This window comes from Phocoena sinus, chromosome X (genome assembly GCF_008692025.1).
Source record: "Phocoena sinus isolate mPhoSin1 chromosome X, mPhoSin1.pri, whole genome shotgun sequence".
Lineage (NCBI taxonomy): Eukaryota > Metazoa > Chordata > Mammalia > Artiodactyla > Phocoenidae > Phocoena > Phocoena sinus.
Genome location: NC_045784.1, coordinates 119,495,553 through 119,567,641, shown reverse-complemented (window position 1 = coordinate 119,567,641; position 72,089 = coordinate 119,495,553). Strand labels below are relative to the sequence as shown.

General features: G+C 40.5%; 2 protein-coding genes across 2 annotated transcripts; one reads left to right on the top strand and one right to left on the bottom strand.

Moving 5' to 3' along the window:
• Positions 1–28,559: 28,559 nt before the first annotated feature.
• LOC116747210 (melanoma-associated antigen 8-like) lies at positions 28,560–32,559 on the bottom strand. The gene is made up of 4 exons (XM_032618996.1): positions 32,335–32,559; positions 31,866–31,980; positions 31,146–31,250; positions 28,560–29,413 (listed from the first exon to the last, which is right to left on the bottom strand). The coding sequence occupies exons 1-4, from the start codon at positions 32,557–32,559 to the stop codon at positions 28,560–28,562; spliced, it is 1,299 nt and encodes a 432-aa protein (XP_032474887.1).
• Positions 32,560–32,578: 19 nt separating this feature from the next.
• LOC116747209 (collagen alpha-1(I) chain-like) lies at positions 32,579–34,294 on the top strand. Its single transcript, XM_032618995.1, has 3 exons — positions 32,579–32,582; positions 33,094–33,480; positions 33,573–34,294. Exons 1-3 carry the CDS (start codon positions 32,579–32,581, stop codon positions 34,292–34,294), a joined length of 1,113 nt encoding a protein of 370 aa, XP_032474886.1.
• Positions 34,295–72,089: the final 37,795 nt, after the last annotated feature.

The window sequence follows — 72,089 nt, the reverse complement described above, 5'->3', positions numbered from 1 at the left end:
CATAAATATCTCTACTATAACTCTTTTATAAAGCAGTGAGGAGTACTGTCCTAAAGGTGCAAAAAGAGGTCAGAACACAAAGGAGGTGGGATTTGTGAAGACTTTTGCCAAAAAGAGACACACTTGGACTACTATTTGAAGCCAACATCACTGGAGCAAAGACATCAGTCATACACAAACTAACCCAGAGTGCATCTGGAGGTTTCAGAAATGGAAATGAAACACACTAACTATGACATTTTCTATACCTGTTAGCAAGATCAAGTCTAACTCTGGGGTCCCTAGACTCTTGAAAAGCCTCACGCATCAGAAGCACTTCTGTGTCCTTGAACATTCTATGCAGTCAGAACTATGGAGTGACAGGGCAGGGGAATAACTTAGTGGAAATAATTATCTGCCTAGCTATCAAAGAATCGAGTACTCACAGTGTCGTTTTTAAAGGGTCAAATGTCAGAAAAAGTACAACTCCCTGATGTGCAATTGATTACATAAAAGCAAGAGGACAGTTTGTCAGAAACTTCTATTCCAGCCCTTGTACATTAGCAGGGCAATATGTAAAACTACCACGAAGTATTTACTGGTCCCAGCACTTAGAGAAGAGGCCAGGGCTTCCTCAATTCATAAATCAGGATCTCTAAATAGATGAGTGATTCTTAGAGCATTGAATGAGGACTCATAAGGCCATGTAAGCTTAGGTGGAACATTCTATTTTCTGAACTCCAGTTTTCCCATATGAAAAATAATTTATTAATACCAACATCTATGAGTTATCCTAAGCACCAAATGAGAAAATAGGTGTTTTGCAATATCACCTATGTATTTAGAAGAGTAATATTACATCCATTCCCCAAAACTTGCCAGTTCCCTCTCTTCAATTCAGAGGACAGATTTTACTATTGACTCTTGCCTCCCTAAGAAACATCAGCAAATTTACCCTGGTTCCATCACCAACAATGGAATCTCCTCCAAGAAATGTTGGAGTCCCTTGTAATAATCAGTCTATCATCACTCAGTAACTTCTAGAAACGCTGCCCATGTGTTGTTGAAAATTGATCCCAGAACCCTGAATAAAATATTAACATTTTTACTTAAAAATAAAAGTAAGACCTAGCCAGTGCAATAAGGCAAGAAAAAGAAATAAAATACATACACGTTGGAAAGGAATTAATAAAACTATCTCCATTCACAGATGACATGATTGTCTCTACAGAAAATCCAAGGAAACTTAACAAAAATCTAGAAGTAAGTGAGTTTAGCAAAGTTGTGGGATACAAGGGGGTGCAAGGACAATATACAAAAGTGTTTTGCCTTTCTATATACAAGCAATGAAATTGGAAATTAAAATTTGAAATTAAAAAAGATGTCATTTGCAGTACCACCAAAAAGTGAAGTATTTATATATAAGTCCAACAAAATCATGTAGGATTTGTATGCAGTGATCTACAAAGCACTGATGAAAGAAATTTTAAAACAAAGTATATAAGTAGAAATATAGTTCATATTCATGGGTTGGAAGACTCAATATTGTTAAGATGTTGATTCTTCCTCACCTCATCTATAGATTCAATTCAAACCCAAACTCCCAGTAAAAATTTTGTAGCTCCTGACAATTTGACTATAAAATTCATGTGGAAATGCAAAGGATTTAGAGTAGCCAATCAAAATAACTTTGAAAAAGAAGAATAAAGTTATAAAATATTACCTGATATTAAGATTTATTACAAAACTACATTAAGCAATATAGCAGGGCATTGGCATAATGATAGACAAATAGTCCACTGGAAGAAAATACAGAGTCCAGAAAAGAAAGGAAAAAATACCTGGATCTATACCTCATACCATATATAAAATTTAATTCAAAATGACACATTGACCTAAATGTAAACCTTGAAACTATGAAACTTCTAAAACTAAGCATGGAAGAAAATTTGGGGGATCCTAGGCCAGACAACAATTCATTAGATATGATACCAAAACACCAAATCCATTAAAAAAGAAATAAACTGGGACTTCCCTGGTGGTCCAGTGGATAAAACTCTGTGCTCCCAATGCAGGGGGCCCGGGTTTGATCCCTGGTAGGGGAACTAGATCCTGCATGCCTGCCACAACTAAGAGTCCACATGCCGCAACTAAGAAGTCCTCATGTCACAACTGAAGATCTTGCATGCCCCAGCGAGGATCCCATGTGCCGCAGCTAAGACCCAGAGCAGCCTAAATAAATAGATAAATAAATATTTTAATAAATAAATAAATAAATTGATGGTTTAATTAATATAGACATGTCTTTAGAGTCATCAGCATTAAGAAAAGAAAAGTAAATAAATAAATAAACAAACTGTTAGATTGGGCTTCAACAACAACAACAAAATACTTCTCTCCAAAACATTGTTAGGAGAATGAAAGGATAAGAGAAAATATTAGAAAATCATGTATTCAATCAAGGACTTGTATCCAGTGTATACAGAGAACTCTCAAAACTCAATAATAAGAAAACAAACAATCCAATAAAAATAAATTTAAAAAATTTCAACAGACACATCAGCAGATAAGATATGTGAATGGCCAATAAGCACATGAAAAGATGCTCAACCTAGTAATCTGGAATATGTAGATTAAAACCACAATGATATGCCAATACATACTTGCTAAGTGGCTGAAATTAAAAAGGTTGACCAAACTAAGTATACCCTAATCTTTTCAATCTTCCATTCCCACTATCACTTTAGTTCAGATTCTTATGAACTATTGCCTTTACTGTTGAAATAGTTCCTTGAAAAGTCTCCACATTTTTATTCCTGCCACCCTCCAAATGTTCTCCATGCTGTAAACAGTGTGCTATGTTCTGAATGTCTGCATCCTCTCCAAAATTCATATGTTGAAATCTTAATGCCTAATGTGATGGTATTAGTAGGTGAAGCCTTTGGGAGGTGATAAGGCCATGAGAGCAGAGCCCTCATGAATGAAATTAATGATCTTATAAAAGAGACCCAAGAGAGCCCCCTTACCCTTTTTCAAGATGTGAGGATACGAGAAGTTTGTGACTCAGAAGAGGGCACTCTGCTGAAACCCTGATCTCAGATTTCTGACTTCCAGAACTATGAGAAATAAATTTCTCCAAACGTTGTTAAGTGAATGAAAGGTTAAGAGAAAATATTAGAAAATATGCAAATAAATAAATAAATAGGATGTTTATAAGCCATCCAGTCTGTGGTATTTTATCATAGCAGACAGAACAGACTAAGACAGAAAATTGGGACTGGAAGTGGGGTTGCAGCTGTAACAAATACCTAAAAATGAGGAGGCAGCTTTGGAACTGAGTAGCGGGCAGAGGCTGGAAGAGTCTGGAGGTGCATGCTAGAAAAAGTCTGCCTTGCCGTGAATGGACTGTTAAGGGTTATTCTTGTGAGGACTCAGAAGAGAAGAGGAGAGCTGTAGAGAATGCCTCACTTTTACCTTGTGCCTCTCTCCTGCTTCACCAATATGCTCTACCTACACTGGCTTCTCTCGTCTTGCTTTTAAATAAATTGTATCTTATGCTTCTTCCTCTTGTGTATCTTATGCATCCTACCAGACAAAACCACGTAATTTTTCCTGAACATGTTATTTTATTTCAGACTTTTGTGCCCTTTACAGATCTACTATTTTCTTTGTCTGGAATGTCCTCACTTTTCCTGGCCAACTTGTAACCATTTGTCAAGATTCTGCTACAGCATCATATCTTCTATGACTCAGTGCTCCAAGCATCAGCTCTTCTGTGCCCATAACATTTTACATTTCATCAGTCAATAACAGCTCTCTCAGTGCATTATAAGAACTAATTTATATGCCTGCCTCTCCTACTGTGAGCCCTTTAATGGTATGAATTGTGACTATACATTTAGTGCCTATACAATTTTTTATGAATATATGTTTTTTGTGTGAATTGTGACTATACATGTAGTTATGATTAGCACCTAATTCATGGTAGGTGCTCAATAAATGTTTAAGAATTTAATTTACATCTACTCTAAAACATTGTTTTATGCCTAGGCCATCCTTAGGGTGTGGAAATGATTTTCAATTTAGAGAGATACTTGCCTGAAGTACAAGCTTAAATCTTGTTTTTTGTTTGTTTGTTTATTTGTCTACTAATAGGATAGGATCATTAAGTGTCATTTGGGACTTCCATACTCCCTGTGTCTTGGTACCAAGCAAGACAAGATGATTCTTTTTTATATATATATATAAATTTATTTGTTTATTTTTGGCTGTGTTGTGTCTTTGTTGCTGCGAGCTGCTGCGCCGGGCTTTCCCTAGTTGCGTTGAGCAGGGGCTACTCTTTGCTGTGGTGCACAGGCCCCTCACTGTGGTGGCCTCTCCTGCTGCAGAGCACGGGCTCCAGGCGCACAGGCTTCAGTAGTTGCAGCACATGGGCTCTAAAGCGCAGGCTCAGTAGCTGTGGCACACGGGCTTAGTTGTTCCGCGGCACGTGGGATCTTCCCAGACCAGGGCTCGAACCCATGTCCCCTGCACTGGCAGGCAGACTCCTAACCACTGTACCACCAGGGAAGTCCCAGGATGATTCTTTTCAAAAATTGCAATTTAGTGAAAACAAATGAGCTCTCAGATCTGCAGAAGAGATTCCTGACTTTGAGCTCTTTTCCACAGGAGGTGGAAGACAAATCCAGCAATCGTTTCAAGGTGAAGTTTTTGAATTTTTCTTTTTCCTTCTTTTGCTTTTGGTCTAAATTGTTTTTATTTTTGGTACTCCTTAGCATCATCACAGGCAGTTTCACACAGGTAAAAATGAAAGATTTAGACCATCCTTTGCCCTAATGTGTGGGTGTTCATGGAGTCCTGGCTTTCAGTTTCTCTTGCTATCTGTTTCGAATGCCTCAGCCATTTACAAAATTTCTGAACATTTGTTTGGAGGAAGTTACATAAGAAGGGAGGCTGGGTGCTGGAAATCCAAGAAAATTTTTCAGACGCAGCATGATGTTTTGAAATATTTATATCTTCACCTGTGGCCCTGAACTGATGACTGTTTCCTCCAGGAGACTTCTGAGGTTTTTTTTGTCACAGTCATATATTACCTTCAAACCACTCACTACCTTAATAGTCCTCTGAGGAGCTTCACCTTACTCTCTCTAACATATTTGTAGAGTTGTTTACAGCTGTGTGATTTGTGTTTTTAACATAAATCTGGCCCCAGGACTTTCCTACGGTGATGGATGGTTCTCCCAGAAGTTTCTATTATTAACTTAATTGTTCCAGATGCTCCTCCCAGCCCCATTGGGAGCTTCCTTTTTATTGGAAATGGTCACAAGAAGTGTGGTCCAACCTTAAATCAATTAGGCAATAATTATGTGACCTATGGCTAAGCTTACCATTTCTTGCATGCCCCTCAGGGACATTTTTTAAATTCTTCTTTGAAATACACATGGAAGTTGAACTTTAGATATGTCAGGAGCTTTGGGGGCAGGAAAATCATCTTGTTTGTTCCCAGAAGTCCTGATATGGGTAGAAAACCGGGACTACGAGCAGAGTTAAGAGTGAAGTCAACTTTGGCTCAGTGTCTGAATAGACAATCTAAGCGTCAAACTGGACTGAGACCTGATATGCTTTCTCAAGAATAATGACACTTTCAATTTTTCATCTAGGACAGATTTAGAGATGGCGCTCTAGTCACAAGTGGATTCTAAGGGACTGGATTGGAAGCTACATTTGCATAGCAATTTATGTAAGATTGTGAAAACATCATTTGTCCACATCAATGAATTGAGGAAAAGGGCTAGATACTTGGTGGAAAGCCAAAGGCCCTCAAGCCACTTCTGCAGTTGCTGCTGCTCAGGGAATAGTGCAGTCTCCATAATGGAAAGTGTTTGACTTTTTGGTGCAATTATTGGAACGGGGAATTCTTTTTTTCTGTTGTTTTTTTTTTGGCCGCACCACAGCTTGTAGGATCTTAGTTTACTTCCCCGACCAGGGATTGAACCTGGGCCCTTGGCAGTGAAAGTGCACAGTCCTAACCACTGGACTGCCAGGGAATTCCAGAAAGGGGATTCTTGCTTCGAGTAGATTTTATTCTTCTATGTTTCCATGAATTGACTTTTATATAAACCAACTTGATTTCTTGTCACTTCATGATATAAATCCTAGATATAATTCTTAAACAATTCTTCTGTTTTAAGGAGGGAGAGATGTGAAACTGTACTTTCTGCCAATCGTGACTATACACAAAAACCCAAATGAAGTAGATAAGGCAGGTAGTTCTGGTCCTATTTTATATAAGGAAAAATGGAAAGTCAGTGGCCTGAAGTTATACATTTTAACATTTAACACAGATAATACTTTATAGAAGGAGAAAGCAAAGTTTAGGTGGCGTTAAGGTATCACATTTAATATACTGGTAGACCCTAGTAAGGTACAGATCCATCCTTACATTCTTCTTTCCACAAGACAACTTTGTTACCATAAACAGCTGAGTTTATAGATGTAAGTGGTAGATTTCCAGCATTTTAGCTGTCTAAAGAATGCCTAAAGTTAAAAGCAATTTCCAATTCTACTTTTGTTAAATTTTTATCTGTTACTAGTTTATTCATCAGTTTCATACATATACATACACATAAGACCATAAACCAAGAATGTCTGCATGCACACACTTACCCTCGATCCTGTATCAAAAGTTCACAGTTACCATAGGTTGGAAAAGAAACTAGAATGACCAGCAAAGCAGCAGGCCAGCAGAGTTTTAGGTGAGTGTACCAGATCTGCTTCTTTTTAAAGAAGTGTGGGGCTTGGGACTAAGGTTCTACCTTCTCAGAGAAGACAGCTAACCATACAGACCATGCCATCCCTCTGCCAACTCCCCAAAATCAAGCATTCAGCCTATAAAACACTATGAGAAATTTTTAAAATTTTATTGTGGAACATGTCAAATATATATAAAAGTAGAGGGGTTAGTATAATGAAAACCATGTACTCATCACCCAACTTCAACTATTATTAATTCATTACCAATCTTGTTTCACCTATACTCTCCTGTATTCGTTTTCTATTGCTCCAAAGCAAATTATCAACACTCTTAGAGACTTCAGACAACATTATCTCACAGAAAGTCAGAATTCTGGGCATGGTGTAACTGGGTTCTCTGCTTGTGGTCTTACCAAACTGCAAAGTATTTCCTGGAGCTATGATCTCATATGGAGCTTGGGGTCTTCTACCAAGCTTATACAGTTGTCGGCACAATTCAATTGCTTGTGGATGTAGGACTGAAGTCCCCATTTTCTTGCTGGGTGTCAGTCAGGGACCGCTCTCATCTCCTAGAGACCACTCTTAAGTCTGTGGCATGTGGCTCTCTCCATAGGAAAACATGGTTGTTTACTTCTTCAAGGACAGCAGGAAAGCATCTGCTGCTGCTTCTTGTCTCTTTTCATGGCAATCCTGATGAGGATGGGCCCAACTAGAAAAATCTCCCATTTTATTAACTCAAAGTCAGCTGCTTAGGTATCTTAATTACATGTGAAAAAGGTATCATGCCATATTGTATAACATAATCATGGGAGCCATATCCTATCATATTCACAGGTCTCACTCAAGGGGAAGAGTTTATACAGTTAAGTATCAGGAGATAGGATTCATGGGGGCCATGTCAGAATTTCATCTACCTTATTCACCCATATTACTTTGAAACAAATCCCTGACAGAATATCATTTAATTTATAAATATTTATGTATGTATCTCTAAAATATAAAGACTGGTTTTTTGGGGTTTTTTTCTTAATTGGAGTATAGTTGCTTTACAATGTTATGTTAGTTTCTGCTGTACAGAAAAGTGAATCAGTTACACATATACATAAATCCCCTCTTTTTTGGATTACCTTCCCATTTAGGTCACCACAGATCACTGAGTAGAGTTCCCTGTACTATGCAGTAGGTTCTCATTAGTTATATTAAAGACTGATTTTTAAACATAATCACTATGCCATTATCACACTTAAAAATAAAAAATAATATCATCAGATATCTAGTCAGAGTTCAAATTTTTCCTATTGTTTTACTATTTTTTAACTTATTTGTTCATGGCAGGATCCTAAATAGCTTCAAGTATTGAAGTTGGGCTATATGTTTCTTAAATCTTTTTAAATATACAGCTCCTCCTCCATCTTTTCTTTTTTCCTTTGTAATTTTTTTGTTGAAGAAACAGGATCATTTGTCATATAAAGTTCTTAGATGGGAATTTTGTTTTACTATTAAACTTTTTATTTTGAGATAATTGTAGATTCGATTCACATCTACATTTACCCCTTTTCTCCCGTAGTATCATTTTGCAAAACTGTATTATAATATATAGTCAAGGTACAGAATATTCCTGTCATCACAAGAATTCCTCATGTTGCCCTTTTATAGCTACATCTACTTTCTTCCTGCCCCAACCCTCCTTAATCCCTATCAACCATTAATCTGATTGCCATTTCCATAAATTTGTCATTTCAAGAATGATATATAAATGGAATCATGCAGTATGTGACCATTTGAAATTGGCTGTTTCGCTCAGCAAAATTCCCTAAAGACCTATCCAAGTTGTTCATTCTTTTATATTGCTGACTAGTGGTTCATGGTATGGACATACGACAGTTTGTTTAACCAATCTAGGATATCTATATTGTTTCCTGATTTTGATTCTTTTTTATATCATCTATTTCTTTGCTGAAACTTTATATATCTTTTCTGAGGCTATTTTTTCATTTGTTTTAATCATGCCCATAATTGCTCATTGAAACATTTTTGTGATGACTGCTTTGAAGTCTTCATTAGATAATTCTAACATTACTATTATCTTGTTGTTAGCCTCCATGCATTGCCTTTGTCATTCAGTTTGAGATCTTTTTAGTTCTTGGTATGATGATTTTCAGTTGAAACTTGGACATTTTGTTTTAGTTGAGTTTTAGTTGTTCACAGCAGGAATAATAGGAAAAAATACATCTACTCCATGTTCTCAGAAGTCTCCAGACTAGATTTTGATGATTAGATAAGGTCAGTGTGTTTTCCCTCCATTTTTCAGATCAGTAATTTCTATTGCTCTCTTCTCAAGTTCACTGATTCTATCCTCTGTCATCTCCACTCTACTACTGAGCCTATCCAGCAAGTTTTTTATATCAGTTATTGTGTTTTTCAGTTTTATATCAGTTATTGTATTTTTCAAGTTTTTTATATCAGTTATTGTATTTTTCAGTTTTATACTTTCTATCTGTTTCTTTTTTATAATCTCCATTTCTCTTCTGAGAAGTTTTCTTTTGTTTACAGAGAATTTGTAGTTGCTTGTTGAACCAGTTTTATAATGGCTGCTTTAAAATACTTGTTAGATAATTCCAATGTTTTATTCACCTTAGTGTTGGCATCTGCCGATTGTCTTTCCTCTCTCAAATTGTGATTTACTTGGTTCTGGGTATGAAAGGTATTTTCCAATTGTATCTTGCACATTTTGGACATTATATTATGAATTCTAGATCCTATTCCTTTTTCTTCTTTTTAGCAGACAATTCCCCTGTTGAGATATATGGCGGGTCCATGTTCAGCTTTCCCCTGGTCCCCACCAACATCTTCCCAGCAAAAGTAAGGCGCTGACTCAGCCTTATTACAGACAGATAGAGTGGAAGTTCAGCTCCCTCTTCTACTGAGCTGACACGGCCCTGGCAAATGTGAAGAACTAACTCACACCTCCTGCGTGCCTGCCATCCAGGATGTAAACTTGCCTTTCTGCTGAGCAGCGTGGCCACCAACACGAGTGGGGAAGAGGGATAACTCAAACTGCTTTGCTGCTGTAGGGCAGGGTAGATTGTGAGCTCACCACTGCCCCCAATGATACTAGGAAAGTGGAGAGGAGGGGAGGAGTGGAGTGCCATATCGCTCTGCTTCAGACTGCATAGTCCAATGTTATGAGGGGGAAGAGGCTCAGTAGCCACTGGATCCTGCTCACATTATCCTTGAAGGGGGAATCAGAGCACCTCCTACTTCTGCCATCTGGAAAATGGAAGATCGGCTCTCTGCTCTGCCCACCCACACCACCTTTGGGGGGAATAAGAGTGTTGCCTGTTTCTGCCAGGCAGGGAATTTGAAGCCTAACTCTTTGCTAAGCCCTGCCAACATTAACATTTTCTATTGTTAGGCCAACCTTTTCCTGGTCTTTTGGCTAGGGACAACAGGTTTTTCTTGTAACTTTTTTTGTATCTTCCTGCTGGAAGTTCTTGGTTGGAGGTCTCTGCAGCACCCTCCCATATATCCAGCATATATAGGAGTCAATATGAAAACAAAGAGAACTCACAGTGGTGTCACTAACTCAAGTCCCAAGGTCCCTCAACAGTCTGTCTTCTTTCTACATTCCAGGGTCCCCCTATGCTTGTTTGCTGTATTACATATAGGAATTTTTATTGTAAGGCAAAGGGTCTGTGAAGAATGGGTCTGAGGTAGCAGATAGAGAGGCCCCTGGGCTGGACAACTGGTCTTTGGCAAGTGGAGTAAAATTGAAGCTTTGGTCTCATCCAGACACTCCAGGGACAAAGCTAGTGGCAGAAGCTGAGCTCTGCTGAAGTAAAGAGATAAGATGTCCACTCCTGAGGTCAAGGAAAACTTCCCTGTCTGCACATGCACAGGAAGGCTCCTTGGGGTTCAAAAAGGGAGGGGGCGCCACCCCATAATATGTGTAGACATGCACCCACAGGCCTCTGTGGTGGGGTCCATCTTAGCAAAAAGTTGCTCACGCATCTTGGGGAGGGTTCTAGGACCAGTCAGGTGTGAAAAAAGGAACAAAATAATTGGCCAAATGTAAAGAAAGACCTGGAAGGACTGTCCTATATAAGTGATTTAAATCACCTCTTTACTGCACTCCTCATTCAGGACACCCGCACTCCTCTCCAGGTGTGTATTTCTGCCCTGCTTCTGACTTAAATAAACTGTTTCTCTGCGTGCTGTGTCTCCAATAATAAACTTTGTACCTGTTTTGAAGTTTTTGCCTCCTTGAAACATTTTTGCTTTCAAATGGGATAAGAATCAGAGAATTTTGCTGCTAGCCTCTAGTCCCTGGTAGACTGGTGGCTAGATTCTATCCCTGGACAGGGAAATAAGATCCTGCTTCAAGACTACTGTCCCTCTGAGAACAGGTCTATTCTATCTGGGCTGGAACTGGAAGTTTACTGGTATTTTTCTGTATATTCTGTGTCTCAATTTTGTGAACATATGGAATACAGTTATAATAACTATTTTAATGTCTTGTCTGCTAATTCTACAATCAGTTCTAGGTCAGTTTCAATTTCTTAGGATAATTTTAATTTGCATTTCTCTTACCACAGGATTGAACATCTTTGCACATTGTTAAAGGTCAGTTCTATATCTTTTTTGTGAAATGTCTGTTCATGTATTTTTCCCAGTTTTGTATTAGGTTTTGACATATTAGTGATATCAGCCCTTTATCTGTGATCTATGTTGCAAATATATTTGCCAGTCTGTCAGTTCTCCATGAGTTTGTTCATGGTGTGTTATAGTCTGTCTTCTTGAAATTTTAAGCAAAGTGATGTAGTAATGCCTCCTTAGTAAGTAATCAACCAGTGGACACAAGGGAGGGAGGGATTTATCCATAGAAAACTGAAAGAAGAACCATAAAGTCAAATGTGGCATGCCCAGATGAGGATTACAAGCCCACTGTACCTACTGCTTTATTAGGAACATAATGCCTGTGGCTAATTCCACCACCCCTTTCTAGGGCCAGAAAAAAATATCAGAAGACAAAGGGTTTGGGAGATATGATAATTGTTTTCAAATATCTAAACTGGTATTATTCAGAAGCAAAATAAAAGTTTAGGAGGATATTATAATAAAATATTTACTTTTAAAAGAAGTCTATTTGTCAACACTACATGAAGATACTAATGTTTATTTTTACCTTTTTGGAGTTTTCTATTTTTAACAGCTTTATGGAGATTCAATTTACATACCATACAATTCAACCTTTTAAAGTATATCATTCAATAGTATGTAGTATATTCACAGAGTTTTGCAACCTTCACAATAATCTAATTTTAGAAAATGTTCATCATCCCTAAAATAAAGTCATATGCATTAGCAATCACCTACCATACCACATACACCAACTCAACACTAGAAGCTACTAATCTACTTTCTGTATCTATATATTTGCCCATTCTGGATATTTCATATGAATAGAATCATACAATATGTTGTCCTTTGGGACTGGCTTCTTTGCTCAGCATGTTTTAAGGTTCATCCATGTTATAGTATGTATCAGTACTTTATTTCACTTCATTGCCAAATAATTTTCTATTGAATGGATATGCCACATTTTATTTATCCATTCATCAGCTGATGCACATTTGGGTGGATTTCACTTTTGACTATTATGAATAATGTTTCTATTAACATTCTTTTTTTTTCTATTAACATTCTTGTACAAATTTTATGTGGACATCTGTTTTCATTTCTCTTGTGTATATACTTAAGAGGGAAATTACTGAATCATATGGTAATATTATGTTGAACTTTCTGAGGAGGTGCCAAACTGTTTTCCACCATTTTACCTTCCCCCAATAAATATATGAGGGTTCCAATTTCTCCTCATTCTTGTCAACACTATTATCTGACATTTTGATTATAGCCATCCTAGTGGGTATGAAGTGGTATCTCACTGTGGTTTTAATTTGCATCCCTGATGGCTAATGATGTTGGGTATCTTTTCATTTGCTTTTTGGCCACTTGTATATCTTCTTTGGAGAAATGTCATGTTAAATCCTTTCCCCATTTTTCAATTGGATTATTTGCATTTTTATGTTGAAGTTGTAGGTCTTCTATACATATTCTGGATATAAGACCTTCATCAGATATATGATTTGCAAGTACCTTTTCCCATTCTGAGGGTTGTTTTTTCTCTTTATTGATGGTGTCTTTTGAAGTGTATATTTTAAAATTTTGATGAAATACAATTTATCAAAAATTGTCCTTGTGAAAAAAATTTTTTCCTTGTGTTTTTGATGTAATATACAAGAAACCATTGCCTGATCCAAGGTCACAAGGATTTACCCCTATGTTTTCTTATAAGAGTTTTATGCTTTCAGCTTTACATTAAGGTTTTGATGAATTTTGAGTTAACTTTTACATATAGTGTAAGTTAGTGTTACAATTCCATTCTTTTAAATGTGAATGTCCAGTTATCCCAACACCATTTGTTGAAAAGACTACTCTTTCTACATCTTATTTCGTATCTTAGGGGGAAAGCATTCATTCTTCACAGTTAATTATGACATTAGCTGCAGTATTTCATATATGCTATTTATCATGTTGAGGAACACCTTTGTCAGCTCAGGCTGCCATAACAAAATATCATAGACTAGATAGCTTAAACTATAGAAACTTATTTTATCACAGTTCTGGAGGTTGTAGGTCTGAGATCAGGGTGCCAGCACAGTCAGTTTCTGGTGAGATCTCTCTTGCTGGCTTCTATTTGACTGACAGCCTTCTCACTCTGTGCTCACATGGCCTTTTCTTGGTGTTTGTGCAGGGAAAGAAAAAGAGAGAGAAAGACAGAGAGAGAGAGAGTTCTCTTAAAGACATTAATCCTATCCAAATCAGGGCCCCACCCTTAAAATTCATTTAAGCTCAATTACCTACTTATAGACACCATCTCCAAATACAGTCACATTGGGAGTTAAGACTTCAGCATATGAATTTGGGTGGAGGGTGCACAACATAACAAGGAAACTCCCTTCTATTCCTAGTTTGTTTATGGATTTTTATCACAAATGCATGTTGGATTTTATCAACTGCTTTTCCTGAATTTATTGAGATTATAATGTGTTTTTTAATATTTTATTTTATGAATATAATATATACATTAATAGAATTTCAGATATTAAAATAACCTCATATTCTTAGGATAAATACCACTTGGTCAAGGAGTATAAGACTTTTATATTCTTTGAATTTGGTTTGCTGATATTTTGTTGGAAGTTTTTTTGTCTTAGCACCTTTAAGGAAAATCAACTGACCATAAATGTAAAGGTTTATTTCTGGACCCACAGTTCTACTGCATTGATATATATATCTGTCCTCATGCCAGCCCCACATTGTCTGGATTACTGCAATATTGTTATAAATTTTGAAACTGGTATGAGTTCTACAACTTTGTTCTTCTTTTTCAAGATCGCTTGGCTGTTCTGGGTCCCTTGCATTTACGTATGAATTTCAGGATCAGTTTGTCAATTTCTGCAAAATTCCAGGAGGATGTTGATAGGGATTGCACTGAATTTGCACCAATTTGCAGAGTATTGTCATTAACAATATCGACCCTTTCAAGCCATAAACATGGGATATCATTCTATTTATTTATATCTTCTTTAAAAATTTCCAAGTATGTGCTGTAGTTTCTCATGTACAAGCCTTCTCTGGTTAAATTTATCCCTAAGTATTTTATTCTTGTTGATGCTCTTGTGAATGGAATTGTTTTCTTGATTTCAGTTGTAGACTGTTTATTGATAGTTTGTAGATATACAGTAGTAATCCCTTATCCACAGTTTTGCTTTTCACAGTTTCAGTTACCCATTTCCACATGGCCCAAAAATAGTAAATGGAAAATTACAGAAATAAACAATTCATAAGTTTTAAATTGTGTGCTCTGAGTAGCATGATGAAATCTCACGCTGCCCCACACAGGATGCGAATCTTCTGCTAGTAGTCAGTTAGTAGCCATCTCAGGTGTCAGAACCATTGTCTCAGTATCATGGTGCTTGTGTCCAAGTAACCCTAATTTTTATTAATTAAAATGGCCTCAAAATGTGAGTAGTGATGCTGGCAATTCAGATATGCCAAAGAGAAGCCGCAAAGTGCTTTCTTTAAGTGAAAACGTCAAAGCTCTTGACTTTATAAGGAAAGAAAAAAATTGTATGCTGAGGTTACTAAGATCTACAGTAAGAATTTCTATCAGTGACATTGTGAAGAAGAAAAAGGAAATTTGTGCTAGTTTTGCTGTCATGCCTCAAACTGCAAAAGTTACAGCCAGGGTGTGAAGTAAGTGCTTAATTAAGATGGAAAAGGCATTAAATTTGTACAATAAGGTATTTTGAGAGAGAAAGAGACCATATTCACATAACTTTTATTACAGTATATTGTTCTATTTTATCATTAATTATTGTTGTTAGTCTCTTACTGTACCTAGTATATAAATTAAACTTTATCATAGGTATGTGTGTATAGGAAAAAACGTAGTATATATAGGGTTTGGTACTATCCGTGGCATCTTGGAACGTATTCCCCACAGACAAGGGGGGACTACTATATATTTAGTTTTTGTATATTGAACTGTATCCTGCAAACTTGTTTTTCAGTTCTAGTATATTTTTAAAGAATTTCTTACTGATGTTCTATATACAAGATTATGTCATCTGTGAATAACAGTTAAACTCCTTTCCAATTTAGATGCCTTTTATTTATTTCTCTTTGTTGCTTAATTTTTATATCTATATTTATGTAGGCTATTGGTCTGTAGTTTTCTTTTTTATGATTTACTTGTGTGTCTTTCGTATCAGATAAACTTGGACCTGTAGAATGAGTTGGGAAATGTTCCCTCTTCTATTTTTGGGAAAAATTTGTGGAAAATTTACATAAATTCATCTTTAAATGTTAGGTAGATTAACCGTTGAATCCATCCATTCATCACGATCAAATGGGATTTATCTGGAGAATGTAAAGCTGTTTCAATATTTGTAAATCAATCAGTGTAATCCACCATATAAACAGAATAATTTCATGATTATTTCAACTGAAGCAGAAAAAGCGTTTGACAAAATGCAATATCCATTCATGATTTTTTTTAATCTCAGAAAACAAGAAATACAAAGGAACTTACTCAATCTGATAAACAGCATCTACAAAAATCATACACCTAATGTCAAACTTTATAGTGTAAATCTGAATGCCTTCCTCCTAAGATTAAAAACAAGGCAAGGATGTCTGCTCTCACCACTCCTATTCAGCACTGTTGTGAAATTATTACCAGTGGAATAAGGAAGAAAATTTAAAAGAGGCATACAGATTGGAATAAAATATATGTAACACTGTTCCTATTCTCAGAAGGTATGATTGACTATGTAGAAAACCCCAAGAAAACCCCAAAAGAGAAAAACGTGCTTAAACTAATACGTAGGGTTAGCATGGTCACAGAATGCAAGGTCAACACAAAACAATTATTTGTATTTGCATATAACAACAACAGAAAATTGGAAACCCGAAATGTTTTAAATGTAATTCTCAATAGCTTGAAAAAATGGAAACTTAGGTATAAGTCAAAAATATCATGTGTAGGATCTGTATGCTGAAAACCACAAAATACTGATGAAAGAAATTAAAAGAACTAAATAAATGTAGATATATACTATGTTCATAGACTAGAAAACTCACTTAGTGAAGATGTTAATTCTCTAAAAATTGATCTTAAGGTTCAATGCAATGCCAACCAAAATTCCAGCAGGATTTTTTTTAAACGATGACAAGCTGATTCAAAGTGCTTAACAAAGGGCAAAGGGACTAGAATGAGGATAAAACAATTTTGAATAAGCAGAAAAGTTGGAGAAATTACACTACACGACTTTAAGATTTAGTATAAGGATACAGTAATCATGGCAGTTTGGTTAAGGGATAAACATATAAATCAATGGAACAGAAAGGAGTACAGATCTAGTCCCAACAAAATATGGCCCATGAAGTTTTTGCGAATGTCTAAATACAATTTAATTGAGAATTTTTAGTCTTTTTAAAAAATAGCATTGAAATAATTGGACATATATATGCAAAAAAAGGACTTCATACTTTATGCAAAAATTAACTCAAAATGGATCATAGATTCAACTGTTAAATGAAAAACTATAAAACTTCTAAAAGAAAACAGGGGAAAGACTTCATGACCTGAAATTAGGCAAAGAAGTCTTTAACATGACACCAAAATTATGATTCATAAGACAAATTGCCTTCTTCAAAATTAAAGATTTTTGCTCTGAGCAATACACTTGTTAGGAGAATAAAAATCAAGCTGCAATCTGGAAGAAAATATTTTCAAATAATATACCCAACAAAGGACTTGTATCATGTATATATAAAGAGCTCTCAAAACTCAAAAATTAGAAAATAGCCCAATGTTTAAAATGGGCAAAAGACATCAATTGACACTTCATCAAAGTGGACATATGCATAGCAAATAAGCAAATGAAAATATGTTCTACATCATTAGCCACTAGAGAAATGCAAATTAAAACTGCAATGTGGTGCCACAAAACACATCTGAGGATAACTAAACTTTTAAATATGTATGTACAATACTAAGTATTATAGTGTTATCAAGTATGAACAACAACTTAAACTCTCATACATTACTGGTAGAAATATAGAATGGTACAGCCATTGTGGAAAATGATTTGGTAATTTCTTATAAACCCACGTTTATCATATGACTCAATCTCATTCTTGGGAGAAATAAAAACTTATGTTCACACAAAAACCTATAGATGAATGTTTGTAGCAGCTCTATTTATGTTTTCCAAAACCTGGAAACAACCCAAATAACCATCTACAGGTGAACGAATTAACAAACTGTGGTGCATCCATAAAATGGAATACTACTCAGCAACAACAACAAAAATGAAAGTTGTGTGATACACACAACTTGAATGACTCTCAAAGGCATTGTGCTGAGTGGAAAGAGCTGGTCTTAACAAGTTACAATCTTTATTATTGCACTGTTTTTAGGAAATATGAATCTGTATTTTAAAAGGAAAAAATAAAACTATTATAAGATTATCCCATTGAAAAGAAGTAATGTGCATATCTTTTGCAACTGAATATCTATAGAAATACCTTTGAATCAAAATCATTTGACAAAACTCAGGTACTGATGAGCTTCAGAAAGAGGGCCATGGGCCAAAATATAAAGGAAGAGAAATGCTCACAGGAAGAAAGAGGAGAGGATGCATGGTTCTTCTAAAATGGAAAAGAAAGAACAAATAATACAGTGGTGAGAAAATTTCTGAGGCACAAAAATTATATATCAATGTGAAAGAAAACATTAATAATTTTGTGAGGACAATGTGTGAATGAAGCTGTTAAAATGGAAGAATGATAAATGCAGAAAACAAATATATGAGATCCAATAAGCTAAAAATCCCCCAAACAATAAAACAATGGGGGGGACGGATACTTTCATAATGCATATGTATATCAAATCATCGTGATGTACCCATTAATATCTTACCATTTTGTCAATTATACCTCAATAAAGCTAATCAAATTGCTTAAAACTAGTGCTAAAGGGAAAATCCTAAAAGTAGCCAGAGGGGGGAATAAACACTTTACCTACAAAGGAAAAAAATATAAGGATGACAGTAGTTTTTGTGAAAACGGTGATGGCCCAGACACAAAAGGTCAAGTATTGTATGATTCCATTTATGTGAAATATCCAGAATAGGAAAATCCATGGAGACAGAAAGCAGATTAGTGGTTGCCTGGGGCTGGGGAATGAGGCAATGGGAAGTGACTGCTTAATGAGTACGAGGGTTTCTGTTTGGGGTCATTAAGAAACTCTGAAACATTTTAGTAGTGATGACTGCACTTTAAGTGCCACCGAATTATACACTTGAAAATTGTTAACATGGTCAATTTTATGTTACGTGAACTTTACCACCAAAAAAAGAGAACCAGAGAAATTGGAACAACATCTTTAAAGTAATGAAAGAAAAAATAACCCTGTCTACCTAGATTTCTCTTTTTTTTTTTTCTTTTTTGGCTGTGTTGGGTCTTCATTGCTGCACGTGGGTTTAGTTGCTCCACGGCATGTGGGATCTTCCTGGACCAGGGCTCGAACCTGTGTCCCCTGCATTGGCAGGCGGATTCTTAACCACTGTGCCACCAGGGAAGTCCCTACCTAGATTTCTATACCCAGTTAAAATATATTTCAAAAACAAAGGTAAAATAAAGACTTTTTCAGAACTACAAAACCTGAAATAATTCATCACCAACACACGTGCACTATGAGAAATATTAAAGAAAGTCCTCCAAGCAGACAGAAAATTATGCCAGATAATTTGGATTATGCCAGATTATCTGGATCTACAAAAGGAGTGAAGGTCAACTACATGGAAATTGGAACTCCATGGTATAACATAATTTCAACTACCTGAGTAAATATTGATATAAAAGGTGTTTGCCCTTTGGTGTAATTGTCTTTAAGGTATAATTGATAGTTTAAAGTAAAATGAATAGCAATGTATGGAGTGGTTTAAAACACGTGAAATATATGACAACTACAGACTAAAGACTGAGAAGGGAGAAATGGAAGTATACTGTTGGTTTTCATGTGTCTAACTCTTCTGAGATCCAATGGACAGAGCTGGCTGTTTTCTTCTTTGTATATTAGGCCCTGGCACAGTGACCAGGTGAGCCCTCACACCCCAGGCATTTAAAAAACACGCATCGTTTAAAGTGTGAACACAAAGTATCTAGAGGAAATGCTGTGAACCCCAGACAAATTATGCTTCTCTGTTCCTTGAATGAAAACCTCTTCACATTTAATACCCTAAATGTGAAGAATCACTTCACATTTAGGGTATTAAACTACACATCTTTAATTGATTGGGTTGAGATTAGGCAACCTGGATATCAGTCAAGAGGATTGTGGGCCATGTTGGGGGAGCTGAGGCAACAGATGGAAGTATAATGAGTGAAGTTCTCTGCTCTTGTTGAAGGAGCCGGAACATGAACAGAATAGTTTCAAAAGAAGGAAACACAGATGCAAAGTTGGAGAAGGCCCTTCATGGTATTTGGTGCTGAGAAGCTACCAGGTAAAGGCGCTAGCAGGGGCTTCTTTGCAGAAGAGAGTTCAAAGCAAGGCTAGGAAGGAAAGTAGAGGCAAGGTTTTGGATAGACAGGCAGCAAGAGCGTGTGAAAAATCCTAACAAAATCTTCAGGGGGGCAGTGAGTTGCAGGGAAAGCAGCCAGCCTCAGGCTGAGAATGTGGACTAGACACGTCAGTAGGACAGTGTGTGCCTTTGTGTCTGGATCAGGGGTGGGGCAATGAGGAGTTGGGGAACAAGAAATGGGATGGTAAGGTATGCTGGGGATGCAGCGGTTGGGGGCACACAAATTGTTGGCAGTGCTGGAAAGCCAGGCAGCAAAACTGGGATTCAGTGCATTGGGCAGAATGGAGTCACTGTGTATATAATATGAACCACAAATACACAGGCATATATGTGTGTGTGTGTGTGTGTGTGTGTGTGTGTGTGTGTGTATGATACATGTGTGTTATATTACATGCGTAAGTATATATAGCTATTATGTTTATGTATGTATATATAGTTATACATATCAAGAAAAAGTACTCACCCAGAAATCCACCAGGGAAAGTTTTCCTGTGTTTCATTAAACTGGGTGAGGACTTTTTTTTGTTTTAAAGTTTTCCTTGTGGGACTTCCCTGGTGGCACAGTGGTTGGGAATCCGCCTGCCAGTGTAGGTGACACGGGTTCGAGCCCTGGTCCAGGAAGATCCCACATGCCGTGGAGCAACTAAGCTCGTGCACTACTGAGCCTGCATTCTAGAGTCCCCAAGCCACAACTACTGAGCCCACGCACCACAACTACTGAAGCCCGCACGCCTAGAGCCCGTGCTCCACAACAGAAGCTACTGCATTGAGAAGCCCATGCACTGCAACAAAGAGTAGCCCCTGCTCGCCGCAACTAGAGAAAGCCTGTGCACAGCAACAAAGACCCAACGCAGCCAAAAATAAATTTAAAAAAAGAAGATTTCCTTGCATTCATTAAACTTTGTGTGATTTTAACTGATAACTGGTTTTGCAGAAGGAATGATATCCTATAGCATGCAGAATACTGTCTATACAATGAATGACCTCTATTGATGTGGCCTAATTCTCCAGCCCAAAACCCTCTTCTGATAATCCAACCCATGTTTCCTACTGCCCAAGGGACAGCTTTAGGTGGATAGCACACTCCACCTCACCATCTACATGGCCCACACTGACGTCATTCGCCATGCCCTTCATCATCTCTACTCCTCACTCAAATCACCACCAGCTCTTCTTCCTCTATCCACAGTCTCAGGTAGGAGAAACAGCTTCTACCTAATCAGCAAACTTCAGAACTCAGACTCATACACTCTAACACCATCTCACAGAATTTTCCTAAAATCTGTCTCCTTCTCTCTTCCCACCCACAGCTGAATTAAGTCCCTTGTCATTTTGTTTTGTTTTGATTACTCATTGTTTTTAACTCATTATGTATTCAATAAATATTAGTTGAATTGATAAATGAAGGAATAAATCAATCAATAAAAATGCTGGAGGATCACATTCAATGATTTAAAATGTAGAGCCTGTCCCCTGCCTGGGCCTTCTGCCTGCATGGAGGAAACCCAAAGTGTTACAGCTGCTCATGTAACTTCAGAAATCCCATGGGAAAAATCTCACTGAGCGTGTCATTTTGGACATCTCCCCATGTGCAAACACCATTTTAGAGGTGGAGATGCTCTCAACAGGATAGGACCTGTTGCTTCCTGCATTGGACTTCACACATCCCCTCACTCCCAGTCAGTTTAACAAAGAAGGGTACCATCTCCACAGGATTCCATCAACCCTGCAAATGTTTGCACCGTGGGCCAATCCTGTATCCCAAACAGTGTCTGGTGGCAACATAGACCGGCAGTCAGAGCCACAGGACACCCGCCCTCTAGTGTCCCAACAGCTCAGAATCCGTGGGAGGCAGCCTGAGCTGGGGACAACACCTGGATCATGTTTCAATGCACGTTCACACCCAGCCCTTTTGCTGCAGAGTCTCTGAGGTGATTAGTCCCAGGGATCGCCCCTCCAATTGCCCCCTCCTTGTGGCTGCGCACGGCCTTCCACTCTTCATTGGTGCCCCTGGCCTGTCTCACCTGGCAGACGTCGGTCACCACCCCACTCACTCACATAGCCCAGCGGCTATGGAGGGGTCCACTGCGCACAGGGGCACATCCCAGCCTCCAGCAGGCATCAAGACAGCTCCCAGCGCGGGGACACTGGCAAGGGAGCACTGGACCACTAGAGGTGTCAGGAAATGTAGCTCACCCAAATGATGCAGGGGAGCAGCTGTGCTCTTCCTGACAGGACACATGGGCGACTCTAAGGCAGCGGGTGGTGTCTGGCATGTGGCTGGTCCACTCCTCCCAATAACCTACCCACTCAGACCACACTGGGGCTTCCGGCTGGTCATGAGGATGCCGAGATTCCCCAGCCTATTCTTGTAAGGCGTCCAGTACCACCCGCCCAGGTTCCCCACCATCTCTCCTTCTGGGCCCTGAACTCTGGGCTCAGAGAGCCCTGACCGCCAGCGTGCCTGGGGCTCTCTGGACTCGGTTTTGTACGTGCTGTCTTGTGGACTCTGGCAATCGCTCTCGCCAGGATGCTCTCAATGACCTTCACTGACTGAGAGTATCCTTCCCTGGCTCCTGGTCATTCTGGCCAAATCCTTGCTTCTCAAAGTAAAGGAGAAAGGTCCTGCTGACATTTCAGAACTTTAAGTCATGCCCAGAGGAATCCCTTCTCTCAGGACATCACTGCATAAATCCAGCTTCATATGGGTGAGGGATTAAGTTAATTTTCTGTTTAACCTAATGAGAAAACGGGAGACACAAATTAAAATAACTTTGACACAATATTTTTTCACTTGTAATTTTGACCAAAATTTAAAGTATTGGTAAAATAATATGTTCATGAGAGTGTAGGATATTTACACACAGTAATTTGTGAGAAAATATACTGGAATACAATGTTGGCAATATTTATAAAAATTTTAAATATTCATGCCCTTTGCACATTAACACAACTTCTATGTTATATCTTTATTATTAGAAAACATATAAATTTTCCAAAAAAATCATGTTCATAGATGTTGATTTCAGTTCTATTAATCATAGTAACCAATGGTAAACAACTTATGTGTCCATCAGGAGAAGTGTTTAATTAATTATGGCACATACATACTTTAGAATTCTAGGGAGTAGGTGCTGTCATGGAAAGATCTTGCATTCACTTTATTAAGTGGCAAAGGTAAGTGGAAGGTTAATATATACGTAATCACCAAGTATGTTAAAAGAAAAATGATATATATTTTAATATATACATTTATGGAAAAGCCTAGAATAGCCTTTAAAATAATACGAAGTGAGAGAGTGGCATACACTACCAAATGTAAAATAGCTAGCTAGTGGGAAGCAGCCACATAGCACAGGGAGATCAGCTCGGTGCTTTGTGACCACCTAAAGGGGTGGGATAGGGAGGGTGGGAGGGAGATGCAAGAGGGAGGAGATATGGGGATATATGTATATGTATAGCTGATTCACTCTGTTATAAAGCAGAAACTAACACACCATTGTAAAGCAATTATACTCCAAAAAAGATGTTTAAAAAAAATAATTAAATAATACACACCAGATTTTTAATTGTGGCTACCTCTGAGAAGGGGTCTGAATTTTGGAGGAACTTTGTAAAGGGGGAAATTGTGATTGATTTTTATTTTTAGAATTTTTTTACAAGAATATATGAACTACTAGCTTTCTAAGTAAAATATTTAAGTAAGCTTAAAACCAGAAATAGGAGCTGTGTGTTAATCAGTTAGAGTAACTCCTTGCTGATGCAATAGACAAAACCTGAAATACAAGTAACTTAACACAATTGTTATTGTTGTTGTTCACATAAATTCTGATTTGGGTTGGCAGGGACTTTCTGCTTTCAGACGACTCAAGGATCCAGGCTGCTTCCATCTTGTAGCACCATTATCCTGACATAGGGTCTCCATGTTTGCTGCTGAATGGCATAGGAAGCATGGAAAAGGCATACTGGCTTCTGCTTAACAACAAGCGGACCACCCAGGAAGGTGAGGAAGACAAGACGTGGACGAGCACTTGTAGTCTATTCCATAAGCCACCAGTCTCTCCCATAAGCCGTCACCTAGTAGGTGCTCAATAAAAAGCAGCGATTATAATTTGATATGACAACAACTCTCTTCATTTCTTGAAGGGAGTTTCTGAGAAAATCAAATTTACCTTGAGATTCACCAATTTTTCAGGAACGAACCTACCATGTGACAAGTGCTTTCAAATATAGGACCACACCTAGTTGCCAAAGGATTCTGTAAATCATAGCAAGGAGAAATCACCCTTCTTCACTCAACAGCACTTTTCTGCACTATTCTTTGCAATAATCTTTGTAATCTCAACAGACCGAAAATTTTCTCCTTCCTTGTGATACATAGTCAAAGTCTTTTAATTTATGAGTCTCTGCTACCTTATACATGACTGAACATTCCCAAACACCTGTACAGGTGCCTCTTGGCACACTGCAAACCAGGATTTTTCCTCTGTGGTAGGTACACAGATGAGGGTCAGTGGAAGGATGGTTGTTTTAGTCAGCTCAAACTGTTTTAATAAGATACCATCAACTTAGTGGTTTAAACAACAGGAATTTATTTCTCTTCTGGCGTCTATGAAGTCCAAGATCAGGCTGCTGATAGACTCGGTGTCTGGGGAGGACCTTCTTCCTGGCTTGCAGACAGCCATTTTCTCGTTTTATTGTCACATGGCCGAGAGAGATCTCTAGCCTGTTTCTCTTCTTATAAAGACACTAATCTCATCATGGAGACTCCACCGTCATGACCATATCAAAACCTAATTACATCCCAAAGGCTTTACTTCCTAATACTACTGCATTGGGGGTTATGTTTTCAACATATGAATTCGTGGGGGATACAAACATGCATTTCCTAACAATGGTGTTTTTTTCATTTTTAAACAAACTAGCATGTCTGTTAAGGAACCATTTTCACCTCCTAGAAGGACTACAAAGATTTTAAGAATTTAGCCTCTGTAGCCTTTTGATTACACAGAGATTTCCACGGTCTTTCCTTATCTATCATTTATGAGGAAGGCTTTGGTTTTTAACAACATGGATAAGCACATCCATCTATGTATGTGTTCTGTGATCAATTTCAAAAAGACATCCCATTAAAATCCTACTACAAATATTAGGGTGGTTTCAAAAATAATGTATCTAACTTCAGAGTTATATCCCAACAACCAGTAGATTATGTGCCAAATCAGACTCTACCAACAAGCCCATTTGCAAAACACTTTGAGAGTTTGTTAAATACACCTAGGGGAAATGAACATGTATTAGCTTCCTAGGGCTATCTGGAGACCTTGAAGGAGAGTTCCATCTCGTGGCTCTCTTTGACCTTCCAGTGATCGCCAGCAACCCTGCCTTATAAATGCATCACTCCAATCTCTGCCTCCATTCTTCATATCCCCTTGTGTGTGTGTGTCAAATCTCCCTTTCTTTTTTCTTATATGTACACCATTCACTGTATTTATGGCCTACCCTAAATCCAAGATAATCTCAAGATTCCTAACATAATTACATCTGCAAAGACTATTTCCAAATAAGGTCACATACAGAGATACTGGAAATTAGGACTTGGATATATCTACCTGGATATATATATCTTAGATATATATATCTTGGGGGTCACCATTCAACTCACTACACATCAGTATAAACAACACTATCTATCTGAGCTTTCCAATTTGAACTTTTAAGTTAAAGGGGCTGTTGCTATTAGGGTTCCAGAGTGACAGATGGAACAGCAGGGGACTTCTGCAGGGAGTAGGAATGTTCTATGTTAGGGGGAAGGTAGGCGCTTCTGGGTTGTCCACTGGGAGCAGGGCACAGCTTTCAGATGAGGAGACAGTGAGCAGCTGGCCAGCAGGCCAGGTTCCAGAGTTGGACAGGAGGGCACACTGGGGAAGATCAGGAGAAGCATGCTCTAAGTCAGGATATTGCTAGGACTGGACACAAATGCAGCACCTGGGCAGAGTTAGCTATTAGGGTATCCTAGGTCTCTAAGCAGGAGGACCCTATGTAAATAAAGCTCAGACAATCCCCAAATTATGTTTTATTCTCATTTCCCCTTCCTTCTCTATGCCTGCTTTTAGTACCATCACATGGTCCTTCTTTTTGTCACCTGAGAGATACTATACAGTACTGAGAAGAGAAACAGAAGACAGACCTGCCTTGGGCTAGGAAGAGTGGGAACAACGTGGGCCCTAGATGAATGCAGACCATGGTCTAGTCCCAGCCCTGTCACTTACTAGCAGTATAATCTTGGGGAAATTACTAACACTATGAGCCTTGGATGCATCCTCTGTAAAACGGGTTTGATAAGCCCTGTCTTGTAGGACTGCTGGAACGTATGCAAAGTAAGAAAAGCATCTAGCACAGTGCCTGGCATTTATTAGATCTTTAATGAATGGCAATTATTTCTAGTATTTTTTTGTCCCCAGACCTTACTGCCCTCTCCTCTGGGATTTTGTTTTTATCCAGGACGTCTCAAATAATACACAGTTCAATCAAATCAGGCAAAAATGCAGCTTCACAAAACTCATTAAATTTTTCCTCTTAGAGGATAAATTAATTTGGGGTATGGGTTAGTCTTCCACAGCTGATATAACTCAAAGCTCTTAGAATTTAAGTGAAAGACTAACTCCTTCCTTCTCTCCCAGGTATTCATCCATCTAAATACTGTTTTCATTCATTTCACTGCCACCAAAGCCTAGACCCTGCTTAGATTTGGCCTAATTACACTCAAGATAACCTACCTTTAATGTGATTTTAACAGAGTTGGCTCTGGCTCTCTTAGGCCAGGGAAAGGAGTGCCAGCCTAATGGCTTCTGGGTACCAACTCAAGAGAGTATCACCCTATTCTCAAGAAATCACTGCAGATATGTATAGAGCACCTTCATGCACTGTATTAACTGCACTGGGACAAGAGTTCAGGGTACCTCTCATACCTGCCCCAGGTAGGGATTTCCCTCTGGTTTACCGCTGATCCAAACATAACTACTAAGCAATTTTCCATTCCACGCTCTTCTCTCACCTCTAAAACACACAGTCTGAGAGTCTGGCCCCTGCCACCACCCACAGCTGAATTTAAAATGAACTCCCATAGAAGGAATTGCCATTTCCCAAAGCCCCAGACTGCCTTAGCTCAGGGCATTTCCACTCGACTGCTCGCACCTGGAGTCCCACCTCCTCACTCTTCTTTTACTTGTTCTTTAGGTAACGGAGGACATCTCACCATCTTCCTGATATGATTGCTGCTCCTAACCTCTACCCTTCTATGGGTAGGGGTGTGTCTTGCTTACCCTAGAATTTCCATTATTAACACAGTGCTTTCCAAAGAGAAAATATCCAGTTAATGTTTGATGAATGAGTCAGTGAGAAGTTTTTTTTATTAAGATTAAGATCACTCCTACTTTCTTGAATAAACGAAGCAAATCCAAGCATATATCCTTTAATTTTACTGAACAATAGACTAAAATGGTTAAGGGAATCAAAAAATTAAGATTTGTTAAGATTACTCCTACTTTCTTGAATAAACCAAGCAAGTCCAGGTATATATTTTAATATTATGGAACAATACACTAAAGTAGTTAAGGGAATCCAAAAATGAACCAGTTTTTACATTTTTTTCTCTATTGTCTGCTGAGTTCTTTCACATTTCCAAGAAAATTCCTATTCCAATGTCATGTTATCTTGTTCCAGATCACAAAATAAGATGGAAGGTTCCCCAACTTGCTTTGCAAAATATCAAAACTCGGGCTTCCCTGGTGGCGCAGCGGTTGAGTCCGCCTGCCGATGCAGGGGACACGGGTTCGTGCCCCGGTCCGGGAAGATCCCACGTGCCGCGGAGCGGCTGGGCCTGTGAGCCATGGCCGCTGGGCCTGCGGGTCCGGAGCCTGTGCTCCGCAATGGGAGAGGCCACAACAGTGAGAGGCCCGCGTACCGCAAAAAAAAAAAAAAAAAGTGTAACTTTCTGCTACCGATAACCATTTGCAAAGAAGAAAAGGAATGAGAAATGTAGGATTTGCAATTCTGAATAAGAAAAAGAGTTTTGATTTTTTTTTTTTTTTTTTTTTGCGGTACGCGGGCCTCTCACTGTGTGGCCTCTCCCGTTGCGGAGCACAGGCTCCGGACGCACAGGCTCAGCAGCCACGGCTCACGGGCCCAGCCGCTCCGCCGCATGTGGGATCTTCCCGGACCGGGGCACGAACCCGTGTCCCCTGCATCGGCAGGCAGACTCTCAACCACTGCGCCACCAGGGAAGCCCCAAAACTCTTATTCTTAAATCTGATGTTTAGCAATAAATGTGACCAATATCATTTATAAACAGATTCTAAGGCTAATGAACCTATTAAAGGAAAAGCATTTGAAAAAAATACCAAAAGGAAAAAAAAAGATAAACTTTCAAGTCACCCATACAGAACAGGAACACAAAGTTGTTGCACAGTGTGTTCTTCCCAGCCTGACCCCGACCCTCCTCTACATAGAACCCTGCCTGCCCTCTCCAAGCACGGAGTGAAGATTTGCACTCATTCTTCAGTTGGGTCAGAAACTGTTGAGGAATGCTGCACAACGAACATGGCAATAGTACTATCCAAGGGGCCAACTGTGGCCCCGACTCCCTTCGTCATCTCTTAAAGCCTCCTCATACCAGTGTGAGAAGGAAATGGGGTCAGTTCCTTTGACCTTGACCAAAAATTCCAGAACTTTCAGCTTGCTGATTTCAGCATAGGCCCTTGGACCCCACAGGAATTCGTACCGTGGAGGATCACTATTAGACACCTTCCGGTACTCCAGATAATTCTCCTGCACCCAGTCTCTGGTGATGAGCTTCCTGGGCTCCCCATAAATGAAGTGCTCCCTCCCAGCATACACGTTTATCATATTCAAGAAATCCCAGATGTTTTCCTCAGGGGCACAGTTGCCCTCTATAAAAATCACACCCAGGATGATTGCCAGGAGGCCATTTTTAGGCATGCTCTGGTCATCACTATGCATCTCATCATGGGTGAGGTCTAATGAGTTGGAAAGGACATAGGAGTGGATTTTGGGGTCCACTTCCTTCACATCAATGCCAGAGATCACCTCTAGGCACTTAGAAGCTTTCTTGAAGATCACAGGGAATTGGTTTTTGTCCTTTTTGATGACAACCTTCAGCATTTCTGCCTTTGTGAAGGGCTCCTTCAGTCGATATTTGAGGACCATGAAATGCAACAAATCAGCCACCTTTTCATCCAGCAGGCCTCTGAACAAGGATTTGGTGTGTGCTGAGGCCTGGAGAGAGTGTGTGCCCTCTTCTCCTTGGATGCTGGAGCTTCCATCTGATGTGCTCCATGGCATGGCAGAGAAGGAGCTCTGAGGACTCTGGGGATGACCCAATGGCACAGTGGCAGGCTGCTCCTCCTCCTCCCGCTCCTCCTCTTCCTCCACCTCCTCCTGCTCCTCTGGGGTGCCCAGTGGCAGAGGAGAGAAAGGGGGGCAAGTTGAGGAGTAGGAGAAAGTGAAAGAGGAAGAGGAAACACAGGCAGTCTCCTCCTCCTCCTCCTCCACCTCCTCCTCCTCCTCCTGCTCCTTCTTCTCCTCCTCCTCCATCTCCTCTGGGGTGCCCAGTAGCAGAGGAGAGGAAGGGGGGGAAGTTGAGGGGTAGGAGAAAGTGAAAGAGCAAGAGGAAACAGAGGCAGTCTCCTCCTCCTCCTCCTCCTCCTCCTCAGCTGTGGGAGCCTGCACTGTGAGCAGGTCTCGTATGTCACTTAGGGTCTGAAAGTCTGGCTCAAATGTGAGGCGCAGATGCCTTGGAGAGTGAAGCATGATGACTCTTGTTGGAGGCAGCAGGTAGAAGTGTAAGCAGGATGGTGGGAGATGGGATCCCAAGGACCTGGGGGAGAGAGAGAGCGGGTCAGCAGCCTCAGCAAAGAAATGCACCCTTGGCAGCTCTGACAAAGGCTGGCTTACAGATCCCCTCTTTAGGGGGTGCTCTAGGGCCTCACAGGGCTCCTGTCTCCCTGGACAGTTTGTCCCCTAGGAACCTGTAGGAAGATGCGAGAAAGCTCCTCAGGGTGCAGCCAACCAGTACAACCCGAGGCTTCCAGGGCTGACTGTGGGCAGGTGGGTCAGGCACTGTGGGGTCCTTGGCAGACATTCAGGGTGCACACCTCACCTTGTCTCCCAGTACTGTCTGGGCTTCCTCTGCTCTGCTGACCTGAGGACCTGTGCCTCACACCCAGGCCTTCACCTCAGGGCTCCTGAAGCCCCTGACAGGCGAGGAGGGGCCGAGTTCTGTGAGGTCCCCGCTGTTCTGGAGTGATGATCCCCTCCACGCTAAGGTTCTTACCTTTCCTCTAAAGAGTCTTGTGCCCTCTCCTCCTGCACCTCTGCTAGCCTAAGGCAAGAGGTCACATTCCTTAAACAGATGAGAAGGAAGTGAAGGGGCAACACTTTCGACCACACCTGCCCAGAGCCTCCGGGGGGTAACAGAAAGAGCTGAATGAAGTTTGTGGGGTCCCCATCTCTCCTAGCTGCGTGTTACCCTCATTCCTCACATTGATGCCTGGTAGGTTCCAGGACTCCTCCCTCTGCTGTCCTGAGTCTGGCCCCTTCAGAACAAGCCCTCACCTCCCTGAGACCACCAAGAGGGAAGTGAGGGTACACCATATCTGACCACTGTGCCCAGGGCCTCCCAGAGCTGACAACAGGGGAAGGGCCGAGCTGGGTGTGCCCTCAGGCCTCACTCAGGGTCCCTACCTTAAACTCTGGCAGAGTCTAGGACTCTTCCCTCTGCCGACCTGATATGGCTTCCCCTCAGACTGCCACTTCCTCAGAACGAGGACCGCACCTCCCTGAGAACCCATGGACCAAAATGGGGCACCACATCTTACCACCCCTGCTATGTCCTCCCAGTGCCAAAAGCAAGAGCTGGTCCCCATGTGTCCTGTGGTGGGGCTATCCTCAATCCTCCCTCATGTTATCTTTACTCCTGACAGGGCCTAGGCTACCCCCTGCTGACTGGACCTCACCTTTCGGAGACACCTCTCTCACCCTTGGAGAAAGTGAGGGCACACCTATGCAGCCAACCCTGCCTGAGTCTTTCCAGGCCTGAGGACAGGAGATAGCCAGATTCTATGGGGTCTCTTCTTTCTGGGGTTGGAAGTACCTTTGGTCCTCACCAAGGGTCCTTACCTTGACTCTGGTAGAGGTTGGGACTCTTCCTTCTTCTGACGCAATGTGACTCCTTCAGCTGACCTGTCTTCTCACTCACACCAAGGCCTTCACCTCCCTGAGACCCTTAAGGCAAAAGTGAAGAGACATCACATCCAGCCACCCCAGCCTGGGGTCTCCCATGGCTGACAGCAGGGGCTGGGTTCCCTCTGTTCTGGGATAAGGAGTTCCCTCTGTCTTCCCTCAATGTATTCTTTACTCCTAGAGGGCCTGGGACCACCTTATCTGGTGACCTGAAATCATCCTTCTCAGACCAAGGCTTTACCTCCCAGGGACACCTCCAGACACCCCCTGCAGGGAGTGAGGGTACACCACATCTGGGTATTCCTGCCCGGATCCTGCCAGGGTGGACAGTGGGGACAGGGTGGAATTTCTGTGAGACCCCTCCTGTCTGTGTTAGGGGGTAACCTTAGTCCTCCTTCAAGGCCTTTACCTTACCTTGACTCCTCAGATTCTGGGACTTCCCCCTTTGCTGGTGTCATCAGCTCAGACCAAAGCCTTCACCTCTCTGGGACACCCCAGACAAAGTAAAAAGACACCCAATCCAGCCACACCTGCCTGGGGTCTGTTCTAGCATAGGGAATGCACTCACTCCTCGTTCAAGGTATTCATCTGTACTCCTGGCAAGGCCTGTCCTACCCTCTGCTGACCTGAAGTTTTCCGCTGCAACCCAGCCCTTACCTCGCTGAGACACTCCACCCCCTTGACTCCTGGTAGAGCTTGCAGCAGAAGTGAGAGTTCCTCCCATCTGCTCACCGCTACTCTGATCCTCCCAGCGCTGAGATCCTGTGGCATCCTTCTTTTCAGGGAAAGGGGCCCTTCAGGCCTCCCAATGGTCCTTCCCTTGACTTCTGATAGAGCCTGGGACTCCTCCCCGTTCTGAACTGATGTGGCTCCCCCTCAGACCGACGCTGTGACCTCTCTGAGACCCTCCCCTCAGCAAAAGTCAGGAAACGCCACATCTGGCCAACCTTGCCTGTGGTCTCCTGGGGCTGACAAGAGGGGCAGGGCTGGGTTGGGACTCCTTCTCTCTAAGATGGGTATTTTCAGGGCAGAAAGAAGCCAAATCTACCTGAGAGGGTGGTCCTCTCAATCCTCCCTCATAGTCCTATCTATTACCCTGAGGTCTACCCCTCAGAAAAAGTCTCACCTCCTTGAGACTCCCAGAGTGGAAGTCAATAAATGCCACATTTGGCAACCCTGCTATGTGGCCTCCCAGGGCTGACAGCAGGGGCAGGTGGCTGTGAGACCCCTCTCTACAGGGTGGGAGGTGCAGCAAATCTTCCCTCAGGTCCTCGTCTTGACGCCTGGCAGCTTGTGGTAGTCCTCCCGGGGCTGAACTCAGGCACGTCCACCAGACCAAGGTCTTCACCATCCCGGGAATCCCCCAGAAAATGAGTGAGCCAGGGCCCACAGCCAGTAGCCATCCTTGGCTCTCCCGTGTCGGCAGCAAGGGCAGAGAACTGCTGGGCCCCATCTGTTCTGGTGTACGGGGTGCCCTCAGTCCTTAATCTGAGCCCGGGGAAAGCCTGGGACTCCTCCCTCTGCCGAGCTGTCCCTGCCCCTTCAGGTCTAGGGCCTCACTGCCCTGAGAACGTCCAGATAAAAGTAACGAGAGGGCTTCCCTGGTGGCGCAGTGGTTGAGAGGCCGCCTGCCGGTGCAGGGGACGCGGGTTCGTGCCCCGGTCCGGGAGGATCCCACATGCCGCGGAGCGGCTGGGCCCGTGAGCCATGGCCGCTGAGCCTGCGCGTCCGGAGCCTGGGCTCCGCAACGGGAGAGGCCACAGCAGTGAGAGGCCCGCGTACCGCCAAAAAAAAAAAAAAAAAGTAACGAAAGGCCACACCCTGCCACCCCTGCCCAGGACCTCCTGGGGCTGACAGCAGGGGCTGAACGCCATCTCTTCGGTAGCGGGGGAGCTCCCGTCCCCCCTCAAGGTGTCGCCGTCGGCCTCAGGCAATGGCATCTCTCCCGGAGACCAACCCCACGGCGTCCTGAGGGAACGAGGGGGCATCACCGAGCCCTCCCGGGGGGGCTCGTGGGGCTCCGCGTCCGCGGAAGGTGCCCTCGTCCATCCTCACGGCTTCCCACGAGTCCCCACGGGGCCCGCCCCCCTCCCTTCTTCTGACCCGAAGTCGCTGCCTCAGCCCACGGCCACCACGGCCCCGGGTCGCCAGGCAGAGACGTCAGGAGACGGAGAGCGGCCCGGCGGCCCACAGCCCCGCCCGAGTCGCCTCAGGGCACACAACCAGCCCGGCGGGGCCGGGAGGGGCGGGGCGGGCGCCCACGGGCCCCCCGGTGCGGACTACGAGGGCCCCCCTTAACAGCCGGCAGAAACGGGACCCCAGCTTTTCTGACCCGAGTCCAGCCGCGACGCTCCTGACACGGAGGCCCAGGGAGAACACCTGCGAGGGCCCAGCCTGGGCTGCCCGGGGCGCCACGCAGGGTGGGCCGGGGGCTGCGGAGAGCGGCCCCCGGGCCTTCCTCCCCGTCCTCACCTCCGCGCCGGCCGGCGAGAGCCTCCGTCTCCGCCGACCCAAGCTCGCGCCACCGGCCCCAACCGACGACGCCTTGCTCCCTCAGCCCTCGGCCGGAAATCCAGACACCTCATATCCGGGACCCCTGCCCGGAGCCTCCCGAGGAGGACGGCAGGGGCAGAGCGGGTCAGAGAGGCCCATCTAGGGCACCTGAGAGGGCTGATCTCCTCCCTGTGGATCCTCGCCTTGCCGCCCGGCGGGGCCTGGGCTCGTTCCTCTGCTGCCCAGTCCAGTCTCCACTAACAAGCCTCACCACATGTCCAGGAAGCCTGCCTGCGTGTTCTCAGAGCAGCCAGCAAGCGTGCCTGCGGTGGGCTTCTCGTCCCTCTGGGTCCTCCCCTTACACCAGACAACGCCTGGGGCTCCTCCCCCCCGCGAGACCCCAGACTAGCCTCGTGTCCCTCAGGCTCCTGACAGCGCCAGAAGCGCCACAGCTGACGGCCTGTGCCGGCGGCTTTCCAGGACCGCCGGCACAGGCAGGGCGAAGCCTCTTTGGTGGAGGCCTCTCCCGCCTTCCTCAGGGACCTAACCCGGAACCTTGGCAGAGCCTAGGAATCCTCTCTCTTCTGGTCTAAGTCTGCACGCCCCAGAGACAACCTCCTGTCCTGCAGACTCCTGAGGTGCTAGTCCCGACACACCGCGTCCAGGGATCCTGCCTGGGGTGTCTCAGGGATGGCAGCAGGGGCAGGGCGGGGGCCGGGGTTCCCGCTCTTTCGGCGGGGCACTGACGGGATTCTCACTCTTTCTGCAGGGCGCTGACAGGATCCCTGCTCTGGGGTGGAAAAGCCACCCAGTCCTGGCTCAGAGTCCTCACCTTGACTCCAGCACTGCCTGGGCTGCTTCCCTCGTGGGCTCCAGAACAAGCCGATGCTCCCCGAGAACATCAAGGCAGAAGTGAGCAAACGTTGTGTCAGCTGCGACGTGCCACGGCTGCGGAGGGCTGACAGCAGAGGCAGGCAAGCTACCCTCCCAATCTGAGATTGTAGGCATACCCGCAGACTTGTCCGAGCTAGTATTTATATTTACTCCCGACAGGGCTTGTATGGGCCCTCCCTCTCGCTGACCTGATGATGCGTCCCTCGGTCCAAGGTCCCCATTTCCCTGGACCGCCCCCTCCAAAGAGGACGTGGGGGAGGGGTGCTCTGCCCGACTGGGCGGCCCGGACGGCCCGTGCTGGTTGCGTGGGCGGCTTCCTGTGGGTCCCGCCCGCACTGTCTGGGAAGGGGCTCGCCCCAGTCTTGCCTCAAGATCCTCCTCTGGATGCCTGGCAGGGCCTGGGCCCCCTCCCCTCTCCTCACATGAAACAGGGCCCCTCAGAGCAAGGTCCTCACCTCTCTCTGATGCCCGAATGGGAAGTCAGCGGACCCCACATCTGGCCACCACGCTTTAGGGCCTCCCAGGGCTGAAAGCAAGCAAAGGGCTGTATTCTGTGGTACGTCGTCTGTCTGCGGCAGGCTTCTTTTTTTTTAAATGAATTTATTTATTTATTGGCTGCACTGGGTCTTCGTTGCTGTACGTGTGCTTTCTCTAGTTGTGGCGAGCGGGGGCTTCTCTTGTTGGCGGAGCACGGGCTCTAGGCGCGCGGACTTCGGTAGTTGTGGCTCGTGGGCTCTAGAGCGCAGGCTCAGTAGTTGTAGCACACGGGCTTAGTTGCTCTGCGGCATGTGGGACCTTCCTGGACCAGGGCTTGAACCCGTGTCCCCTGCATTGGTAGGAGGATTCTTAACCACTGGGCCACCAGGGAAGCGCCATGCGGTAGGCTTCTATGTGATCCTCCCTCAGGGTCCTCACCTTGATGTCTGGTGGTGATCTGATGATGACAGTGTCTGCGTGTCCCTCCCTTCTGACCACATCCAGTGACCATGCCCTGGGGCTTCCCAGGGCTAACCATAGAAAGAGGGCAGGGCTGGGGCCAATTGCTTCAGGCCCTCAAATCCTCCTTCAAGTCCTCACCTTGGCAACTGGCAAGATCTGGACTCCTCCCTCTACTGACCTATGCCTGCCACCTTCAGACCAAGGCCTCCACCTTCCTGAGACCCCCAAGCTGGAAATGAACAGGGCTGCTCAGCCTGAGACCCCTGCCTGCAGTCTCCCAGGACTGACATCAGCAGTAAAGCAGGGTTCTGTGGGGTACCCTCTGTTCTGGAATGGGTGGACCCTCCAGTCCTCTTTGAGAGTCCTCATCTTGTATCCTGGGTTGTCAATTAAATACAATGTGGGAAATTACCCCTCTCTGCCATCTCTGACCATTTGCTCAAGTGAAACTCCTACAAAGAATGTTTTCAGGTTCCAGGCTAGTTGCTGTGTGGAAGAGTAGCAGCACCCATGACAGAGAAGAAGCCCAACTTCCCAGTGGGTCTCTTCACCAGCCAGACTTAGATTTTAGAAACTTTTTGTTCTAAAACAAATTATTTTCTACATGGAAGAGGCTGAAGTGTTGTGATTATGGGATGTCCTGCCTCTTCTGAGCTTATCTAACATTGCGTTGTCCAGTGAGGTGATTTTCTTTTTTATAACCCTCATCCATAGTAAGAAATATATTGTACATTGTGTATCTCTGCCAGGTATATATGTAGAATGTGTGTGTTTGTGTGTGTGTGTATTTCATGAATACCTACCTTACTGTGGGTGATTCATTGTGATACTCACTATCCCATTTTTAGTCCACTTTTTTTATTCTGCTAAAATAATATATTTTTTTTAAAAGACCAGCCCTTTACCCGCTAGAGTGGTTTCAAGTGATTATTAGCAGACTCGAGCCATACTGGCTAAATCAACCCATCTTTCCTGCTCTCCTGACATTACTCCAGGGATACTGGCATCTGGGGTCTTAGGTTCAGTCTCAGATTACTACAATGAAGCAGGAGCAGAAGTTTTTAAACTTCGTTCCTCCCTATCCTGTCATCTTCCTTCTGTTACAATCTACAAACTCTCCCCAATCTGTCTTAGCCCCAGAACTCCCTCATCCCAAACACAAGTTCAGCATAGTCCTCAGTCTTCCCCAGGGGTTTCTCATGTTTTGTCACTTAGATTTTAGTATGTATATTTATGAGGGTGTTTTTATTCTACCTTCTGGGTTTTCCAGGCTTGATTTTGGGAGAAGACAGCTGCCCAAGTTTGATTGTCACCTTAGCAGTTACAAGTAAGGCACTGAAATCTGTAAATGAGAATTGACATCTTTACAATGATGTGTATCCCATCAATAAGTATGATATACTGCCCTGTTTATCTGTGACTTATTTTACCTGGATCTATCAGTAAACTTTTATAGTTGCCTCTATAAAGATCTCATACATTTTTGTGATGATTCTTTTAAGGTAATTTTTGGATTTTTTTGCTGTCGTGAATGGGATATTTTCTATTACATGTTCTAATTAGTTATTGCTTTTATGTGACAAGGCTCTGGCTTTTGCTATAGTGAATTTTTACTGTCTTTCTGAGGTTTCTTATTCATTTGAATATTACACACGCTTATTCCTTAGAATTTTCTACACAAGTGATATTATCACCAAATGGTATATCTTTCTTTTCAATATTCATACCTCTTATTTATTTTGATATCCACAGCTCTGACTTTGTGTTCCAGTATCTTTTTGGAATGGTAAAGATGATAGCATGTATCTATATCTTTTCCCTGACTTTAATGGAAATGCTTCTAATATTTCACATTAAAGTATGTTTGCTATAGATTTGGGGGAATGGAAGTTCCCTTGTAATCTTAGTTTGCTAAAAGAATTCCTATGAACTTGTAATGAATTTTTTAAGATTTCATTTTTGGTACCCATTGATGTAATTGAACGGTTTTCTCTTGATGTGAGCTGAATTGTGTACCCCAAAATTCATACGTTGAAATCCTAAACCCCAGCAACTCAGAATGTGACTGAATTTGGAGACAGGGCCTTTAAAGAGGTAATTAAGGTAAAATGAGGTCAAAAGGATGGGGCCTAATCCAATATGACTGGCATCCTTAGAAGAAGAGGAGACTGGGAAACAGGAACACACAAAGGAAAGATCATATGAAGACCGAAGAAGACTGCCATTTGCAAGCCAAAGAAAGTGACCTCAGGAGAAACCAACCCTGCCAACATATGGATCGTGGACTTCTAGCCTCCAGAATTATAAGGAAATAAATTTCTGTTGTTTAAGCCACCTAGTCTGTGGTATTTTGTCATGGCAGCCCTAGCAAGCTAACACACTCTTTTAATTTGTTAATATAGGGAATTACAATTGAAAGTATTTCCTAATATTAAATCGTGTTTTCATTCCTCAGACACAGTCTCTTTGTTCATTTAATTCACTGCTGTGTTGAATATGCTATTAATCTATTTAAGATATTTACTGCCATGTGAGGAGCTTGACTCAAATGTTATTTTCATGGGGAGTCCTCATCTGGTTTTTGTACTAAGGAATAACTGCCCATCATTTTATATGGTTTAGAAGAGATTACATGACATGGTGATTTGGTTCTTCCTGACCATTTGATAGAACTGGCCTTCAAACTGCTTGTCCTGCAGCATTTAAGGATGGCTTAAGCTTTGAAAACAGTTTCAGTTTGTATGGTTCAATTGGAATTCTCTATTTCTTTATGAATCAATTTAACCCTTTTTTCTAAAAAGTGGTCTATTTCACTTAGGATTTCATATTTAATGACATGATATTTATAATAAAAACTTTTTATTACAGAAATTCTAAAACATACACAACAGTAGAGAGAATAGTGTAATGAACCCAATATACCTGATACTCAGCATCAACAATCATCAATGCATGGCCAACATGGTTCTAATTATACTTCCATCCACCACCATCCCCACCAATCTTTGCTGCTTGAATAATGCAACAAATCCAAGACGTTACACCGTTTCTCCTCTAAATATTTCGGTATGCATTTTAAAAGATAAGGACTCTCTTATAAAGTATAAACTCAATGCAATCATCAACCCTAAAAGTTTAAATGTCATTAATATCAAATATCCAGTTACATTTCACAATTACCTAATGGCCATATATATATATATATTTTTTTAAATTGGTTTCCTTCAGTTGGTGCCCAATTATGATCTATACATTGGGATTTTTTTATTATGTCCCCTAAGTTATTTTTAATCTACAGTTCCCCCCATCACCTTTTCTCATTGAAATTGATTTTTATTATTTCATAAACACATACACAGATCTTGTGTTCTATATTGTTTCCCATAGTCTGGATTTTGCAGATTGCAACACTTCGGTGTCCTTTAACATGTTCTTCAGCCCCCTGTACTTCTTCACATTGCTAGTTAGAGGTAGAAACTTGATCAGATTTTTTTGTGTATTTTTTTTTATGTTTTGCAAGACTACTCCATAGGTGATGCTGTGTACTTCCAATAGGAGAGTACATAATGTCTGGTTATCTCTCTTTGTGCTGATGCTGGCAGTCATTGATGACCGTTATCCATTAATCCCTTAGGGCTTGAAGAATGATCATTTCTTATTCTCTCATTCCTTCTTAGTTTATTAGAGCTGAAATACCCCTATAATATGTGGAAATTGTTCTTGGTACATCATTTGGTTATCCTGAAGGAAAGGTGTAATATATTTGCTGTGCTCTCTTATAATATTTAAACCTCTTCTGCATCTATATTTTGTACAATTTTATTTAAGTTATATTGTTTATTTCTGCTTTTATCTTCAGTAATCATATTGTTTAAATTTGTCTATTTTATAAGATTTTCAAAGAACTGGCTTTTGTTATTTGGCTCTACTGTTTTCCATTTCATTATTTCTGCATTTACCTTCATTATTTCCTACCTTCTACTTGTTTAGGTTTAACATGGTATTTATTCCCTAGCTTCTTGAATGGCTTGGATGTTTTAAACATTTCTTATATTCTAATACATCTATTTAAGGCTATATATTTCCCTCTGAGTAGCTCTTGGGCTGCATCACATAGGTAAAGATAAATATGTCATCTGATTACTTATATTATTAGAATTTTTCAAATACATACAAAAGCTAGGAGTGTAAAAAATATTTTTGATTAGGATATGAAGAATATGAGTGATATATAGTGTTATTTGGAGGAGGTTTCAGGATCCAGAGGTATTTGAGGGGTTTGGTTTTTTTTTTTAATTAATTCTAGAAGAAACTTGAACATATTTAACTGCTGGTGACAGAATTGGGTTTATCCCAGGAATGTGATGAAGTTTAATACTAGAAAATCTGTCACTATAATTGGCCACACATGTAACAGTCAGGGATTTTCCAGGAAAATAGAAACCATGATAAATACTTAAAGCAGAGAATTGGTTACGAAAATGATGGAGAAGCTAAACAGGGGACAGTTGGGGAACCCTATAATTGGCAACATAAAGAAGTCGTTCCCACCTCGAGGCTGGAAGGACAAAGAGAGAAGATAGTGTTACTGGAGCCTACGTGTTGGATTCAATAGGATCTGGAGCCATGGTGGATCAATCTGATGGGGCTGGAACCGTGGAAAATATGTAGCCATTGAAGGGGAAACTACCTGATGCAGAGGAAAAAGGAGAAAAACAGGCTGTTCTAGCCTCCTGGGTTTAATATCCTGTTAGTCTGCCTGTTGGCAGAACCCAGATGGCAGCAAAATGTTGGCCGGCCTGAGAATTGCAGACTGTAGGATTCAGCCTGTGTATATTATAGGGCAGAGCAGAGGACAAGTGAGGGATGAATCTGAGGGCAGCTATACCCAGGACAAGCATACCATGTTGACAGATTAAATGAGAAAAATCATATCTAAATTGATATAGAACAGTGTTCAATAACGTATCTTGTCCTCTTCCCACACCTTCCCAAGTCCAGGCTAGGTCAGGTTTTCTTCTCTGTACTCCCATACCCCTTCTATGCTCCTCCTCTCATCATCAAATTAATTTTCAAGATGTAATTGACAGTTTACTTGTCTATCTCTATAGACCATGCCATGTCTCCCACTGTATCCATAGTGTCTGTACATTGCTTGGATCAGAGTGTGCACTGTAAATATTTGTCGTTGAATCATTTGATTTGCCATTGCATTTGAATTGTTAAATAAAATACATCATTATTTTAACTTTATAATCTTTCCTAAGTTGAGTATCACACAAAAGACATGATTACACAAATGTAAACACAGAAACTGATTATGGTAACTGCTTCCATCTAGTCAGATTACACTCTTGCTTGAAGTGATTAGCATCAACCATTATCTAACCTAGGAATTGCATCAATCTCAATGTTTACCTGTCAATGTTTTAGAGACATGAACTTAGAAACCTATGAAAGCTGGGAAATGAAGGAATCATGGACTTTATATGTTGATAGCATCAAGAAAAAGGTCTTGAAAAGTTAGTTTTCTTTTCTCCCACAAATTACTTTAGTAATGGAATTTTCTCAAAAACAGTGGGTAGAAAATAGAATTCTTAATCTCGGATATTGACAGAATATATTTCATTCAGGATTTAATAGAGAAATAGACAAGGCCACGTAGCCTGGGTGCCCTAAATGACCTTTGTATTACATGGCTATCTAGCTGGAAAGAAATTCCCTCTATAGTACACCATTACCAACATTTAGATCATAAAATCATAGATTCACAGCACAGGAAAGGGACCTTGAAGGACATTCAGTCTAGTCACCCATTGCAGTTTTAGATGCACTAGTTTTTAGAAAGTTCTTTTTTAAAAATATTTATTTATTTATTTTTGGCTGCGTTGGGTCTTTGTTGCTGCACGCGGGCTTTCTCTAGTTGCAGTGAGCGGGGGCTGCTCTTTGTTGTGGTGCGCGGGCTTCTCATTGCGGTGGCTTCTCTTGTTGTGGAGCATGGGCTCTAGGCATACCGGCTTCAGTAGTTGTGGCTCACGGGCTCTAGAGTGCAGGCTCAGTAGTTGTGGTGCACGGGCTTTGTTGCTCCGCGGCATGTGAGATCTTCCCAGACCAGGGCTCGATCCCGTGTCCCCTGCATTGGCAGGCGGATTCTTAACCACTGCTCCACCAGGGAAGCCCCCTAGAAAGTTCTTTATATAAAATCCATAACTGGTCCCTGTGTAACCATTTATTCAATAGTTCTGGTTCTGCTTTGTGGAATCACAGTGAGTGTTTCTAAACAATCACATGACAATCCTTCAGATATTTGAAAATAGCCAACATGTTCTACTCAAGTCTTACTTGTCCAAAATAACATATTTGTTTCTTTCAGGAGATTCCCATATATCAGAGTGTCTAGACCTTTGCTGTCTACTACATTAGCCACTAGACACTTGTAGTTATTTGAAGTTAAATTAATTAAAGTTAAATATTCACATAGTCAGTCATACTAGCCACACTTCAAATATTCAATAGCCACATGTGGCTAGTGGCTACTGAACTGGGAAGCACTGATAGAGAACATTTCCATCATCGTCATCGCAAAAGTACTATTATTGTTCAGTGCTGGTCTAGACCTTTCATTTTTTTTTGATTAAAAATTATTTATAATTGGTGAATTATAAGTTAGGCTGGGTTGGTTTTGTTTTTCTGTTTTTGCTTTCTTTTGTACCTTTCATTATCTGGTATCTTCCTTCTAGAAGTACTATACTTTTGGGACTTTCCCCATAGAACACTGTATTACTCACATTCAACCAGAGAAGCAGAAACACTAAGATCCAAGTCTTCATATGAAAATAGTGGGGGGGGGGGTTTCTGTGAAATGTAATGATCTATAAATTTGACTTTTATTTCTAAGCCTGTGGATATTTGCTTTGCAATGTTTTAGCAGGTTTCAAAAGCAGAAATTCTAAACTCCTTGAAGAATTCTAATAACTCCCTGAAATGGTTAGTACAATGTCCATGTACATGCTTTTATTTTTATAATAATTTACTAACAAATTTACTGCTTGAGCACAGACAGCTCTTGTCCTGGTATTCAGGCCAGAGTTGATGTTTGTACATACACTACAGGGACAGACTCTGGGGACAGATGGGAAAGACAACCTCCCACCTTGAGTCCCAGCACTTACCCCCATGTGCAATACTACCACTCCCCATGACCAACAGCTGATACCATCACTATTACCACTTTGGCTGCCACCATCACTGCCCCCAGTCTGGGCCAAGATTCCAGCCCCACCTTCCTGTTAGGGACCTGTGGCACCCAGCACTTGCAATAAAATGAAATACAATTAAATATTCACTTCCTCCATGAACATGGGGAGGCTTGTCAGGAAACTAAACGGTAGATGTAAGAGATCATAAGAATATTAACTAGGGCATTTGTGGTAGGAATGGAAAAGAGTGAACAGATTAAGAGCGTTTTCTTTGAGACTCTTCTCATAAGCAACAGAAACTCAACTCTAACCTTATACAAAAAAGGAACGTTAATGGTTCACATAACCAAACCAAAGGGTGTGTCTGTTCTCGGAACAGTTGGAACTGAGACCTCAAATACCACCTGGCTGCCTGCTCTGCTGTTTTCATTCTCTCTCATGTGCCTACCCTTGTAACCAAGGACAGTTGGTTGCTCTACTAGAACAACTTGGTTTGACTGAGAGGAAGAAGAAATTTCCTTCCAAGAAGATAGAGATGTTCCCTAGAGGGAAAGAGACACTAAGACAATAAACCAGACAATGTAAACTTCAGAGGCCTAGTCTCTAAACAAATGTCAGACTTTTCCTAACATTTTATAAATATAGATGGGGGCTACAGAGGGCAGTACCTTCTTCCTCCTAAGTGGAAGAAGGCAAATTTATATCTTGGCTTTTCCTGTCCTCAGGTCATTCTTCTGATATGAGGAAGCAATATGTCAAGAATGATTCCCGAAGTCAGAATAACAGAGGTTTGTAATTATCTGTCTCTTTGGGTTATCCAACCTTTGTTCACCTCCATTAAATCCAATAATAAAGAGCTGATTACAGATGCCAAAAAATTATCCAAATACAACAAAAAACGGTAGAAACTCCACACTCAGAAAACCAACATATCCATACTATCAATAATTCTTTATACTTTTTAAATATATTTATACATAAGGAAGGTGAAGGCTGGAACAAGAAACTTTGATCTTCCTGACTTGTTTTTTGTTTTTTTTTTGTGGTACGCGGGCCTCTCGCTGTTGTGGCCTCTCCCGTTGCGGAGCACAGGCTCCGGACGCGCAGGCTCAGCGGCCATGGCTCACGGGCCTAGCCGCTCTGCGGCACGTGGGATCCTCCCGGACTGGGGCACGAACCCGTGTCCCCTGAATCAGCAGGCAGACTCTCAATCACTGCGCCACCACGGAAGTCCCTGACGTTTTGTTTTTTTTTTTAAGACGACATAATTTTATTTTTCCTCTTCTACCCACAGGATGATCCACGTAAGTGAGAATCTGAAGAATGTCCTAATGTGAGCATCTTATCAAAGATTGGATGCTAGATAGAACAGAATTAAGTGCTATAATTTTTCTACTCATTTGAAGAGTAAGCCAAATGGAGGTATATTAGGGTGCAGGGTGTGATAGGTTTGGAGGGTTAACAGAAAAAGGTGATTTCTCCAGTCTTGCCTTTTCCCCAGTGCACTCCACTCTTAAAGGCAGAGCATTCTTTCTAAAAGGCAGCTCTTACCAGCTCTAACCTTGACTCAAAAATCAACCTTCTTAGTCTGGTGAGATAAACCTCAGGAAGCCATAATGCCAAATAAAATGAGCTTCTCACCAGACCCTGAGTGTACATTGTCCTTCAAGGATCAGCTCAGATGCCACTACCTCCCTCTCTGTTCTCCAAACCATATTCCCTCTTTACCCACATGTACTGGCAGTACTCTGCCCTTCTATTGCCAACTACAATTTGCCCAGGATTGGCATGATTTAAGTATATGTGAGTCTTGCCTTCTAGACTGTACATTCCAGAATCAAGTGCACATACTGACACATGAAAAGTACTCAAGAGTAGAAATAAACTGAGATGGGGACACCAAAGATTGCCTTCAGCATCAGAATACCCATGCCCCTCTTCACCATAGGAATCATAATGCTAGAAGTCTGGATGGCACAATGGTAGCCAAAGGTGACTGACTACTGCAGGCCAACTGAGGACAAGATGACTTGAGGATGACCATATCCTGGCTTCTGTCACTAACTGGTATTTTATTAGAAACAAGTAATTCTTAAAAGTTGCATCCATTGGTTGTTCCAGCTTTTGAACACTTCATTCCTAAATTTCTCTCTATACTAAAATGTGGCATCTTCTTTTCCACTTGGAGCATCTTGTGAAAAAATATGCTCTTTTCTCTCTCAAGTTCACTTTCTGTAGTATACTTACATAATTATACTCAATACATTTCAGTTGAGTGTACTTCTCTCTCCTCTTATTTATTTCTGATATTTTGTGGAAAATTACTTAACTGATGAAACACTCTGTTTCCAAGTATATCTTTAGGCAAAAGAAGAAGGAATGGATTTACAGAAAGTGCATAAACCCAACATTATGAATATCTCCCAGCAAACTGATATTTACAACAAGCAGGCAATTTTTGCCATACTTACAAGAAGACATAAAATTTTCTGGAATCCATAATACATCATATGGACAACAGAAAGGAACTTCAGGCAGTTATTTCCTCATGGCAAAAGGGCAAAACAAGAAACCAAAAACCGGCTGGGATATCAAAGTAGTTACACCAGGATAGGATATTAATGTCAAATATAGCTTAAATGTTACAATTGTCAAAATAATAGAAGGATTCTTGCAGTAAATACTGAAGAATTACCCTGTAGTCTAGGCTACTTTTACTCTTCCACATTATTTTCGCTATTTTAAAGATAACCCTTTAAATTGTAAATGTTTATTATAGAAAATATGAAAAATGAAAAAAACATGTAAAGAAAATAAATTCACCTGTTAATATACCACCCAGGGATAAGGGACTTGAAAATACTGATAAACAGTTGCACCTCAAAATGGGTTGAACTGCATGGGTCACTTATATGTGGATTTTTTTCATTAAATACGTATAGTACTACCCATCCACAGTTGGTTGAATCTGCAGATGTGGACATGTAGATACAGAGGTGGACTATAAAGTTATAAGCAGATTTTCAGCTGAGTGGGAGGTCAGTCCCTTTAACTCCCATGTTATTCAAGCGTCAACTGTACTTCTTCTCAGTCTTTTTTAATGCAAATACAGAAGACCTCTTATTTATTGTAAGCAGTCTAAAAAGTCAGTTAAAACAGGAATCAAAAATTATACTAAATATTTTTAATAGACTTTATTTTTTAGAGCATACAGTATGTAGTCTTTTCAGATTGGCTTCTCTCACTTAATAATGTGCACTTCCAGCAAGATTCCACCATCTCTTTTCATGGCTTGATAGGTCAGTCCTTTTTAGCTCTGAATAATATTCCACTGTCTGGAAGTACCACCGTTTATTTATCCATTCACTTACTGAAGGACATCTTGGTTGATTGCAGGTTTTGGCAATTATGAATAGAGCTGCTATAAACATCCATGTGCAGGTTTTTGCATGGACATCAGTTTTCAACTTTTTTGGAAAATACTAAGGAGTATGATTCCTGGATCGTATGTTTAGTTTGGTAAGAAACTGCCAAACAATCTTCCCAAGTAGCCGTACTATGTTGCTTTCCCACTGGCAATGAATGAGAGTTCCTATTACTCCACATCCCATCAGCATTTGGCATTGTCAGTGTTCTGGATTTTGGCTATTCTAATACTTGTGTAGTGGTATCTCATTGTGGTTTTAATTTGCGATTCCCTAATGATATATGTTGTTGAGCATCTTTTCATGTGCTTATTCACCATCTATATATCTTCTTTCATGAGGTGTCTCTTCAGGTCTCTCGCCCATTTTTTAAATTGGGGTGTTGTTTTCTTACTGTTGCGTTTTAAGAGTTCTTTGTATATTTTGAGTTATATATTGGGTTACAGTCCTTTATCAGATATGTCTTTTGCAGTATTTTCTGCCAGTCTGTGGTTTGTCTTATTCTCTTGACAGCATCTTTTGCAGGGCAGAAGTTTATAATTTTAATGAAGTTCAAGTTACCAATTATTTCTTTCATGGATCATGCCTTTGGTGTAGTATCTAAAATGTCATTGTCATATCCAAGGTCTTCTAGGTTTTCTGTGTTGACAAACTGATTCTAAAGTCAATGTCCACAAAATAATTCCCTGGGATTTTAACCGGGACTACTTTGAATCTATAAAACAAGTTGGAAAGAACTGACATCTTGACAATATTGATTCTTCCTATCCATGCATATGGAATATCTCCATTTACTTAAATCTTTGATTTCTTTCACTAGAGTTTTGTAGTTGTTTTCCATATTTTTAACATAAAACATGAAAGTGTACATTCCTTAACCAGTCCTGTAATGTGAAGCCAAGGTCTTCTCTTGAGATGTATCCAGAGTTCTGTTCATCTTTCTTATGAAATGCATACTCATAGTGAATACAGTATAATTTCTAGTTACATTTTGTTTGAATTGGAGCAATAACTTAAAAAAACACCTGCCAAACAGTCTGAGGGAAGCCTTCTAATTTTTATAATATTTTTACAAATCTTTTAATTTTCTTGCTCATACCTAATTAATACAGATTTATTTTAGAGGCTCACCTTTACTGTGTCTTTCCAAGGCTTTTATCTGGGCATTCCTACAAGAAAAAAATCTTTCTTTTACAGTTATATCTCATTGGTTTTCTTGACATTTAATTAAATAGTTACGATACCAAGCTTAATTAGCATACAAAAAGATTGTGAGCATACAAATGATTCTTGATAAGCATACACCTCAACCAGTAGGAAAAGGGCCACATAGGCACATAGGGAGATGCCTACCAGCTGTGAACTTTACATGTGCTGCAAGTATTACATGTATCATAGAGGAACCAGAAACCACTCAGCGGTCAGCTAACAGAACTCCTACTGTTTGGGAGTTTTTCTGTTTGTTTTTGTTTTATGAAACAGAAAAATCACAAAGGAAAAAGGAACAAAAACCAACTTAATCTCCATACATTAGAAACTGTCAATAGAATAGGTTTAAAAAATAGAATTTTAAAGGTTTTTTGGGGGGAGGGCATTGTGATGTTTACAGTGTGTTTGACATAAATTTTGCAGTTTGTTCTTTAATTATGAAATATTTTATATAGACTTTTTGATGATGGCCATTTTGACCTGAGTGAAGTGATAACCTCATTGTAGTTCTGATTTGCATTTCTCTAACAATTAGCTATGTTGAGTGTCTTTTCATGTGCCTGTTGGCCATCTGTATGTCTTCTTTGGATAAATGACTATTTAGATCTTCTGCCCATTTTTGACTGGGTATAAGAGAACTACAATGGACGTGCAGAAACTTGCAACTAGTAGCAACTAAACTGTTACCACCATTAGGCCCAAAGGGATAAGAAAAGGAGAGATGCCTGGAATCCAAAGAATAATCATGTAGAATTGGCCTCTTTGAAAGTAGCAGAGACCTCTGGTCAAGGGACATAGTCAGTTTGAGGTGACCTCATGGAGAGGGAGCCAGAAGAATACTCTCTAGTCTCTTTCTGATCTCCTACTGGCTTTCCCATTGTCCAAACCCATCCTGAAGCCACAGAACATGGAGAACCCACCAATGAGGTTGATACAGGTCAGCCTCCCCTGGCAGAGAGCAGAGTGGAGAAAAGAGTTAACTGAAGAGGTAGATACCAGTTATTCAGCTTTCTCATCCCATCCTACTCTCCTCCTTCCCTCCCTCCACAGAGGTATCACTAATCTGAATTTGGAGTTCAATAGTTCCATTCAAATCTGTGTACTTTTACTATACTTGTATATATCCATATGCACTACAGAGTATTGTTTAGTCTGGTAGTTATTACAGTTATTCACCAAATACTTGGGGTGATCTTACCCTCAAAGCACATGGTAAGATTATCCTTCCCAGTCCCCTTAAAGTTCAGTGTAGCTATGTGACTTGTTTTGGACAAAGAAATATGAGTGAAAGTGAAATGTGCCACTTCCAGGAGAAGCTTTAAGAACTACCATGCAAGTCACTTTATCTGCTTCCCATTGGTAAAGTGATCAGTGAAGCATGTGATAAAATGAAGCTTATATCAGCCTGCAGCTCTGAATTACTCATGGACAGAGGCCCCAAGTAATCTATGCCAGCCATATCATGGCTGTAAGTCACTAAGATTTGGGAGTGTTTCTTAAAGCAGCATAACTTAGCTTATCCAAACAGATACATTTTGCATAGTTTTTAACTTTGTATAAATGGTATCCTACCATATTTATCATTCAGCATTTTTTAACATCTTTATTGGAGTATAATTGCTTTACAATGGTGTGTTAGTTTCTGCTGTATAACAAAGTGAATCAGCTATACGCATACATATATCCCCATATCCTCTCCCTCTTGCGTCTCCCTCCCACCCTCCCTACCCCACCCCTCTAGGTGGCCACAAAGCACCGAGCTGATTTCCCTGTGCTATGCAGCTGCTTCCCACTAGCTATCTATTTTACATTTGGTAGTGTATATACATCAATGCTACTCTCTCACTTCGTCCCAGCTTACCCTTCCCCCTCCCCGTGTCCTCAAGTCCATTCTCTACGTCTGCGTCTTTATTCCTGTCCTGCCCCTAGGTTCATCAGCAACTTTTTGCTTGACAGTTTTGAGATGCACCCATGCTGATGGATGGAGCATATACAAATATATATAATTTATTTCTGTTATCCCATTGATAGAACACTTAAGATACTTACAATTTTTGCTATCACTAATAAAGAACATCCTGGTACATGCCATCTGTGCAGATGTGCAAGAATTTCTCTAGGGGATACACTCGGGGGAGGAACAATGTGCTTTTAAGCTTTTCTAAAAAAGTAACAGGTTCGGAGGAGACTTTGATCATTATGAACCGTAGTTTCCATCAAAACAGTTTTCAGAAATGTTTGTCCCTCAGGAGTGTGAAAACTGCCTTTCTCAAAACACTAAAATGTAATATTCAGGAAAATTCTGTTTTAAAATTGGCCTGACCTTGAGAAGACCAAAGTCATCCTTAAAAATTAAAGAGACCCATCCTAGAGAACAAATGGTTACAGAAAATAACACCAATTACACTTTTAAAAATCTCTCAGGATAAAAGGCAAATTGAGATAAAGGAAAAAAATAGTATAATTTGGAGTCGGTTCTTGAAGAATTTCCTTTTTATAGATGTAATGAGAAATAAAAGAACATAATCAGTCACTAACTGATTAAAAGTATTATCAGCAAAGACAACTGGTGAATAAACAATGAGCTGCCAGTCATAGGTCAGAGACTGATAATACAGAATTATCCATATTATCTTTTCCATTCTCAGTCTAGGTTACTAATATCAAACAATCACTGTAAAAAAGAACAATCTGAACAACGGGATTGGTCCCCCCACCCCCACCCCACTCCTGACCAAAGGTGCTGAGAAACAGAGAAACTAGTGACAGCCTAGTTTGTTTTTTAAAATCTGGAGTCTGTAACAATATACATGAAACTATTAAGAGCTGTTCTCTAAGCAGTTGGATTGTGGATGCTTTTAATTTGTTTTTTATGTATACATATATCTAATTTTCTACAAAACTAAATATTAAAAACACATTAAGGACGTCCCTGGTGGTCCAGTGGTGAAGAATTTGCCTTCCAGGGGACGCAGGTTCAATCCCTGATCAGGGAACTGAGATCCCCCATGCCGCGGGGCAACTAAACCCATGCGCAGCAACTAAAGAGAAGCCCACAACAAAGAGCCCACACACGCAATGAAGACCCAGCGCAGCCAAAAAAAAAAATGCACATTATATATTACATTTACATTACTTACATTAAAAATTTGTTAATGGCTGAAGAAAAAATACAAATATTTGTTTTTGCCTCCACATCAGCACTGCTCAACCGCCAGTTTCTTGACTTTCGGTGTAGGGCTTTTGAGTTGTCTTCATGCCTTCAGATCCAGGCCATTGGGATGTGCTCACCTCCAGAGGCTAGTGTGCTAATAAGAGGAGAATCCAAAAAAGAACCTTCTTTCCTAATGTCCAGAAACTCTTCTCCCTCCCTCTAGGCCTTTCTGAAGCCCAGAATAACAAAGCCTGTTGAGAAAGGTACAAACTGGCCCAGAGCAGAGAAGTGGCTCATATCACAGAGCAAGAGTGCCCATCCAAGTTCTAAGGTCCTGTTTCACCTGCACACCATTTTCACACCAGTTCCCCCTACTCCTCCACAACACTTCACCCCATCCAAAGATCTTGTACCCATTCATTCTTAAATGACTTTAGGGCTATCCCTGGTGGCGCAGTGGTTGGGAGTCCGCCTGCCAATACAGGGGACACGGGTTCGTGCTCCGGTCCGGGAAGATCCCACGTGCCTCGGAGCGGCTGGGCCCGTGAGCCATGGCCGCTGAGCCTGCGCGTCCGGAGCCTGTGCTCCACAATGGGAGAGGCAACAACAGTGAGAGGCCCGCGTATCGGAAAAAAAAAAGACTAAAGATAGGAAAACTCACAGTCAAGTTCCTTCACTTTACAGATGGAGATATTTCGAGCGAGAGAAAGCATCTTCTCCAAGGTCACACAACAGTACAGTAAATGTTAGATCTGACACAAGACCCATGTAATAGGTAAAGGGTTAGAAAACTGGGTTCTCTAATGTGATAGACACAGGTTCAAATCCCAGCTTTTCACTCCCTGAACCTTTGCTTGCTCAGTTGTAAATGGAGCAACCTAAGGTTGAACTGAGGACAAATGAGATCGTACGGGTATATGCTTTAGTGTACAGTGCCTGGCGCATGGTACGCACCAAACAAATGACAGTTGCATTATTATTATTATTTCCATTAGAGCTTACGGAAAAACCCGAACAGCCTTTTTGGCCAACCCAATGCTAACACCTAAACTAACACTAATACAACAGTACTATTATATTGTGATGTACATTTGCTGCTTTTAAAGGTACATCAGCTTCCTCTAGACTCTTGCTTTAAGTAGCCCTTTTCTAAGATGACCTCACATCTTTGAAGTTTTTTGGTCACTCTGGCCAAATTAAATATCACTCATTAACCTTAAGTGCCTTGTGCAAGACCTGTCAATTTACAGCTGACATACTGACACTTGCTCTAATTTCAGTTGTGATGCACCCATTGCAGTTCTTCTTTTTTAAAGCATTTCATTTGTAGTCACTTGAGTACATTGTGACACCCTGTGATTTTTTAAATCAAATAAATAATTGATCAATTTCCTCCTGAGCTTTGATGAAATGTCAAAATCAGTACAGAAATTGATGAGAATTTGTGAAGGTCTTGTCAATAGCCCACTGCATCACCATTACTATCATTCCTAGTCAAACTCTAGGTGATTGGGCTTCCCTGGTGGCACAGTGGCTGAGAGTCTGCCTGCCGATGCAGGGGACACGGGTTCGTGCCCCGGTCCGGGAAGATCCCACATGCCGCGGAGTGGCTGGGCTCGTGAGCCATGGCCACTGAGCCTGTGCGTCCGGAGCGTGTGCTCCGCAACGGGAGAGGCCACGACAGTGAGAGGCCCGCAAAAACTCTAGGTGATTTAAAGAGCACATTTTGACCCAAATTCAGGTTTTAATTATAATAATTGGGATACAATGATACATTGACTGTTTATTTTTGTTTGGGATTAATTTGGATGGCACAGTACTAAATTAGGACCAGAAGAACGTGGAGGGGGAAAATACCCAGATAATTTTAAAATGAGTGCTTGTCCAATAACTTCGACCTCTTCTCTAAAATATTCTGTGCAGAGTGATGAAAAAGTATCACATTTTAGGACTGTAATTGGTCACCCTCTCTTCCCCTTGCTGGGTTTCCTTCTGATCAGAATTCTAGCTCACCATGACATGTACAAAAAGTGGGCCATAGCAGAAAGGGGAAAGACCAGCCCAACAGAGACCCTGGAAAATCCACAATTTCAAAAATTAAGAATTGGCTTCATTGAAATGGAGATATCCCAAACCACGCATCACTCTGGGCAGGTGCCATACTCTAACTACACTCGCTGTTATACTGAAAGATAAGATAATGCTGTCAAAGATGCAGATGGAACCGGCTGTAAAGTAGAGAATCAATAATGTCACTCCCAGAAGACTTACATAGTTTACAAAGTCAAATCTCTTCTACAACCAGAACTGCATGAACTACCTAGACTAAAGTACCTTTTTGATAGTGCCCAGATTACAAAAGGTCTAATCACACAGTGAAAAGAGCCACAGACTGCAAACCTGCAGACTTGTGTAATAGTTCCAACAACTCCACTAACTGTATGGCCTTGGGAAAATCACTGTTCCTCCCGAAATCTCAGTCCTGTGGCAATATAAAAATGGAGGTACACCATGGATAATAATGTATGTGAAAATGCTTTAGCAACTATGAAGCACTATGTTAATGTCATTGATAATTATAAAAACAATAACTGCTCTAAATATTTATTATACATGCAGCCCTGTAAGGAGATAAGAAAAAACGTCAAAGTTGATCTTTATCCTCAAGCTGCTTACGATCACATTGGGGAGACAAAAGTGCTAATGTCAATGAAACAACTAAACTTCAGTACTAGACAGCATGTAGCTGCTCAGTGCCTTGAGTTTCCAAAAAGCATTTGTAAGAATCATCTCATTTAACCCTCATAACAACCGTATGAGGCAGGTAGAATTATTACTACCATACCCATTTAACAGACAGGAATCAGAGTAAGTGAGTTACTTGCCCAGTGGGGCCACATGGGCACAAACCAAAATCTATGTCTTTGAACTCCTGATAAAGTACACTTCCTTGAGTCATACCATTCAGTCTGCTTATTAAGCTAGGTTAAGTAGTGTGGGCCCTATAACTTCTGTAGAAGTTCAGAGAAGGGATGAATGGTCCATGAATAAGAAATAACAAAGGTCTGAGAAGTCTTTATGGAGGCACTCCCAAAAGCTAGGTAGGATTTCAGTAGCCTGAGAAGCTATGAGAAAGCATTCATATTAAATTCTGGGCTTTTCAAGCTACACACCTGAGACCCTTCAGAATTTTATACGGCTCCATTTCCACACTGACTCTGCGAATCACTGCATTGTGAACCATCATTACTAAGAGGAATCTTCTACCTCAGGTCTGTTAAAGTACAAAAAGGCAAACCACCTAATCAGAGTCTAATTCCCTTGTCTGTCTCTCTCACACATTTATCCTTCCCCACAAAATAGGTTCGATGCCCTTTTCCTGTAAGCCTGAACTTGTACATTTTACAACAGTAAAAACAACTTTATTTCATTGAAAAAATATTAATATAAAGACAAATAAGCATTAGTGACAGATCATTCTGAGAAATTATTTATGCAGTTATTAAGTTAATGAAGCCAAATGACCTAATTTAATCACATGGCCTTCAACTCTTGACATTCCAGAATCTCTCCTTACAGATTGATGATAAGCTAACTGGAAAGGGAAAGAATATTAACAACACTATAAAAATTCAAATATTCCTTCAGTTCCCCAACCAAATTTTGATGAACACAGCAATTGCATTTCAACTGGAGAGCAAAAGGCTATTGCTTTGTTTCCAGAGGCTGTGCCCGAGATAGTTGGCAAAATGCACATCCATGTCATGAACATTGCAGGAAAATTCCCATAATGCCTCATTGCCAGGGCTATCCAGGCCATACCTGCCTACACCACCAGAAAGTCAGCCCACCTAAATTTGAGGTAGTTTAGGGTGAAGCATAGTGCTAAAGGGCTTGGATTACCAACAGAGTTTTACAGAACCCTTGGACTGCTTTGAAGTGCTCCAAGGGTACAGATATTTCGGATTGAGTTTAATTTTAGAAAAGCACTTTAAATTCTTTGTTAAACTATAGTAAACGTAATAAGCTCACTCAAACGTACCATGTTTGAGCACATTGAAAGCCATAGATGTATTTCCTTATGTAGTACAGAACAGGTTTTGGGGGCAGATCTCAGAATATAACTCTTCCTGTCACATCTAGCATGGATTTGAACTTCTTGGACATATATCACTGATTGTATCACTGATTGAAGAAATTATAGGTTTCCACTCACCATCTTATTTCAGGCCTGTTTGGGTTCACTCACACAAAATTGTACAAATAAGAAGCGGATCATAGAACACACATACTGGACCCAGTGAAATGCAAGACAAGGCACAGTCACGTCATCAGTGCTTGGTCTCACTTTCCGCATGGTAGTCAGTTGTGCAACTACAAAGGTACACATAACATGTTGCATTATGAAAGTATTATCATACTTACAAGTGCTGCAGCAGGTTTTCCATAGGGGCTTCTTGTCAGACTTTTATATTAACGGCACAGCATGGCAGTTAACAGTTAGATGTTGTTAGTGATTCAAATTTAAAATAAAGATATCCTTTCCTAATCCTCAGGATCAGTCGAGTTTAAGCATACTGAGATGGCTGGCACACTATTTAACACCTGTTACCATTTTCAACTATTATACTTCGTAATGTTCATCTGGATTTTCTCAATACTGGGCATTCAAAACAAAATTCCTTAATAAATTGGATGGTGAGACTGTCTTATGACGGCCACTATCATCCAGGCACATGATGTCTAATTTCTGTGTCCATCAAAACAACTGTCATCATTCTCAGTGACTGACATAATAAATCCTATAACATTGAATTTATAAAATATTTATAATGTATCGATAACTGAAGTTTTTGTTTCCATATCCAAGTGAAAAAAATTTTGTTTGAAAACAAAGGGTTTTGCTGCTTGAAGGAAGGAAAGAGAAAAGGAAGGAGGAAAAGGAGGAAAAAAGGGAGAAGAGGGGTGGGGGGGTGGGGAAGAGACTTGAAAATCACTGGCCAAGTTATAATATTGGCCCAGGGGATGAGAACCATGAATTCTAGATGATTCTGTCATGGACATGCTGTGTTCCCTTGAGCATTTAAGTCCTTTCCCCTCAAAGCCTTGAGTTTCCAATCTGTTAAACCCATGCATTCAACAAAGATTTACTTAGTACTTCTCTGAACTTTACTTAGTACTTCTTAGAACTTTACTTAGTACTTCTCTGAACTCAAAGCTGTGCCTGATGCTGGGGGTGCAGTGGTACGAGAACAGGTATGGCCCTGCCCTCATAGCGCTTATCATCAGGGGAAAGAGAGAGAAAATAACCAGGTTAAATAAGCACAGTGGCAATAAGAGTACCTGCCTCATCGGGCTATTGTGAGGACCAAATAAGGTGATTCTTGCAAATGTGATTTGAAAACTCAAAGTGCTGGTCAACTACATACTGTCTAGTATTGAATTTTAGTTGTTTCATTGACATTAGCATGTTTGTCTCCCTGATATGATTATAAACACCTTGAGGATAGAGATCAACTTTAATGCTTTTTCCTTATCTCATATTTAGAGCATTTATTGTTTTAGTATAAATTGACCAGTTTCCCCATTTTGGTCTCCTTGCATTTCCTGGAAAACACCATGCTCTTTCCTGTATTTGAGTTTCTGGTCATGGTGTTTCTCACTCCCCCCATCCTCACCTTCACATGGCTTGCTCCTCCTTATCCTTTAGATTTCAGCATAAATGTTGCCTCTTTAGTAAGGACTGCCGTCTCATCCGTAAGTAGGTGTTCCCCTTGATTGTCCACCAAGTCTGTCTCTTAGTCTATAGTTCAAGTCTCATTTGATTTCTTCTCTATTCTTTTAACCTTTAGCTCAGCTGCTTTGAGTCTACCCTGCACACATGTGATTCAGCCAGAGATGCAGAGGCTGTAATTGCCCAGACTCTGTACTCTAATTCTTTAGGCTGGAAAGACTACAGGTTTTCAGTCAGAGTTCTAGCCACTTTATGGTGCTGCATTCAGCCTGCTCTTGGGCTGAAACCTGAGAATGGGACTCTCACCCACCCCTGCCATTGCTTTTTCCAAGTGTCAACCCCTCCAACATGTCCCCCACCCCTGCCTTTTGTTCACTTTCCTGTGCATTCAATTTTTTCCAGAGTTTATAGTTGTTATGGAGAGCCGGGTCCAGTAGGAAGTACTCAGGCTTACCAGAAATAGAACTCCCAGAGTGATCCTTTTAGACACAAATCAAGCCATGTAATACCTCTGCTCAAAACCCTGCAATAGCTCCCCAAATTATTCAGAATAAAAGCCAAGTGACCTATATAACTCTATACAATCTGGCCCTCTCGATTACTACTATGCCTTCATCTCCTTTTACTCTCCCCTTTATTCAATCCATTTCATCCTCATTGATTTTTGTTGTTCCTTCATGATATCAGGCATTTTCTTTATTTCTTTTCCCCTGCCTATAGCAGTTACCCCAGATATCCAGAAGGCAGACTCTCTCACTACTTTAAACCTTAGCTCAAATTGTCACCTTTTCATTACCTTCCACCCCTAACCTTCATTGCTCCCATTCCCCTTCCCCACTTCACCTTTTGTTTTCTTTGTAGCACTATATCACCTCCTAACATACTATTTGTTATTTATTATGTTTATCGTCTATTGTTTGTCTCACTTCACCTTCCTGTAAGCTACATGAAGGCAGAAATCTTTGTCTTTTTTTCTTTACTCCTGCATCTCCAGCATCTAGAGGAAATCTGGAAAATAGCTATCAGTATACATTTGTCAAGTAACTAAGTGGGTGAATAAATGAATAAATAATACACATATATATTTTACATGGGGAAGCTACACACATTTCAGGGAAGCAACTACTGCACAAAGTATTTGGGGGGATCTTCAAACACTGGGGACATAGTTTGACCTTCTTTTGTTCTTAAGGATGAATTTACCTTTTGGAAACTACCAAAAGTCTTTCAGAGCCAAGCATAGTCAAAGAGAAGGTGAATAAACCAGACATTATCTTTTTAGGTTAAAAAAATAAATTATGTTACAAGACTACGTTTAATTCTCTAGCTCATAGGCATTCTATGAAGCAGTTCTCAGGAAGGAATTCCAAAAATATTTCATTTGCCTGCTGCATATTTTGAATTAGAACAGTAAGCTTTCTGATTTTTTAATTTAAGTACCATATTTCTCCATTGCAACACCGCTGAGATAAACGTACTCACCGAATTTATATAGTCTACCAAAATCCAGCTCTTGATTTCTACCAGATGTGAGCACCCATTTATGATAAAAAAAAAAACCCTTCAGAAAGTAGGCATAGATAGAGCACTTTCACCTTACTGTGCTTTCAGAAAGTGTAGGGCTACTGAGGTTGGTGGAGCTGGAAAAGACAGCTGGACCAGAAAAGTCTTGATTCCATTGATGTTGATGGTTAGTGACATAGTTGTTGTAGCTCAATAATGGGTAAGTAAAGCTTATTTAGGGTTAACATTAAAGGACATTGTTGAGTTTGGATTATTTCTTGCTTCTGGTATACTCTTTTTTTGCAACGTGGCTTGTGCTATCTTAATTCCGTGACTAGGAAACGAACCTGGGTCCACGGCAGTGAAAAACACAGAGTCCTAACCACTGAACCGCCAGGGAATTCCCTGGCTTCTGGTATTCTTTTTTCTTTAAACATCTTTATTGGAGTATAATTGCTTTACAATGCTGTGTTAGTCTCTGCTGTATAACAAAGTGAATCAGCTATACATATACATATATCCCCATATCTCCTCCTTCTTGTGTCTCTCTCCCACCCTCCCTATCCCACCCCTCTAGGTGGTCACAAACCACTGAGCTGATCTCCCTGTGCTATATGCCTGCTTCCCACTACCTATCTATTTGACATTTGGTAGTGTATATATGTCCATGCCACTCTCTCACTTCATCCCAGCTTACCCTTCACCCTCCCCATGTCCTCAAGTCCACTCGCTACGTCTGCATCTTTATTCCTGTCCTGCCCCTAGGTTCTTCAGAACCTTTTTTTTCTTTTTTTAGATTCCATATATATGTGTTAGCATATGGTATTTGTTTTTCTCTTTCTGACTTACTTCACTCTGTATGACAGACTCTAGGTCCATCCACCTCACTACAAATAAATCAATTTCGTGTTTTTTTATGGCTGAGTAATTTTCCATTGTATATATGTGCCACATCTTCTTTATCCATTCATCTGTTGATGGACACTTAGGTTGCTTCCATGTCCTAGCTATTGTAAATAGAGCTGCAATGAACATTCTGGTACATGACTCTTTTTTTTTTTTTTTGGCGGTACGTGGGCCTCTCACTGTTGTGGCCTCTCCCGTTGCAGAGCACAGGCTCTGGACGCGCAGGCTCAGCGGCCATGGCTCACGGGCCCAGCCGCTCCGTGGCATGTGGGATCTTCCTAGACCAGGGCATGAACCCGTGTGCCCTGCATCGGCACATGGACTCCCAACCACTGCGCCACCAGGGAAGCCCACATGACTCTTTTTGAATTATGGTTTTCTCAGGGTATATGCCCAGGGATTGCTAAGTCATATGGTACTAGTTTTAGAATTTTAAGGAACCTCTGTACTGTTCTCCATAGTGGCTGTATCAATTTACATTCCCACCAACAGTGCAAGAGGGTTCCCTTTTCTCCACACCCTCTCCAGCATTTATTGTTTATATATATATATATATATATATATATATTTTTTTTTTTTTTTTTTTTTTGGCTGTACGCGGGCCTCTCACTGTTGTGGCCTCTCCCGTTGCGGAGCACAGGCTCCAGAAACACAGGCCCAGCAGCCACGGCTCACGTGCCCAGCGGCTCCGCGGCATGTGGGATCTTCCCGGACTGGGGCACGAACCCGTGTCCCCTGCATCAGCAGGCGGACTCCCAACCACTGCGCCACCAGGGAAGCCCTGTTTGTAGATTTTTTGATGATGGCCATTCTGACTGGTGTGAGATGATATCTCATTGTAGTTTTGATTTGCATTTCTCTAATGATTAATGATGAGCATTCTTTCATGTGTTTGTTGGCAATCTGCATATCTTCTTTGGAGAAATGTCTATTTAGGTCTATTGCCCATTTTTGGATTGCTTTCTTTGTTTTTTGCATATTGAGCTTCATGAGCTGCTTGTAAATTTTGGAGATTAAACCTTTGTCAGTTGCTTCATTTGCAAATATTTTCTCCCATTCTGAGGTCTTTTCATTTTGTTTACGATTTCCTTTGCTGTGCAAAAGCTTTTAAGTTTCATTAGGTCCCATTTGTTTATTTTTGCTTTTATTTCCATTTCTCTAGGAGGTGGGTCAAAAAGGATCTTGCTGTGATTTATGTCAGAGAGTGCTCTGCCTATGTTTTCCACTAAGAGTTTTATAGGGTCTGGCCTTACATTTAGGTCTTGAATCCATTTTGAATTTATTTTTGTGTATGGTGTTAGGGGGTATTCTAATTTCATTTTTTACATGTAGCTGTCCAGTTTTCCCAGCACCAATTATGGAAAAGGCTGTCTTTTCACCATTCTATACTCTTGCCTCCTTTATCAAAGATAAGGTGACCATATGTACGTGGGTTTATCTCTGGACTTTCTATCCTGTTCCATTGATCTATATTTCTGTTTCTGTGCCAGTACCATACTGTCTTGATTACTGTAGCTTTATAGTATAGTCTAAAGGCAGGGAGCCTGATTCTTCCAGCTCCATTTTTCTTTCTCAAGATTGCTTTGGCTATTTGGGGTCTTTTGTGTTTCCATACACATTGTGAAATTTTTTGTTCTAGTTCTGTGAAAACTGTCATTGGTAGTTTGATAGGGATTGCATTGAATCTGTCCATTGCTTTGGGTAGTATAGTCACTTTCACAATGTTGATTCTTCCAGTCCAAGAACATGGTATATCTCTCCATCTGTTTGGATCTTCTTTAATTTCTTTCATCAGTGTCTTATAGTTTTCTGCATGCAGGTCTTTTGTCTCCTTAGGTAGGTTTATTCCTAGGTATTTTATTCTTTTTGTTGCAATGGTAAATGGGAGCGTTTCCTTAATTTCTCTTTCATATTTTTCATCATTAGTGTATAGGAACGCAAGAGATTTCTGTGCATTAATTTTGTATCCTGCTACTTTACCAAATTCATTGATTACCTCTAGTAGTTCTCTGGTAGCATTTTTAGGATTCTCTATGTATAATACCATGTCATCTGCAAGCAGTGACAGTTTTACTTCTTCTTCTTTTCTGGTTTGGATTCTTTTTATTTATTTTTCTTCTCTGATTGCTGTGGCTAAAACTTCCAAAACTATGTTGAATAATAGTGGTGAGAGTGCAAAACCTTGTCTTGTTCCTGATCTTAGTGGAAATGGTTTCAGGTTTTCACCATTGAGAATGATGTTGGCTGTGGGTTTGTCATATATAGTCTTTATTATGTTGAGGTAAGTTCCCTGTAAGCCTACTTTCTGGAGGGTTTTTATCATAAATGGGTGTTGAATTTGGTTGAAAGCTTCTTCTGCATCTATTGAGATGATCATATGGTTTTTCTCCTTCAGTTTGTTAATATGGTGTATCACATTGATTGATTTGCATATATTGAAGAATCCTTGCATTCCTGGAATTAACCCCACTTGATCATGGTGTATGATCCTTTTAATGTGCTGTTGGATTCTGTTTGCTAGTATTTTGTTGAGGATTTTTGCCTCTATGTTCATCAGTGATATTGGCCTGTCGTTTTCTTTTTTTGTGACATCTTTGTCTGGTTTTGGTATCAGGGTGATGGTGGCCTCGTAGAATGAGTTTGGGAGTGTTCCTCCCTCTGCTATATTTTGGAAGAGTTTGAGAAGGATAGGTGTTAGCTCTTCTCTAAATGTTTGATAGAATCCGCCTGTGTAGCCATCTGGTCCTGGGCTTTTGTTTGTTGGAAGATTTTTAATCACAGTTTCAATTTCAGTGCTTGTGGTTAGTCCGTTTATATTTTCTATTTTTTCCTGGTTCAGTCTCGGAAGATTGTGCTTTTCCAAGAATTTGTGCATTTCTTCCAGGTTGTCCATTTTATTGGTATGTATTTGCTTGTAGTAATCTCTCATGATCCTTTGTATTTCTGCAGTGTCAGTTGTTACTTCTCCTTTTTCATTTCTAATTCTATTGACTCGAGTCTTCTCCCTTTTTTCTTGATGAAGCTGGCTAATAGTTTATCAATTTTGTTTATCTTCTCAAAGAACCAGCTTTTAGTTTTATTGATCTTTGTTATCTTTTCCTTCATTTGTTTTTCATTTATTTCTGGTATGATCTTTATGATTTCTTTCCTTCTGCTAACTTTGGGGTTTTCTTGTTCTTCTTTCTCTAATGCTTTAGGTGTAAGATTAGCTTGTTTATTTGAGATGTTTCTTGTTTCTTAAGGTAGGATTGTATTGCTATAAACTTCCCTCTTAGAACTGCTTTTGCTGCATCCCATAGGTTTTGGGTTGTCGTGTTTTCCTTCTCATTCATTTGTTTCTAGGTATCTTTTGATTTCCTCTTTGATTTCTGCAGTGATCTCTTGGTTATTTAGTAGTGTACTGTTTAGCCTCTATGTGTTTGCATTAAAATCTGCCTCCATGTGTACAGATTTTTTCCTGTAATTGATATTTAGTCTCATAGCATTGTGGTCAGAAAAGATACTTAATACCATTTCAATTTTCTTAAATTTACAAAGGCTTGATTTGTGACCCAAGATATGATCTGTCCTGGAGAATGTTCCATGAGCACTTGAGAAGAAAGTGTATTCTGTTGCTTTTGGATGGAATGTCCTATAAATATCAATTAAGTCCATCTTGTTTAATGTATCATTCAAAGCTTGTGTTTTCTTATTTATTTTCATTTTGGATGATGTGTCCACTGGTGAAAGTGGGGTGTTAAAGTCCCCTACTATGATTGTGTTACTGTCAATTTCCCCTTTTATGGCTGTTAGTATTTGCCTTATGTATTGAGGTGCTCCTATGTTGGGTGCATGAATATTTACAATTGTTATATTTTCTTCTTGGATTGATCCCTTCATCATTTTGTAGTGTCCTTCTTTGTCTCTTGTAATAGTCTTTATTTTAAAGTCTACTTTGTCTGATATGAGAATTGCTACTCCAGCTATCTTTTGATTTCCATTTGCATGGAATATCTTTTTCCATCCCCTCACTTTCAATCTGTATGTGTCCCTACGTCTGAAGTGCATCTCTTGCAGACAGCATATATACGGGTCTTGTTTTTGTATCCATTCAGCCAGTCTGTGTCTTTTTGTTGGAGCAATTAATCAATTTACATTTACGGTAGTTTTTGATATGTACGCTCCTATTACCATTTTCTTAATTGTTTTGGGTTTGTTATTGTAGGTCTTTTCCTTCTCTTGTGTTTCCTGCCTAAAGAAGTTCCTTTAGCATTTGTTGTAAAGCTGGCTTGGTGGTGCTGAATTCTCTTAGCATTTGCTTGTCTGTAAAGGTTTTAATTTCTCTGTCGAATCTGAATGAGATCCTTGCTGGGTAGAGTAATCTTGGTTGTAGGTTTTTCCCTTTCATCACTTAAATATGTCCTGCCACTCCCTTCTGGCTTGCAGAGTTTCTGCTGAAAAATCAGCTGTTAACCTTGTGGGGATTCCCTTGTGTGTTATTTGTTGTTTTTCCCTTGCTGCTTTTAATATTTTTTCTTTGTATTTAATTTTTGATAGTTTGATTAATATGTGTCTTGGTGTGTTTCTCCTTGGATTTATCCTGTATGGGACAGTCTGTGCTTCCTTGGCTTGATTGACTATTTCCTTTCCCATATTAGGGAAGTTTTCAACTATAATCTCTTCAAGTATTTTCTCAGTACCTTTTTCCTTCTCTTCTTCTAGGACCCCTATAATTCAAATGTTGGTGCATTTAATGTTGTCCCAGAGGTCTCTGAGACTGTCCTCAATTCTTTTCATTCTTTTTTCTTTATTCTACTCTGTGGTAGTTATTTCCACTGTTTTATCTTCCAGGTCACTTATCCATTCTTCTGCCTCAGTTATTCTGCTCTTGATTCCTTCTAGAGAATTTTTAATTTCATTTATTGTATTGTTCATCATTGTTTGTTTGCTCTTTAGTTCTTCTAGGTCCTTGTTAAACATTTCTTGTATTTTCTCCATTCTGTTTCCACAATTTTGGATCATCTTTACGATCATTACTCTGAATTCTTTTTCAGGTAGACTACCTGTTTCCTCTTCATTTGTTTGGTCTGGTGAGTTTTTACCTTGCTCCTTCATCTGCTATGTATTTCTCTGTCTTTTCATTTTGCTTAACTTACTGTGTTTGGGGTCTCCTTTCCACAGGCTTCAGGTTCCTAGTTCCCGTTGTATTTGGTTTCTGCTCCCAGTGGGTAAGGTTGGTTCAGTGGTTTGTGTTGGCTTCCTGGTGGAGGGGACTTGTGCCTGTGTTCTGGCATGTGAGGCTGGATCTTGTCTTTCTGGTGGGCAGGACCGCGTCCGGTGGTGTGTTTTGGGGTGTCTGTGACCTTATTATGATTTTAGTCAGCCTCTCTGCTAATGGGTGGGGTTGTGTTCCTGTCTTGCTAGTTGTTTGGCATAGGGTGTCCAGCACTGTAGCTTGCTGGTCATTGAGTGGAGCTGGGTCTTAGCGTTGAGATGGAGATCTCTGGGAGAGCTTTCGCCGCTTGATATTACATGGGGCCAGAGGTCTCTGATGGAGCACTGTCCTGAACTCGGCTCTCCCATCTCAGAGGCTCAGGCCTGACACCCAGCCAAAGCACCAGGACCCTGTCAGCCACGCAGCTCAGAAAAAAGGGAGGAAAAAAAGAAAAAAGAAAATACAATAAAGTTATTAAAATAAAAAATAAAAAACATATTAAAAATAAAAAAGTAATTAAAAGCAAAAAGAAAGAAAGAAGAGAGCAACCAAACCAAAATACCAATTCACCAATGATAACAAGCGCTACAAACTATGCTAAAAAAAAAGGACAGAGAAGCCTAGGACAAATGGTAAAACCAAAGCTATACAGACAAAGAAGCATACACATACACACTCACAGAAAGAGAACAAGGAAAAAATATATATATATATGTAAAATAAAGTAAGAGAGCAACCAAACCACTAAACAAATCTACCAGTAATAATAAGCTCTAAATACTAAACTAAGATAAACATAAAACCAGAAACAAATTAGATGCAGAAAGCAAACCCCAAGTCTACAGTTGCTCCCAAAGTCCACCACATCAATTTTTGGATTATTCATTGTCTGTTCAGTTATTCCAGAGATGCAGAGTACATCAAGTTGATTGTGGAGATTTAATCCACTGCTCCTGAGGATGCTGGGAAAAGTTTCCCTTTCTCTTCTTTGTTCAGACAGCACCTGGGGTTCAGCTTTGGATTTGGCCCTGTCTCTGTGTGTAGGTCGCCTGAGGGCATCTTTTGGGAAGTCTGAGATCTTCTGCCAGCATTTAGTAAGTGTTCTGTAAGATTTGTTCCACATGTAGATGCATTTTTGATGTATTTGTGGGGAGGAAGGTGATCTCCACATCTTACTCCTCTGCCATTTTGAACATCCCCCTGGTATTCTTAATAGGATATTTTTATTGTCAATTATTTGTATTATAAGCCCATAGTGTAATAGGCTTTCTAAGCATGCTGTAGTATGTTTTAGTTTATGCTTGTAATCACCCTACATTTCCTCTAGCTGTTGAGTGGCCATATAATTGCACTTTCTTGCACTTCTTAGCTGGTCACTTTTTATCAAATGGGATAATAACCTATTGATTTAATACTATGGGTGCTTATTCAGCAGTACTTCCTAGTACTGGGTGAATTAGAAAAACCTTGCCCTCGTTTAGTAAATAGCTTATTTTGCTCTCTGGTCTACTGCCTTCACCCTGCGTGTATTTTTTTTGTCTCCTAGCATTAGACTATATAGACACAACTGTTTACCCTTATACTTTTGCTGTCAGCCTACTAAGAAATGAGTGATCAGGTGATCAGGCCTTCCTATAGTTGTTTCTAATTCTTTTTCCTGATAATATAGACCCGAGACATCAAATAGATTTCATCTCAACTTCCAACCCAAACAATTTGTAGTAGCTATGTAACCGGTCTAGCTCAATAGGAAATCATGCCATAATTGATTAGTGATGTCTACCATCAGCATATGATAGGAGAAATTCAGGACACAGGCTAACCTCATTACAGGCCATGGGAGCAAGGACAATAGACTTCAGCAGAGGAATAGAAGGTTGTAATTAAGGGGTGAGAATAACTATATTTCCTTAACCTGAGCATTCTGTGTTTGTGGACTTTTAGATGACTCTATTCTTTCTCCAACACACCACATGGTTCTGAACACAGTGACAGGAGGTAGGGGTGGGGTGGAGGCAGGGAGGAAACAGGAATTTATATCCTCTTTGGCTGAAAGTCTCTTCCTACTTGGAATCCAAATTTAAAAGATTTTCCTTTTGTAAAGTGCTCTGATACCTCCTGGGTAACACAATGAAATATAGACCACCACCATCCAAGGCAAAGTAGTTTGGGATATTACTATTTAAATACTTCATGCTCAATATTGTTTGCATTAAATATGCATAAAATATATAATTCATAAGACTTTATAAACACCATTTTCCTTGTACCTATCAATACTCCTGGTAGTCAGCTATTTACTATTTAAGATGTTTACCTGGGTGGTATGATCCAATTTTCATTCCTGAGGGATCTGAACTCTCAGTGCCCTACCTGCATAGTTTCATTAATGGACCATTATGCTTTACCTGTGAGCATACTTGTAGAACAACAGAACACCCCAGGAGATTCCCCCAAGTTCCCTTCATGGTCATCTCTGCTGTACCATGTTTCAGCACCTTTACTCTTCTACATAATGTCAATCACCCAGCAAAAACTATAACTTAATTTTTTGCTTGGTTGCCTAGTGGGCCCCAGATGGCCAAGTGTCAAACTTAACTTCCAGCCACTGAAGGCACAAATAAATTGCATGAGCAGAGTGGTAAGTGTCTTGATCGGCCTCTTATCATACTACTATGTTTCCCTCAACCTGCACCTATGATCTCTTGAGGATTTTCCTATGACTAGGTGAGTAAAGGGAAAATTTAAGCCTAAGTTATAGATGCTCGTCCCAATCAAAGTGGTCTCTTACAGTATTATAGCCTCACTTGGACCTGTTCCCCCTCTTCCTGAGACCTCTTTGGTATTATCTGCATCTCACATGTTGCCTCTTCCTATGGATTTTAGTCTCTAGACTACTGTTCTCAAGGCCTGCTTTTTTCATTTTTCTTCTGTCCCTGATTCTGACTCCCACCGCTTTCTGGCTTGATTCTTTGTATACCATTGAAATTTGATTGTAATCATCTTACCCCTGATCCTGCGTTAGCCAACAAAGCACTCTAAAAACTAACCACAAGGTTGGAAGGGCTCCTTGCTATACTCTCCTGGCTCCTGAAAACTATATCACAACTAATTTGATTACCTGTTTAATGATATCATGGTCTATCTTTTATTTTCTGCTAACCACTCATCATTTAGGAAGAAAGATTTCAGGTTACCAGACACTAAATACTTTAGAGTTATTCATCATTTATTATCAGTAAGCAATTTACTCTCAAGATGATTTGTTAAGGCCCAGACTAGCTATGGAACCAGGCCTGCCATGAATTTACATGTTAAATTAGAAGTCTAAAAGTGTTCTTGTCCTCTTTCCAAATATAGAGATAAACATTTGTGATAATATGGGCATACATTCTAATTAATTAGTCAAAAGTTGTATTGTATAGAAACAGCAATACTTTTTATCCCAGAAAAAGTACTGATGGTAGTTAATAAATAAGAATTATATTCTCATTTTCAGTAATCAGAAAAATAGCTTGAATAGAACAGATGAATGGTTTTCCACAGCTGAATAAAAATCAAAATAATTAACATAGTGTTATAAAAGTTCACTTCAGAAACTAGCTATTTTTAGGACTCTGTCCTTGCAATTAACTATCCCAAGATATCCTACACAAAATAAATAAATACAAGAATGAATGAAAACTGCCATGAACAGCTCCAACTACTTATTCTGAATAAGAATGAAAGATGCATGGGCTTGGGGCTTCCCTGGTGGCACAGTGGTTAAGAATCCGCCTGCCAATGCAGGAGACACACGTTCGAGCCCTGGTCCTGGAAGATCCCACATGCTGCAGAGCAACTAAGCCCAAGTGTCACAATTAATGAGCCTGCACTCTAGAGCTCGTGAGCTACAACTACTGAGGCCTGCACGCCTAGAGCCAGTGCTCCACAACAAGAGAAGCCACCGCAATGAGAAGCTTGAGCACCGTAATGAAGAGTAGCCCCTGCTCGCTGCAACTAGAGAAAACCCATGCACAGCAACAAAGACCTAATACAGCCAAAAATAAATAAAATAAAATAAATTTAAAAGATGCATGAGCTTGGAAAAACAAAGTGTGAAACAGACCAAAATATTATTCAAGCCACTGTCTACATAAAGCATACCAGCAAAGTGTACAAACCACAAAGCTATGTCTTGAAGAGCAGGGATTCCCTACATTGAAAACATCGTCAGGAAGTCCTGGCTAATTGAAAAAGGTAAAAGAATTCTTTGCAACAACCTGAAAAGAACTGAGTAAAATCTGTTGTCACAGAAAGCATTGAGTTCATTAATTTCCCATCTCCTGAAGGTAGAAGTCAATTGACTGTAAATAGGTCTTCCAAGCTTAAAGATTTATTATTTGCCTACTTCTTCTAAATAGCTTAGCATCGTTAAACAGAGTAACAAGGCACAAAATTCAAAACTAAATTAGGTCATATAAACAGTGTTCTTCTGGATATTGGTTCAAATAAATACACATCAATCAAATAAGTACCAAAAATAGGGGTATGACCCTGAATCCATCAATGAGGTGACATTTTTTAAATACTATCATCAACCAACAAGAGAGAAGAATGTTCCAGTTCAGAACAGCCGCTCTAATGCTAAAATGGATTTTGGACACATTGCACATTACAAGTTTCTTTGGAGAAACATGGCCAGGTAGAAAACTTTTGAAAACACAAATTGTAATTATGTTGCTGTGGGAAATTCTGGATTCTATAGCCATAGATGGAAACCAAAGTATGATCTAGAAATGCATTTCCAGATGTTTGCTGACCATCTCCACTTATGTGTCCCAAACATATCTTTAATTTAGTATGCCCAGACTGGATTCATTGTTTCTCTCCTCAGAGCAAACAAATGAAGAATATTTTTAAATGGCTCAGGACTTCCTTGGTGGTGCAGTGGTTAAGAATCCACCTGCCAATGCAGGAGACATGGGTTCAATCCCTGGTCTGGGAAGATCCCACATGTTGTGGAGCAACTAAGCCCGTGTGCCACAACTACTGAGCCTGAACACCTAGAGCCCATGCTCTGCAACAAGAGAAGCCACCACAATGAGAAGCCCGCACACCGCAACAGAGTAGCCCCCGCGCACTGCAACCAGAGAAAGCCCGTGCGCAGCAGCAAAGACCCAACAGAGCCAAAAATAAATTAATTAATTAATTAAAATTTCTGCTGTACTGCAAAGTGACTCAGTTATACATATATATACATTCTTTTTAAAAAATTTTTTAAATAAAACAAACCGCTCTTCTCCTCCTCACTTGTTTCTTATCTGGGTGAATGGCGTCAATATTCATCCAGTCACTCACACCAGACACCTGGAAGTCATGCTTGTTAACTACCTCTCTCTTGCTGCCTATATTCAATCCATCACCATATGCTATTGATTCTGCCTTCAAAATAGCTCAAATTTGTCCTGTTTATCAGCATCGACCAAGTTCATCAACATCTCTGAGTTCCTCTACTGCAAAAGCCTCATAAGTAGTCTCTGTCACCCACTTCAAACCCCTCCTATTTATTCTCCGTGCAGCAACCAGTGTGATTTTTTTTCCAAAAACAAAAATTCGGTCACATCACACTGTTGCTTAAACTCTTCTCTGGTTCCCCATTGCTTTTACAGGGGGAAAAAGCCACATTATTCCAATTCCATCAACTCAAATGACATAAAAAGTTAAAACCAGTTATAATAAAAAAAAATTAGGTAATGGTGAAACCTAGAAGACACCCAAAAGAATCCATGATGTCCATGGCTGCAAAACTATATCCAAGTTAAAATGCATGGGCTTGGGGTCACCACTGACATAGCAGGTCAAATTCAGGTAATTTGAAATAGCTCATCATGTTAAACTGTGACTTGGGTAGAATCATCCATGAAGTAGAACCCAGGTCTCTATAATTTCTGATTAAGATCCCTAATCTGTAACCATATTATAGTCATGAATCTTCGACCCTGTAACAATATTATGACCACAAATCTCTGACCAAGTAAGTACAGCCCACCAGAACTGGTCTAACTCTGCTCTCCTAGTAGGGTAGGTGATTTTGCAAACCCAGTAGGGCTGCCAGATAAAATACAGGACACCCATTTTAATTAAATCTCAGTTACTAAAGTTATTTGTTGTTCACCTGAAATTCAAACTTAACTAGGTATCATGTTTTTATTAGCTAAATCTGGCAACCCTAATAGCCAATAAGATACAGAAATAAGTATATAAATATTGAAGCAAACCAAACCCTCAGTAAATAACTGTTCTCATTTTAGGAATACATTTTGGTATTATCTTGATAATCTGTGTTTGCAAGTTAAGGTATTTGAGACATTTAATAAAAATTAACCTATTAGAGATTCTAAAATTATATTTGTAATTTGAAATGTTTAAATATCATTAAACTACTGAAAGGAGTAAGAAAATTTTGTTATGTATATATACAAACTTTGAATGCTCATCAGAATGTAATTTAGACCATTATAATTTGGGGTTATTAAATTTATCAGCATTACTATAGGACTTAGAAACATTTTGCTTATTAGGTATGTAAGATTACCCTGTCAAGTATTTGAAATGTTTATGGGAATCAATTTATTAAATATCCAAATGTATTTAAGGTAAAAAATTTAAGGGAAAATCTACTGAGCTAAAGAACAAGTGAAAGTGTTTTTTTTTAATTTTATAGAAAAATACCAGGTTTATGAATAGAATAACAAAGCTTTACGTTGAACTTAAAGGCTTAAGGGAAAACTTGATTTTAAACTTAGAGCTTTAATTAGTGAATATTAATGTAATCACAGCTATGTGTAGCTTCACTGTATACCCCAGTCACACTGGCCTTCTTTCAGGCTTCTCTAGACAGCTTCCCACCCCAGGTATTTGCCACAAGTTGTTCCCTGTCTTCCTTGAGGCTACCTATGCTCCCACCCCTCCGTCCCCTAATTAACTCCTTTTTTGCATTTCAGATCTCAGCTAAAACTTCCAAACTTTCTAATTAGGTCAAACCTCTCATTACACACTCCTCCAGAATAGGAATAAGAGACTATTAGCTGTTATGGTTATTATGGCTGTTGTTTTTATTTTTACCTCTTACTTTTCCTTCTTAGCACTTGTCTTAGTTATAAATTTACATTAATTTTGCCATTAATTAGGTTCTCTTTATAAGCTCCACAAAGGTAAAGACTACATTTATCTTTATTCACCATTTTATTCTAGGTAGATGGTAGAGTCTGCAACATACTAGCCACTCAATAAATTTTGTGGGAAGAAAAGAGAGGCAGAGGTAGGCAAAGACAGATCCTGTTCTGTTTTTCTCAGGAGGCGAACTGTGGGATTGAAAACCTGCATAAGAAACACATCTACTCACCCCTCTCCTTTCCCTCCTTACTTCTCTCCCCTATATGGACAGAAGGGAAGTTTATATTTAGACTCTGAAGAAATTAAACAATTTAGGGACACCAGGCTGAAAACAGAGGACTTGAGTGAAAGTCTAAATACTGAGAGGGAACTTCCCTGGCAGTTCAGTGGTTAAGGCTTCCTGCTTCCACTGCAGGGAGCACGGGTTCAATCCCTGGTGGGGGAACTGAGATCCCACATGCCATGGTGCAGCTGAAAAAAAAAATGTTAAGGCCATTAAAGAGAAAGACTGAGAAACTATTCAAGATTAAAGGAGACTAAACAAAAGTAATGAATTATCCTGAACCAGAAAAAAAAATTAATAATAAATAAATGGCAAGGAGCCCCAGCAGTCCCCTTTCCCTGCTTGGCTCCAAGAATGCTATTAGCCAAGTTTATATCTATCACCCAGGAAGAATGGGGCACTTCTCTCTGAAGTGACAGATACTGACAGCTGGGTCCTTCATAACTCTCCTACAGTGCAGACTACCAGTCAAAACCACCACTGATAAACAAGGAGCTTATAAGTTTTTTGTACATAGCCATTAAATACAATGAGAGCAAATCTAAAGAAAGTCTCCAACATAAAGACCAAGACAAGCAAACAACTCAGTGGAACTAGACAACCCATAAAGTAGAAAAAAACTTCAAAATATTTATAATTAATAACCTGAGAGATTAGAAATAATTGTTGAATCTATGAAAATATTGAATCCAGGATATTTTTTTAAAAGAAAAACAATGATGATTAGAAATTAAGAGTGAGCTCTTGGAAACTTAAAGCATCCTGGCCACATTTTAAAATCCATTACAGG

Bases quoted from the DNA above. Each gene is read 5' to 3' on its own strand.
- LOC116747210 (XM_032618996.1), bottom strand. From the start codon at position 32,559: ATGGTGAAGACCTTGGTCTGGTGGACGTGCCTGAGTTCAGCCCCGGGA. The intron at 31,251-31,865 runs GTAAGGGCTGGG...TTTTGCCTTAAG, and splicing joins GGGTGGAGTGTCTCAGCGAG to GGTCTCAGGGAGGTGAAGGC. The intron at 29,414-31,145 runs GTAAGGACCCTT...TGGGCACCCCAG, and splicing joins CAACCTCTACCAGAGTCAAG to AGGAGCAGGAGGAGGTGGAG.
- LOC116747209 (XM_032618995.1), top strand. The intron at 33,481-33,572 runs GTGCGGACTACG...CCTGACACGGAG, and splicing joins GGGCGCCCACGGGCCCCCCG to GCCCAGGGAGAACACCTGCG.